The sequence below is a fragment of the Thermobia domestica genome, chromosome 16 (genome assembly GCF_964235325.1).
Source record: "Thermobia domestica chromosome 16, izTheDome1.hap1.1, whole genome shotgun sequence".
Lineage (NCBI taxonomy): Eukaryota > Metazoa > Arthropoda > Insecta > Zygentoma > Lepismatidae > Thermobia > Thermobia domestica.
The window spans coordinates 10270925-10343013 of record NC_137469.1 but is presented as its reverse complement, the minus strand read 5'-3'; the positions used below and the strand labels follow the sequence as shown (position 1 = coordinate 10343013).

The following is a 72089-nucleotide window of genomic DNA, read 5'->3' as shown; positions in this document are numbered from 1 at the left end:
ATATATATATATATATTGTATATATTTTCCATTTTTATAAGCCAATTTTATCACAATTCCAATTTTACCATATTTATTGTAGGTAATTGCTACCTAATTAAAAGAAAACATTTTATACTTCGATACCAAATTGTATCGGTTGTTGTTGGTAGTGCAGTTCTCTCGGAACATTATTATAAATGCACGTAACATTTCGGGAGAAGCGCACTACAGGAAAGGAAAGAAGAGGGAGTCGGTTCGCCAAAATCTAAACAAACATAATTTATCAGTTCCTTTACGTCAATTAAAAGTAAATATCTAATAAAATGTGATATTTTAAGCGTCAAATTAAATATCTTGTTCTTAAATAAATAGATTTAGAATGTCACAAGCCGAAATAGAATTTAGAAGTGTGTGTGTCTAAAGGCCAAATTCACACACTAGCTGAGGCCCAACCGGACGCCATCCCGATTTCGTCACTTTAATTTTGAAAGAGAATAGTAGTGACGCCTCTAAGGGCTTGATTATATTTTAAATCCTTTGCCTCTTCTTAACTTGTAAAACAGTTTCTATAATTAAATTCAACTAAATTCGAACTTCATTAACGTCGTAACAAATACCCACTGACTTTGCGTGACGATCGCCATATGTGAATGGATTCATAAACAGATTTATTAAATTCAACATTATTTTCCATTACTTTCAAAATCATACTAAGTATTATTTATTTTTCAGTATTTCGACGCCGAACCAGTCTTATATTACAAAACTCATTATACTTTTGCACATACTTCATGACAAAGTCAGATGAAAAAATTCGTTAACTGAAGAACACACATTTTTTTTTCAAAATCCAAAGTTCATAATTAATTGCAACATTCATCAGTATTTCTCTAATTGAATTTTAAGTATCTCTAATTGCCTAACATTTCTCTAAATGCCTGATGGTAGAGGGACAACTAAATGTTTATATAAACATAAAAGTGAGTGAATAAAAACTCAAAAGAAAATGGAATGGTAAAATTTTTATTAATGACGTTTGGTCCCCAAAACTGGAAGCACCTGAAAAGAAATAAGACATACGAAACATAAACATCCTAACAGAAATTTGATACAAAAATTCTGTATCCAAAACGGGATAACCATAGTTTTCAAAAGTGGTGGGGCAATTTTAAAATTTCCAAAATCCGAAATCGCGATCTAAGTTGATTACCTATTTAAAATTTCCAATGCTGTCCTTCCTCTGGTTTTTCCATTCATCTCTCATTTCCAAAAACTGTAAAGAAAGAATAAAACATGATATTTAAATGAACGTACCTGATTATGAATGGATACTGGTGGGTCCTCTGGATGGGCGCGTCGGTGACAGTGTGCACACACTTGAGACTGAAAAACAAATTCCTAACTTTCGAAATTCGGTGGGAAATAATTAAAGTAAAAGAGTAATAATCTTTATTTTTATTCTCTATAAACGCTTAAAAGTCTTATTCGGTGTTTAGTTTCTCGTCTTTTCCGGGATTCAGTCCAAATTCGGGCAAAGTTCGCGCTTTGGTTACGCTACAACTTTCATTTTCCACCGATGCCGATTGCACTTGTATGCCTTTAATTTCATACGCTTACGAGTACGTTTCCAGTTAGTTTTTCTGATTTGCGGGACTTTTCTCCTTTCTACGACGTGTTTACTGAATTTCCACGCGATGATACGCCTTCGTCTGCGACGGTTGAAATTGCGATGCCTCACGTCGCCTTGCATAGATTGCTCTTCGCGTTTACGTTTCTTAAAATTCCTCTGAGTCGTTTTTAGAATTTGCATGATTAGTCCAAAATGAGCTCGCCTACAATTTGACTTTGATTCATATCTAGTTCGTCTGCGATTACGTTTAGTTTGTTTCGGATTACACTTACTAGCGCGCTTTTCATTTATTCTTAACTCACTGTCTAGCATACGTTTGGCGTTTGTTCGCTTACATTGCGCGTATATTCTGGAGTTAGGCCGACGAATATTAGGGTCACCAAGAGCGATCAGCTGTCTCGCCTTCCGGGTACTTGCACGATCGAATTTTTCCTTTTTACACGTTCGCAATGGTGGGACACTAATTTTAAAATTTGCATGTGCGAAAGAATCAAATTTACTACATTCATGACCCACTTGTCTATCGCTATTCTTACGCCTATGAATCTTGATCTTGCTAGCTATGCGTCGTGACATCTTTCTGTTTCGAACTAGTATGCTAGGGAAAATCGGTTGACCATTTCGAACTACCTTATCTTTCCTTTGTGCCTTATTCTTACATCTTAATCTCTTCGCTAGTGTATGCTTATTTTTTGGCCTACATTCGTGTCTGGTTACGGGTAATAGTCCTGACCAATTAATCACGCAAGAACTATTGACTACGTAAAACACAACTCTCTTTGCGGGCTTACATCTTAAACTCTTTACTTGAAGTCGTTGACCTATGCCACTATGCTCAAAGTCAATACGGACAGAATCGAATTGCAATATAAAGACGTAACTAATACTGAACGACATGTACGGTACCACAGACAAATACGTAGTTGTGAAATCGCGCAGAACAATTCGCTCGCGATACAAATGCAACAGCATTAAATTCCCAATTTCGCACAGAAATAATAACTCTACTCTCAAGTCTTCCCTGGCTTCTCCGAGAGGAGGGGTACGCGCTACCACTGCGCTACCATTCATTTCATACAATTTATCGGCATCTCTCGCCGGCGCCGCAACTACATTTAAAACATGTCTGTCTAGGGATACTCGCATCAAGCCGTGTTTAATTACGGTCTCTGTATTGCCTATTTCTTTTCTCTGGACACTAACATCCTCTTGTTTTGCTCTACACGTATTTGTCATCGACTTTCGTTCAAGCATTTTACACGACACATTGAGTTCTTGTTCGAACTTACAAAACAATTCATTCGCCACTACGCAAAGTTGTTTACCAAAATCATAGTCAATAGTCTCACTAACGTTGCTTTTCCTGACCACTATTTCCGGTGAAAACAAACAAATTTCTTCAAATACATGATTATCAAGTAACTCACAATTTTCTTCCGTAACCTGCGCTTGTACGTACTCAAAGGTTTTTTCGATTTCTAATGCGCCTTGCACATCGTATGCTACACTTGGAACTACGCTGACACTAGCCTGATGTACTATTAAAGGTGGTAATTCGCAACTAACACATTCAGAACGGATGTTATTGACGCAAATCTCCTTCGTTTCATAGCTAATCAAAGGTGTCGCTATATCAAACGGTTCCTGATTGATGTCAACTATGTTTACTTCTTGAAAGTCTACTTTGATCTCACTAACACTAGACTGATGTAAAACTAATGGTGGTGGTTCAATAACTACAGGTGTAGAAATCTGACATCGTTCTATACATTCATTTTCTACAATGGTGACGTTAGCTCGTAACTGCTCTACATAATTTTCCACTAGACTATTTTTACTTTCTAAACATTCAAATTCAATTGGCCTAATTTCACAACTATTTGACTGTTTGACACTCAACGGTGGTAACTGAATTCCTACAGGAGGCAAAACATTGTGTATTTCCTGACATAAATTGTCTACTGTAGCTATGCGTGCATACTGCGGTTCAACTTTCGACGATGATTTTAATTCCCAACATTTTTCAAAATCTACATATTCAAAATCATGAAACGCGTGTTTATTCCAGGTTTTCAATTTACTTAAAGCTATGTAACGAGTAGGTGATGCCGACCTGCACAACAGCTGCTTGCCTGACTCTACTTCGGATGTATCAGCTGATTTCTTATTCTTAGCTTTGTGTTTCCTACGTTTGCCGGGTTCACTTTCGAGTTCTCTTACAATTTGTTCATGCAAGTCTTCATCATACCTTGAGTCTCCTGTTTTCTGATACTTTTCTAAAATAGATTGCAACTCTTGCATTATACGTCTGCCTATGACTATAATTCGTCGTCTGTCGTCTGTGCGCACTTCTGCCGTAACGTCAAATGTAAATGGCCGCCTTTCTACGGTGAAAGTAACTTCTTTCGGAATATTCGAATTTTTATTTCTGTCTGGTGAACCAAAACATTCGAATTGATTAACTCTACGCCAAGTGATATAATTGGTTTCTTCATTCTTATCTAAATATATATCGAAAAAATTTCCGTCTATAGTTACGTTAAACGACCTCATGATTTTTTTTTTTTTTAAACAAGAACTCGAAACTAAACTCTGGAATATTCTAAGTGTTTAACATTAATTTCCACTTTCTAAGTATTGTTTCCTAAGTTTGGTCTAATCTGTGGTAACTAGTCCTTTGACCATGTTTGAATTTGTTCTAAAATACTAAAATCCATGTTTACTAAATTACAAGTATTCAACTCACAATATAAAACATGCAAAAATAAACACTTGAGTTCACCGACAAAATATAAACAAACACCTTTCTAAAACTATTTCATCATTTCAATTACACAAAATTGTTATTTTGTTTTAAAATTTCATTTTACAAAGTGTTTCGATAGACAGTTAACATAAACAAACAAATTATTATTCATTCATTACTCTCTAAGATGCATATGTGACTATGCGTGTGTGTGTATGTGTGTGTATCTGTGATCAGCTGTTCGGTATGTTCGCTTATACGTGCTATGAAAAATTGGCGGAAGAAAAGTTCGCGAACAAACAAAATGTATTAATTTCTCACGAAACAAATTATGCTAATTATATTTCTGTGGTGATTGAATTTACTTTCTGTTTTCGAACACTATTATTTTCTTTCCTCTTGCTCTTTTCTTTTCACGAGTTAAAACAATCTACACATGATTCTGCACCAAGTTAACTTGTGACTACGTGATTCAAATATTTACTATTTTCGTATTTTAATAAATGAACGCTGAAATAATTAAATGCAGTTCTATCCGAAGATTGAAGTATGTCGTGTCACGGTTTCGCCATTTATGGATATGACCGACCTTTGTGGGTTTATCGTAAATAAAACTATATTATCTCTCTCTCTCTTGTTTCACTTGCTCCAAACTTTGGTTTCATGGCTTCCAGCGCCCACAAAAGGTTGTCATAAGCTATACAAGCAATCCTCGTCTCCACCGACCGCTGGAATGATATCGGGGGAGAGAAGAGTGCTTGCCGTAAAGATAGATGAACAAAACAAATTAATGTAAATAATCTATAAATTGTTACAATGCCCTGTAAAGCTATAAGCAATTACGGCTAAGAATTAAACGTGAGATTAAAATTACGAGTACTATGTATTGTAATTAAACAAAACATATACAATAAGTAAACAACAAGCAAATTATATATTTAACAACCTGAGCGCTCAAAATGATTACTCTGAATTTAACTTTTATTTTCTTAAGATCATTTACTTTGATCAGGTGGCTTTTTCAATTTGTAAGAATGATTCTTTCTCAATTCTACTTACAGTTTGCGTTGGCGGCATGGAATGAGAGTAATGGATAATTTATATAACACTCGTGTTTCACTATGCACTGCACAAGGAGGGTGGGGATTAAGTCAGCCGCAATTTCCTCTTCTGCGCTATCCTCTCCACATAAATCTGGTTCTCAAATCCAATCCAACAGTTCATATATCACACGAAAGAAAGCGTCCAACAATCATACTGCTCACAATAGGACCATCGTTTGGAAGTGCTTCTTCGTCGACTGCATCGAAGTACGTTTAAAACTAGCTTGCTAGCCCTTTTTACTTTTCGGCTACAACTCATAAAATCACAAAATGAATTTAAATTCAAGGGTCGTTTTATAATTACACAACAACAACACTTGGTTCCTTTCGCTTCAACTTCTTAGGAACAACAACGGGCACAAAGCTCTGGAAACTTAAAGTCAGGTCGACGGGCTGGGTACGAGCCCGTGTAAAAGCCTACTCTACGTGCAGGACGCACGACAGGTGCAAAGGCACCCCTGCCTATCCGAGTCTCTTCAATAGACTGAATTGCTTTCTTCGCCAACCTCTTATGCTGCTTTTCCAAAGGGAAAATCCCGATTTTAACTTGAAACGCAACCAACTGATGCAATGGCTAAATTTAGCGATGAGACTTCTTGCTGGAATGTTCTGTGGAGCGATTCTTCTTTCTTTTTAACCATAAAAGGACTGGTGGGCGATTCGATCGAAGTTGGTTGCTCACACACACATTCAAACATATATGTATATGCTTGAGAAGAGAGAGAGTTCTTGGAAAATTTCCATACGAGGTCTGTTTATTAATTTTGAAATTTACACTGACTGTCTTTCTTCTCTTAATTAATACGATTAATGAGTGCCAAAAAATCCGTAACAACATTGAAATACAATATAACTATAACAGCAGGAGTATTACATGATTACAGTAGTAATATATCAAAAGGTTTTACAGCATTTATACAGTAGAGAAGTGTCACACAGATATCGACAGATAGTATACAAGAGTGCTAAAATCGTGATTTGATGAAAAGAAGTAGAATTTTACCATGTTATTTTTGAACTTCAAATATATTCAGAAAGTACAATGTCCAGGTAGTTCGCAAATAGCTTTTTCTTTCTAGCGGGCGGAAAGTGTCTGTATTGAGTGCACAAGAAATCTTGATAGTATGTTACAAAGCGTAGTTTTGAGGATTGTAGTATGTATTCAATCGTATGAGCTGCTAACCAGGTAATTGAATTGAGTTTAGTGGTTGGATAAAAGTGAAAGTCCGGTAGAACGAATATGTGAACTGTGGTAAGAGTAGGAACTGTACGGCAGATTTTGCTGACAGCTGTTTGGAATTTGAGCCATATTGTCGCTGCAGATCCACATTGAATTAAGCGATGCACAATATCATCTTCACTACCACATGTGATACAACTAGTAGTGTCACTAAATTTGAGACGGTTCTTTTTGGCATTCGTGGGGACAAGCTCATTGACAACAGTGTACCAAGTCGATTGAACAGATCGTGGAATGTGACGAGCAAACACATTGCCCCAAATCTGGGACCAATTGTTGTTTGGATGTTTCAGTTCCATACGAGGAGGCTCAAGGTTCAGCTGGTTGAGGAGCAAGATATAAAAGCACTTCACTGAAGTTATTGATGCTTGTTGTTCAGCACTCATATAAATATAATCAGCAACCACGTCTCTGAAATACCAGTAGCAACAAGTGATTGAATTAATATGTAGAGGCAAGTTTTTACCTACACGTTCGATACAATCAGCTAAGATACCATGGCTGACCCAATTTACATTGTGTTGAATATTTTCAAATGATCGAAACTTGAATAAAGCAGTAGCTTTACATTCAATATGAACAAGACCCAAACCTCCATGTCCGGTGGGTAGACAGGTATATGGATATTTGACTCTGAAGACGTGACCGTGCCAAAGAAACCAATTCCCAACACTGGTAAGACGTTTCGCAATGTGGGAGGGCATAGGTAGGATCTGGGCTAGAAACCATAGTTTGGAAAATGCGAAGACATTTAGAAAATACACTCTGGACCGTACGCTGAGTTGACGGGATATGTGAAGTGGGAGAACATGTCGCACAGTATTAACTAACTGGTTATAATTTAACTGTATGGTTTCAGCAAGGAGAGGCGTGAAGGTTATCCCAAGGATTTTCAATTGGTCGACCGTTCGTATTTGTGTGATAAAAGAGTTCTGTACAAGTGGCAGTATTTTAGTCTTTGCACGATTTACCAAAGTGCCAGACATATTCACATAATCTTCAATGCATGCTTCTACAGAATGAAGATCCTCTTGGTCACGTAAGAACACCGTCACATCATCCGCATAACTGCAAACTTTTAATCCATTTTTATGAAAAGAAATCCCTTGTATATGTGCTGCAATGTGCCTGAGTAGAGGACTAAGGGAAATAATGAAAGGGTCATGCTCAGAGGACAGCCTTGTCGGACACTGCTTTTGATTTTTATGGGCTCACTCAAAAATCCGTTTAAGTTTTGTTTGTGCTTCATCATAGAGTACACGGATCCATCTGATGAATTTCTCCGCTATGCCAAACTTTTGTAGAAGCGCCCATAAATAGGCATGATTTACTCTATCAAATGCCTAATGGAAATCAATAGATAAAACCGCAGGAGTGCTAGAGGAAGCTTGGCAACTAGCAATTACATCCCGAATCGTTTGCAGAAGATGATAGATTTTCCTATCTCCTACACTTGCAAATTGGTATGGTCCTGCCAAGGATTCCAAATATGGTTGTAGTCTGTTATTCAAGCAGCGGGCCAGAATTTTATAGTCAGAGTTCATTAGTGTGATGGGTCGGTAATCAGTAACTAAAGTCGCAGTATTTACTTTGGGAATAAGGACTGTCACTCCTGGAGATTTATAATTTTGCACAGGCGCATCACTGGAATATTCAATGACTATGTCTGTTAATGTGTCTCCTATCAAAGGGAAGAAGCGTTGGTACCATTCTGCTGGAAGTCCATCTAAACCAGGAGATTTGTTAGAAGGTTCATTCATCACAGCAGGTTCTACCTCTTTTTTCGAAATCGGGGTGTCCATCGCTCTAGCTGAATCATAATCGAGCACTGGAGAAATGTTGTGGAAAATCTGTTGTTGGGTGTTTGCTTCGCCGCAGTCACCAAATAGGGAACTATAGTAGGTGTAAAACGCTGTTTTGATTTCAGGGAAAGAGGAAAATGTGTTCCCTTCGTCATCTTGAATGCGTGCCACTAATTTACTCGCACCACGCTTATACTCCTGTATAACATGATGTAGTGATGGCTCTTCTTCGAGGTCGAATATAGGAGATTTACTTCTGATAAGTACACCTTTCATTCTTTTTCTGGTCATGGTTAAAAGTTTTGCTTTAAATTTATTAGCAGTACATAGGAGCGTACGATCAGAAAGTGCTGAATGTTGAGCATCACATAAACATCTGTAATAAAAATTGTACAGGCTACGATCATCTCTACTCTTCTCTGACGAATACCATCTGGAAAAACTAGAAACACGAGGTTTCAGATATTGATGCCACCATTCGCTGAACGTTCGAAAATGTCGTCGTTGTGTCACCCAATAGTGCCATTTAGCTGTAAAAGCTTCACAGTAATTAGTGTCAGCGAGAAGGGAAGTGTTGAGGTGCCAGTATCCTCTACCACGTTCAATTTTGACATCAGGAATTTTCAAGGATATGGCGTATGCGTGATGATCAGAAAAGGTGGTAGGAGTTACTTCTACGTCTATAATCTTTTTAGCTAGGCTGGGAGACAAATAGATACGGTCAATTCGTGAAGCGGAATTATTCCGAACGTAAGTATATCCACGTTCATGTGGACGTTTCAATGGCCAGCTGTCTTGTAAGTGAAACCCTTTAACCAGTTCATTTAAGGTAGGACAGTAGTTAAAACCAGGAGATTGGTCTTCAGGACCGAGTACGGCGTTGAAATCTCCAGCCAGTAAAAAATGGTCAGTGTTTGAGGAGAAGGTAGATGGAACATCATGTACATAAAATTCATTCCTTTCTACACGATGTTGTGATCCGGATGGCGAATACAGATTTACGAGCTGTATGCTTCCTAACGTGCCAGTCATTATTCTGCCGGTTGGGTGAAATGTTCCAGGTATGAAGTTTACGTCACTCTTGACCACTATTGCAGTACCTGTGCCATTTGTGGTGTAATTATTATAAACTGTATAAGCTGCACCGAGATTTAGCCTTTCTAAGCCAACTTCCTGTAATAGCGCGACATCTATATGCGACTTAATTAGAAAAACACGTAACGAAAATTCTTTGGTAGGTGACTGCAGGTTGTTAAAATTGATAGTTGCTATTTTAATAGACATGATGATGAAAAAGGAAAACATTGTAGAAAAATGTAAATCGGTTTGTAAGTACATCATATTTTACACAAGCTATTGAAATCAGGAAGAATCGATATGCTGAATAGAAATATCCTACAAACTGCACTATTACTGGAAACGGAAATGTCATACAACGTTCAATGTTGTCAAGAAATTGACAAACAAGGAACAGACACGAAGCGTATACTGTACACAACTAACCTAAGGTTAGAGTACTTACTTTTTATCGGAGGAACATGTAGAAACGCTATGTTCAGACTGTTGATCAGTTCTCTGAGAAAGGGCTTTACTCAGTTCGTGTCGTTTTGTGCGTTTACGTTTAGTATGGTCGGGGGAACTGGGTGCACTTCTTACTGTTTCTCGTGGAGAAGGGTAGTCCTGCACTTGATCATCTGCTGGAAGACTGAGAACAGGGGAAGACAGAGACGAAGCACTGAGAGTTCCTAAGATTGGTTGAATGGGGGTTGCACTTTCGTCGGTAACCATGGTACTGGAAACATCTTCTGGACAAGAGGGTAAGGAAGTAACCATATTAGAAGGGGTGCCAAGTGGAGAGAGAGTTGAACGTTGAGGTTGCGGTTTTGCCTCCGGAAGATCACCTGGTTGTTTGTTCAGAGAGGGGTGTTCATCAGCCTCATTATCACATGAAAAGGTTTTGTCACGATCAGCAGCACATTTAGACAGGAGGGGTGGAAAATCACTGGTATTGTTGATATCAGATGACACTGGCGTTACGGTATTATGCACACTAACATGGGAAACACAACTTTCGGACACTGAAACCTTTGGAGACACTGAGGTAAACTTGCTTCACTTCCTCGTGGCAGAATAGGGGGGGCAAGGTTGGAAAATTTCGGAACAAAATCCGGCGGTGATGTCAAATTGGAGGGCTTTGGAACAGATACTCGTCCAGCATAACTCAAGGTACCAGAAACAGCCAGTGGGGGAGGACGGAGTGGACAAGCCGAGTATAGATGTTGGAGAGAATTGCAGCGCAAACATGTCTTTTGTTGACCGGGATAGGTAACACAATATCTACTGTTCTGAATACTTATGAACGAAGGGATGGCATGTTTCAGTTCCATTTTGATCAACTTAGTGCCAGTTCGTATAGGGTAGACATGGTCGGCTGAATAAAGTTCATCCTGTATACTATATATCTTACCGTATTTCTCAAAAACATCCCTGACTTCATTATGTGACAACTCCAAGGGAGTAACATGCAGTTTCACTGTTAGAATGCTAACATTTGCCCAAGTTACTTTTATGTCATATGAACTTTGTGAATCGCGAAACTTTACAACACCATTTGTATCACGAAGGATTTTCTCACATAAATGTAAAGAGACCAATTTGACAAAAATACATTTACGATACATGTCCATTTCGATACTCAACACTTGATAAACAGTAAAGGCGAAGGTGTTATGCAACCACTCATGAATTACAAGAGACAGGGCCAAAATCAAACTTCAGAGTGTTTACTCGTTTGAGAGTTGACATCTTCAAATGAAGCACAGTATTCAACAGGAAGAAAACGTAAATTTAAACAAAAAGCAAAAAAAAAAAAAAAAAAAAAAAAACACTTGAAAAACAATATATAGAAACTTCACTATATGAAACAATGGGAAAACAAACACTCACACGTAGAAAGCGAAGTATTTGACAACCAAACACTAGGAAGTGAATCAATCGCAGAGAGCGCGCAGCACACGTCCACACACTCCAGCAACCAAACACTTTATGCCCCACTCGTCTACCAGAGCCGACACCATTTACCCTTTACTTTGTGCTATATGTAGATCATGTCTTGTGATATCGTATCTGTATCGACCAATTAGATCAGAGGATATCTGAAACGTTTGGGATCCGCAAATATGCGTCCAGCGAAAGATTAGGGAAACGAAAAAAAAAAATGAAATGAAATTTTTTAGTTTTACGTCCCACGGTTATGCCGGTTAGGCTAAAGGAGACGGTGATTATGAGAGATGAAAGAAATGGTGGAATGAAGAAAGTGGGAGGAAACGGGAGAACCCCGAGAAAACCCACGCACACGGTGTTTGTCCACCACAAAGTTCACTTAGCGGGAGCAGGGTTTGAACCCGAGACCCCTAGCACCAGAGGTGAACGCTCTACCACTGAGCCACCGCGGCCCGCAGATTAGGGAAACGAGTAACATAAAAAGTAGAGGGAATTATCTAATCTGTATGTTTACTCTGCTCTGCACATACCACTTCCTTAGTTTTTTTCCACTTCGAGCACTGCTTTTATAATAAAATTTACAAAACTAATTCTCACCTGTGAGCTTTCAGTCTTGAATATGCTGTATTTGTCAATTTTTTCTTGCATATTTTACAAAATGCATAATATTTTTCATTTGCCTTCATCAAGACGAAACTAACAAGTAAACCTTACGTTTGAGTGAATCGAGTTGCTGACTGAGACACATATGAGAAAGTAGTACTAAATGTGGTCAGTATTTCAGTGAAGTTGTAGGTGCGAAGCTCCAGGGGTTTAGAAGATACAGCTACCAGAACATCACATGGAAGTACAGAATAGTTGTCATACAGTTGGAGGTAAAAGCTCTGTAAGACCTCTTGTAACGACAAAAGGAGAATAACAAATATATGGGTACATATTAGGACTAGGAGGAAGTCATATAGTGAGGGTATACCTGACGGCGGCCATCTTGAAATCCGCCATTTTGAATTAAGGTTAAGTTTTTAAAATAGGAATAGGGTCATGTGATACATGATTTAAGGCGCAAATTTAATCAGAAGAACAATGGTGACGTTAATTTTGATTTACGCGCAATTGGTAAAAAGTTACAGGGAAATTAAATATTGTTGCAGCATATATATTAGTCCTTCATCCCACTTTGTAAATTTTGTGTTAATGATAATAATTAAATAAAAAGCAGGTGGATAAATATTAGATCTATGGTAAGAGTTGCCTTGATGGCGGCCATGTTCAAATCCGCCATTTTGAATCAGACAAAAGTTTTAAACAAAACGCAGAACAGTGACACCTTATTAATAGCAAATTTTACCATAACTCCAACGGTATAACCATTTTTGCTTTATCATTAACCAGCACAAAATTAAATGGATCGCTCCTAACGACTACTGCTTTGACGGAATTATTAACGACAAATGTGTCACTCCTCGAGTGTAACTCGATTGCTTTTGTCAGGTGTGCTCACTGTGAGCATAGCATTTGTGCAAGTCATGCACTCTTTTCAGAACTACATTTTGATTGTACTAACTGAGGACTTTTCTGGAAGAAAGACCCAAGTTCAATTATGACTCAATTCCACTTTGGTCATTTTTCCTTCAATTAGCAACTTGTTTATGCGATAACAAATGCTGGTTAATGATAAAGCAAAAATGGTTATACCGTTAGATTTACGGTAAAATTTGCTATTAATAAGGTGTCAATGTTATGTGTTTTGTTTAAAACTTTTGTCTAATTCAAAATGGCGGATTTGAACATGGCCGGCAGCAAGGCAACTCTTACCATAGACCTAATATTTATTCATCTACTTTTTATTTAATTATTATCATTAACACAAAATTTACAAGGTGGGGTAAAGGACTAATACATATGCTTCAACAATATTTAATTTCCCTGTAACTTTTTACCAATTGCGCGTAAATCAAAATTAACGTCACCATTGTTCTTCTGATTAAATTTGCGCCTTAAATCATGTATCACATGACCCTATTCCTATTTTAAAAACTTAACCTTAATTCAAAATGGCGGATTTCAAGATGGCCGCCGTCAGGTATACCCTCACTATATGACTTCCTCCTAGTCCTAATATGTACCCATATATTTGTTATTCTCCTTTTGTCGTTACAAGAGGTCTTACAGAGCTTTTACATCCAACTGTATGACAACTATTCTGTACTTCCATGTGATGTTCTGGTAGCTGTATCTTCTAAGCCCCTGGAGCTTCGCACCTATAACTTCACTGAAATACTGACCACATTTAGTACTACTTTCTCATATGTGTCTCAGTCAGCAACTCGATTCACCCAAACGTAAGGTTTACTTGTAAGTATCCGAAAGTTACTATTCACTGTTCTAGGCATTTTATTTTGTATGCAATTTTGCAAGGTAACGACAAAATAAACCTCCTTTATTGTCCACGATGCCATATTAAATTACGTGTTGTTGACATATTCTACATAGTCTACGTTGTCTACGCATAGTTGACACGTAAACGTAAACTATCGTTTTTTACGCGTAGACGCACATCTCTGATTTCAACCAATTTGATATTAGAACTGATTTATGAGGAAAGAAACTTACATTATTTCTGTCAGTGCTTTAATTATTTAGTGTTTCAAAGTTGACTTGAGATTAGTTTTTACTTATTGCACATGTATACATTTTGGGTTTTCTAAAACATGACACTCATTTGTTTAAATAAATGGTTTAAATTCATTACATAAAAAAAACAATAACACTATATAAATAACTGAAAGCACCAATTCCAGTATTGTGTGTGTTTACAATAAAAAATAATAATGCCAATTACTAATAATAATTAATTATAAATCATAATGCCAATAGGTTTGCTTTGATTCAAAGTAAAGTTTCTTACTAACTGTTAATTTGAGCTATGGAAATTTATTATTATTATTATTATTATTATTATTATTATTATTATTATTATTATTATTATTATTATTATTGCTATTTTATTTCTGTTTAAACGGTAGAAGAAAGTTAGATGGTAGCTCCCACGTGCCTAAAAGAGCAAAGATATTGTCAGTCTGGGAAGAGTGTCGGTAAATATACAGGGATGACAATCGATGAAACACATTGTGGTATATGTGAACTGTTTCAAGAGCAAGGGGGAATAGTAATGATAATTAGAGAGAAATAAAGACGTTTCCCGGCGCTCCTTCTAATTCGAATACTTATTATTATTTAGGATTTATCGTAATTAAGTTAAAAATATTTTGTTTTTAATTTAAAATAGAATACTTTCGATTCAGCAAATTTCCAGCTCTAGCCTACTAGTTGAATTTGCACTTTGATGCAGTTTGATGTGTTGAAAAAGAACTGTGCAATCGTCTTCATCATACCGTAGTTTGACTATCTGACTAATTTTCAATACGGAAAACTTGCTCAAACATACGATGGAGCATTGGATATGGTTGTTGAGATAGGAAGCTGTAGCAACCTCTTGTTAAAGATATACAGATATCTATTATTTTTTTTCATTGTTATGCCCATAGATTTAATTTAGTTTTAGAAAAGTCCGCTGACTGTACAAAAGGATGTAAGTTAAAAAAGAAAAACTATGTCGTGACTTGCTTCCTTTTTCTCGAAGTCTTCAAAAAGAACAGATGCTTTGGACTATGTAGTCAACTAAAGTATCCCAACAGCCTCAAACACAAGGTGAAACTATAGAAGTAGGATAAATTATGTGGTTTGTAGTTTTAAAAATGAACTGTTAGGACTCTTTAAATCCATGACGAAAACATCGACGAATAGGTATTCTCAAACCAGAGTTCGTGCAGCGAAATTCTATCAAACCCTTCAAAGTTTTGACTTCAATTTTTTACTTCAACTGTTTTATGTGGTAGGATCAAGATAAGAAATCTTGTTCAATTCGATTATATTTAATAAAAAATTGAAGAACCTAAAGAGTCATACTTTTCAAAAAGATCAAAATAAACGAAATGAGATTTGACCCCCCTCCCCTAAAAAAAATCATTGCAAATGCCTATGCCAAATGCAATGTCTATAGTTTGAAATGGTTGATATGGGTAAGAAAAAAGTACTAGATTTTATGATATTGAAAAACTAGAGATACTTGTAATATCAACAACCGGTAACAATCATCAAAGTGTCACGACATGTCACTGTCTGTACCTCTACACAAGGAACAGAGAGCAGGCTTTCTGGTAAATCCACCGCCCGCTGGAGTCACGCATCTCTTGCTCTCTATAGAGGATGGAGCGGGCTGTGGGCAAATCCAACAGAATAGCGGTACATCAAATATTGCGAATTGACGATCCTAACTGCTTTTTCAGTTTTTCCTCCCATTATGCAGCTTTACAAGTCATATGTAAAGAGCAGAGAAGGAAAAGAAAAAAGAATGCTAATACCAAATGTCGATGTAGTCATGGTTGGAATACTTAATTCGCAAACAGAGTTCTTTTTATTTTCCGCCTTATTTCTCCAACTTGAAAAGATGAATGTGAAGGAAAGGGAACGATTTTAGGTTGTAAACCAATAACAAAGAACGTTTGTTCAATACGTGCTTTAGTAAGGGAAATAAACAGCCTGTTGAAAGAGAAAGATTGTTCAGGCGACGCCATATCAAATATCAGAAGAAACTTTTCCGATCAGCCCCAACATATGCTTAAAATTATTGTGGACTGTGTAGTGCGTTGTTGTATCGTGATTTTAGAAGAACGCAGTTCTCTAGTGCTTCTCGTGGCGTTCATTACATATTTTACAGTGCTCAAGCGAACGTCGTAGTGTCATTGTAACATCGGGCTTACAATGAAATATTGAATGCATTTTGTGAATGTGCGTTTTCCCTCGCGCGCGAGTGTATTTGTATAAACTCTTTGCTTTCAAGAATGGAGAGGAAACTAGGAGCTTGTGAAAGCAGGTGTAGTACACCTGAAAAGAAAAAGCGGTTACGGGCGGAATCTTCTACTACAATAGAACATCGCACTCAACATTACAAAAAACAGTGGGAAAGTGTGGCGGAATTTAAAGGTTGGCTTACTGCTGTCAAAGACGATACAACGAAAGCTAGGTGTACAGTTTGTAATTATGAATTTTTAGCAGAACTGACCGTGATTAAAAACCACGCTAAAGGGAAGAAACATCTCTAACGTAAGCGTATGGTTTCGTTTCAAAGATGTGTTACTACTTGTTTTCGTGAATCAAATGAAGAAGCCAATCTGGACAAAAAGATAAAATCCGCAGAAATCAGACTCAGTGCTTTTATTGCCGAGCATAATTTACCCCTTCGTGTGTCAGACCATTTAGCGTCAGTTAATAAAGTATGTTACCCGGATTCTAAAATTGCCCAAGGTGTAACATTACGAAGAACAAAGGCCACTCCTATTATGAAAAATGTATTAGCTAAAGGAGCTAATGACGAACTAAATGGTGTTCTTGCGCGGAACAAATTTTTTATACTAATAGATGAATCTACAGATGTGAGTGCTGTATTTGTTGTAAACATCACAACGTTGAAAATGGCTTGAATGCCATTGAACGAATATATGACAAATGTGACAGGAGCAGCATTGAAAATGGAAAACATAGTGTGAGTGTCCTCGTTTTCCAGGCACCCCAGTATGACTGTTGCCAACCAATGCGAACATTCAAGATTTTCGAATAAAGTCTGCAGCATTAGCAGCTATAATTAGACTGTGACCCATACGAGGCTTGTAGTATGTAAGTGTAAACCCACAAGCACCCATGTTGTCAGTTATGTCCGCCAATGCTTCTGTTACACTTGTCATATATTCGTTCAATGGCATTCATGCCATTTTCAACATTGTGATGTTTATACTTGTTGGTAGCACTGACAACCTAGAATGGTTGGGAGACTATCACACTCAATGTTTTTTTTTTGCTATAGTGCTGAGTGATGCTTCTGCCAAGCTTGGTGTATAAACGTCTCATCATACGGAACCTGTCTTACAATTTTGTATTTTTATATTTGGTTGGCAACACTGACAAACTGGGGTCTTTGAAGATGAATATGTCCGAAGTATACTTTCTCTAGTGACGAATGATGTTAACACCACGTGTCATGGATATACAGCCAGTAGTACAGAAACCATCTGCAATGTTGTATTTACAATTTGTTGACAACACTGACGAAATGGGTACGTTTGGGTGCAAAGTGATATGAAACCCTTGCCCTAGTCACGTTCCAGCAGTGAGCCAAACATGAACATGATGGGCTAAGGGACTTACGCGTGATGCATTGAAGCATTCATTTTTACTTCTGTCAAATATACCATACATAGGGCCACAAACACCAACAAACTGGCCCCATATAAGGTCAGGTTGCGGATTTGCCCGTGATTTGAAATCGGTTCCGTACTTCTCATGGCAAGAGCTTTCAGACGATATATAGGTTGTCCCCAGTTACTTGGTCCCGGTACGGAATCATCCCTAGTAAGAGAACAAGGTCTACAGTAAACCTCAAGTGTGCTTCTCCTAATTATTCGAGTGAAACTTTCTATGATGCGTTGTGTAGGCCAAATATGATGTTTTCACGTACTGGTACGTTTCTTCTAATGTATCCAAGAAAAGGGAAATTATAGTGGGATAAAATATAGAAGGAAATTTTCTGTGGCGAGAAACACTGCCACTATATAAACGCAAACCATCTTAAAATAAACTATGGTGCATCACTAATATATCACAGAAGTATAATGTTGATATCTAAGAAACGAAGCTTGTAATTTACTAGGAATGCAATGGATGTACCCGATTGCAATGAAATGAGCTGAGCGAGCTTAAACTACGTAATCAGGAAGCGTTTTTCGGTGATTATTCCTCGATGGTACATCGGATTTTTTATTTCGACCTATGTTGTCACTCAGCACGACATACTCTATCAGCGTGCTAAGTTTGGTTGAGATCGGCCAAGCGGTCTAGGAGGAGTTCGCGGACAACCAAACGGCTAACCCGAGTATAAGAGCTTCGCTTCGCTCAGCTCAAAAAAAATGATTATGGTCAACAGAAAAGTAAAAAAATCAAGGCTTAGAACATAATTTCGAATCATTCCTGCGCCTCTTAATTACTCAATTGTAACAATCTACACTTGCTTTTGTTCAGTAAGGACTGATGTTTGACTGGCGTTAATTGACCTGCGTTCGTACGCATAGGTATGGATTTATAAACATATTATCGAAAATTTAGAATTTTTTGACCGAAAAATTGGAAAATTTTAATTTCCCTAATTGGTAACACTGATTGTTAATTGTTCCAGTTGGTCTAAAAATGAACTTTAAAGGTCCATAGCTCCAAAACTATATGACCTACCATAGTCGGGTCAAGACTTCACTTAGGAACTAGTATGTGCCCTATCCACATATCCACGTTTTACAATCCTGCCATACTTCCGGAATAATTTTTATAGAGATAGTTGGTGAGTACTTCCAATTATATGCCCGTAGCCAAATTCCCTCTATAAAAATTGTTCTGTGAATACCTTAGAGTTCTGAAACATGTATTTTTGGATAGTGCATATATCAGTTCCTAAGTGAAGTCTTGACCCAACTACGGTAGGTTCCATAGTATATGAACTATGGACCTTTAAAGTTCATTTTTTTTCATGTTTTCGGCAGCCTATAATCCCAAAACGAACCATTTGTGCACCCAGATTGATCTATACTTTTTGTCTTATCTCTGTGTCACGAATTACCTCCCAAACGTTGTCAGTGTTATTTTGAAATACCCATTTGTTTAATTGAAATATCGAGGAATTATTATTTCCTAATTAGAAAATAAGTTTGATATAAAGATATTCAATACTTTCCCATTACTCATTAAGTACTAAAGTGTATTGAAAAACATTCATTCCATGGCGTTCCAAATCAATTACTTCAAAACCGGATATTACGCATTCTACTAAGGAAAGAGCATTTAATTATTATTACTGTTTGTCGTTTGACTAGTAGTTTTGATGTAACCTATCTTCAGATCTTCCTTTAAAGGCTTCAATACCCTTTGCAATGATAGCAGAACCCAATTAGGGATATTTTTATCAGAAACACACTTGCGGTTAACTTGTAGCGTGTTGTTATTTGTACTTTACAAGCTGGGAGGAATCAGTCCAACCCGCTTAAGGTCTACCATGTTCCTTGAAGAACAATAAATCTCCTTAAATGTGAGAAAAGAAAAAAAAGTACAGGATTGCGTATAATTCAAAAATTATCACTTCGTGATTTATCGAAAATACTTTCGGGAAACTCCTTTCTCAATAAAATATTTATTAATGCGTTAGATTGTGGATTTATTATTATTATTATTATTATTATTATTATTATTATTATTATTATTATTATTATTATTATTATTATTATTATTATTATTATTATTATTACTAGTGGTTTACAGGATCAAATGAGGAATATAACGTATCTTTACCCAGTGAATTGTTATTTATAGCAAAACGAAAGAAGTCCCGAAACTGATTCTACTATCGAAAAGGCTTTGTTACCAAAATACTACTTTTGGAATCCACGAAATTATCTAAGTCGAAGTACATACATTAGTGAATGAGTATCAGAATATGTATATATATCGTGTTAAGAGAACAACAGTATAGTGGTCTATAGAACATTTTGAACAAATTTGGTCTCCACTTGAAAATGTTTGAGAAACACCATTACACGTTTCGTAAATGAATATAATAATAAATTTTATTGGAAGAGACATCGCCAACTAGGAAGTCCATCCAGAAAGTAACTTTTCTACGCGTCCTATAGCTAGGAAATAGTATGTTGTGCGAAGCGACTGTTTGCACGTAAGAGAGTAAGGTCCTAGCATGGCGATAGATGTCAATCGGCGCTATACCCTTTGCATTCAAAAAACTTTATCACTGCTCGCACTTCACATGCGGTGGGAGCTGGAATAGAAATGTCTATCTTCAACCACTGGCACGACACTACTGAGAGCACTAGGGAAGTTCCGCTGGCTAGGACCTTACTCTCTCACATGCACGCAGTCGCTTCGGAAAACATACGGTTTCCTAGCTATGGAACGTAGGAAACTTACTTTCTGGATGCACCTCGTATTTCTTCTTGGAAATCTAAGATGGATCGTTAAATATTTTGGTTCAACATGAAGCGTATATTAAAATTATTTAACAAGGAACACTGGATGTAACTCGTAATGGCTGTTATGTCTATAAATTAATGTAAACATAAAATGATGGAAATTAGCTTTTTATGAGAATGCTAAGTTTGAGTTCTTAACAATATACATTATTGTAATTTATCCAAAGGATAAGAGTTTACCCTTCGATCGACGGTTGAGAAAGGTATTCGTGCTGCGAGAATTTGAGTATGTTCTCAACTCTGTTTTGACAAATAAAACCCTAAAATATTTACATTTCCTTTCGACCAAATTTTGGAATAAAAAAAAGAAAAGAAAAGAAGAAAATTTCGGAATTCCGAATAATGAATCTTCTGTAGCAATACATAAATGCACAAAAGAAATCTATGCATTATTTATCTTTAAATGAAGCATATATACTAGCTTAACCTTTTTTCCTCGAACAGAGATTAACAGTATCCAATATCTGGGTCGTTTTTTCCTTTCTTCCATTGTCCTTGCATTGTAACCATTTTAATGCTTCAGTAGAATGGTCTGTTGTCTAAAATTATGGGACGTTCCGTCACAGCTTAGGTTGTTTTGTAAGTTAGGCAACAAAAAAGCAAAACATTATTTTTTTACTTTCAATTTTGGAAGTTAGAGTTAGTAACTTTCGTTTCTAATACCAACATGAAGCATTAGACCTCTAGACACTAATAGAAGCCAGAATATTCATTTAGTGTTTTAGTGAATATTTAGATATTCACAATTATGAATCCATTCTGTTTTTACTTCAGTCTTGCTAGCTTCCAGTACTTTATATTCCATTTTAAACACAGATGAAAGAACCTAAGAATTCTATTATGTCTCTAATTGCGTAATTAAATAACGTGCGTTAGAGGTAACATCGAATACCGAGGATAAATTTTGAGTTCAGTTGTGTTGAGTTCATTTTGAATTTAATTAATGTCCCTTTCAGCAGCGAGGCTATACGACACGGGATCTACTGATGAATGTGGAATCCGAACTACATGAGCTCCCACACCAAAGGCACGTACGCTAACCGCTTACAAGGAACATACAAAACAAAGCAGGATCAGATCGGTCTCAAACTTCGCCCGGAGGACACATAATAGAAAAGAAAAAATGCCAAATTGGAGCTGCCCCCAACCAGAAACACCAGAGATACGCTCCGCAACATAACGCACCACGCGACAATATAATATAAGGTAAACGTCGCAAGATATCCATTTATATCGAAAACGGAAAGAATGGGCAGCACTAGGATATCAAGATATTTGATATGCTTTAACACTGACTTGGAGGCCATCTTGAAAGCCGCGATCTTGGATATAACGTAAGGTATTGAAATGAGAAGCGGGCTGTGTGATATATCAATGTAATGTAAAATGCAAAAGGAAAACCAATGATGTAACCGCGAAAAACATATATGTAATGATGTGGACGGGACGAAGTATGGAAGACTCGAGCAAAACAAACGCGTATTCGAAGGACAGAATAATAGGGCAAGACCCCACGACAATAGTACGCGAGAAGTAACTGCAACAGTGTCTGTGCATGGAAGTGCATCCGCCTTGACAGATTATGCCTTTCGAGGATATTCGGATCTCGTTTGGAAAAGTACCTCTGGTGCTTGGGGTCCCGGGTTCGATCCCAGCCCCCGCCAAGTGAACTTTGTGGTGGACAAACACCGTGCTCGTGGGTTTTCTCGGGGTTCTCCCGTTTCCTCCCACTTTCTTCATTCCACCATTTCACTCATCTCTCATCATCACCGTCTCCTTTAGCCTAACCGGCATAACCGTGGGACGTAAAACTTAAAGATTTCATTTCATTTTCATTTTTCGTTTGGAACAGTGAAAATCACAGTTGCAACGCGCGATACGAGCGCTCGTTTGGAGACTACATAAACTACAAAGGACTATCTCTTATGGAACAGCAATTCGACAGCTCGCTCCGGAGTGTAGGAGATATGATCTTGGATTGGTGATCAAAAGCACGACCTACCTGGGATTGAAACCCACTCCTGGACAACGTTTTGTAAATTTCTTGTTCAATTTTCTTGCTTCAATCCCAGATTGAAACCCACCCCTGGACAACGTTTTGTAAGTTTCTTGTTCAATTTTCTTGCTTCAATGCGTCCTCTGGACGAAGTTTGAGTCGGATCAGATCCTGCCTTGTTCTGTACGTTGCTTGTTAGCCAAGAGGGAGTTCAGGATAAATTTTGACATAACAGAACATCCAATACTTTCTCTAATGCTTATCAATGGTGTGTTTACATCAGATATAAAGGATAGATTTTGGCTTCTAACAGAACACTCAACATCTGCTCTTGTGGCTTAATACAATGGCGTGTTTACATCAGATACAGATGATAAATTTTGACTTGTGCCAGAACACTCAATACCTTCTTTAATGGCTTAACAAGGGTGTGGTTACATCAGATACAAAGGATAGATTTTACTTCTAGGAGTCAAATCTATTCTTTGTGTTGTAGCAGAACTTTTAGTAGCTTAATACATTGGTGTATTTCCATCAGATACATAGAACACATTTTAGCTTGGAACACAAATCACAATAGTTTCTCTAATAACTTAATATAATGGCGTGCCTACATCAGTTACAGATAATAAATTAGATTTTGGCTTTATGAAGAATACTTAATACCTTATCTAATGGCTTACTACAACAGTGTCTTCACATTCGATACAAATGATTTATACTTGCAAGAGAACACTCAATAACTTTTCCAATGTTGAAATATTGATACAATGACATGCTCGAATCAGATTAATGTCTGGCTTCTAAGAGAACACTCAAGACTTTTCTAATGGGTAAATAGAACGGTGTGTTTACATCAGGTACAGAGGATAGACTTTTGCTTTCTAGCAGAACAGTGAGACAATAACAAAATAGATACAAGACCAATAGCAACAATACAAGTACTTGTGTAGATACAATGATAATTGTTTTTGGCATACAGAAATACGAATCCAATCGTCTTACAGTTTGATCATCTATGGTTTGTGTTGCTTCTTTGGTTTACAATATGCCTGTCTGTAAAATTTAACAAACTCATAGGTGATGATAAAAATATTAGGTAAATATGAGTAAGTGATAATTTTCTGTTGATACATGCAGTCCACGATCACTCCCAGAATTCCATGACAAACTGAAATGGTAAACTGAATCTGGAAAAGAAAAGTTAAAAAGAATATTATCACAATACGATAATACAGAACTTATTAATGTAAAATAGTTCACTTATTAGTAAAATATAAAATGATAAATGAAATATTTGTATTTTTAATCTCTAGATATTAAGTTCAAACTAGAGTGCAATAGAATCTTGATTTTCTCAGTACAAGCAGCGCGTGGCCAAACATTTATTTAACCTCTTAATGTGGTGAGCACATTGTGACGCTCGATTTAAAAAATTATCCAAACGAATTTCTATCTGAACGGAAGGAGTCTTATTACGTCACAGCAGCAATGGCTTGACGAAGACTGCTTTATATCAGAAAAGAGTTTTAGGAATTGAAAACCAGGCGTAATTAATCACTCGAGGATAAAAGTTGGCTTGCCCATGCGTCTGCCAGAGAACATGTAGCAATTTTAATATATCTTATCCTTTTTAGTGAAGCGATTTGTACATGATACCTGCTGTGCATTCGGTGCCTCAGTGTGTGGATGGGATTGCCCAATGTTGGGTAGATTGTAACGATCCTACCAGAGAAGGAAAGACTTCACCATACTCAAAAATGAGCGAATAGAACATGTAATTGTGTTCGAGAGGTGAAGGATGATACGAATGTGGTATCTCAGTATATAATTTAAACAATCTGAGGTAGGTAGGACCGGTAATTAGCAAATTCCATCTGTAATTCCAGTTATTCCCAGATTTTGAGTGTCTTTCGCTGAGTTGCGGTCATACCATAGGGTGCAGTACGTTGGTGCTTCGGCACCAAGGGGAAGGGAAGCTTGCCAATACTGCAGATTGCTTACTCGCTAGAGAAGTCTCCTCCATCAGTAGGTATAACTGGAAGACGCTCAGAAGTTCTAAGAACCTGACCTCGGATCCGCTACGCTTAATAGACATAGCAAATTATCTTCTTTCAAGGTTTTGAGTATTGCATCAGAAATTAGAGCAAAGGAGCAATGACTACCAAGTTCTTGCAATCACGGGCCAGCCATATGTTTTCAAACAGGCCTGACGAAATTGGGTAAATATCTATACTACAATGAGTAAACAAAAAGTGGCATCATAAGACATGACTCTATCTGTAGAAGAGAAACGTAAGAGATAACAAAATTCAGTTTTCTTAATGTAACTTTAGTGCCTCAGGGCTGTGTTTCGTCTCCTCCCTTAACAACCGGAAGTAGCAGAGAACAAATACTTCTGATTTCAGCGTTGATCATCAGAAAGCAAAAACGATTATAGATAGCGAGCAGTGGATTTTTAAAACTGAATTTCGCCTTTCAAATGGATTTATAGAAACGAATTCAGCATTCTAAGTAAGTTTATAGAAATGAATTCAGCATTCTAAGTGGGTTTATATAAATGAATTCAGCGTTCTAAGTGGATTTATAGAAATGAACTCAGCGTTCTAAGTGTTTTTTTTTTTAATTGAATTTCGCCTTCTAAATGGATTTGTAGAAATGTGTTCAGCATTCTAACTAAATTTATAGAAAAGAATTAAGCAATGTAAGTAGATTTATAGAAATTAATTCAGCATTCTAAGTGGATTTATGGAAATGAATTCAGCGTTCTAAGTGGATTTATGGAAATGAATTCAGCATTCTAAGTGAATTTATAGAAATGATTTCGGTGTTCTTAGTGGATTTATAGAAATAAATTCAGCGTTCTAAGTGAATTCATTGAAATGAAATCAGCGTTTAGAGTGGATTTTAAAAATGAATTTCACCTTCTAAGTGGATTTATAGAAATAAATTTAGCGTTCTAAGTGAATTTATAGAAATGAATTCAGCGTTCGGAGTGGATTTATAGCGTTCTAAGTGGGTTATAGAAATGTATTCAGCGTTCAAAGTGGAGTTATAGAAATGAATTCAGCGTTCTAAGGATATGCTTTATTTCTATTCTTATCTCTTTACTGAAACTGTAAGCAATAGAAATCTAGTATCCATATTCCTCTCCATTGAAAGAAGTATTGAGAAACAGTTTTGATGTTAATTCAGCGTCCCAAAAATAGTTTCTACCTCTGAAATTATACGAGATGTGTTCAAGTAGAAAAAGAAGTTCTGCTATAAAATCCGAATTATTCATTTCACAACATTGGAAGGACTGTCCCGCACAATAGTGTACCCTGTACTGGCAACAGAACGTTTATAACATTCCTTCCGTTATTAGCAAGCCTCCTGGAACGCACTTTCTGGGATGGTGCACACGCCTCTTGTCGCATTGTCCTAAAACTCCTCTATTGTTTACAAACGACCTATTCTCAAAGTGATTTTAAGTTTAGGAAACAAGAAAAAAAAAGTCTGCTGGGGTACGTTTAGAGAGCTGGGGTGTATGGCGCACAACGGGAGTCTGATGTTTTACCAAATAACTGCGGAGCGAAGTGTGAGCAGGTGCATTGACACGGTGCACCACAAAAGCCTGGTTTTCCTACAATTCAAACCTCTTCCTGCATACAACATCCCTCAACCGCGTTTAAATGTCTTGGTGCAACTGTTTGCTTACCACCTGGCCACGTGATACAAGTTCATGTTGGACAATACCTTTCCAATCCAAAAGCACAACCAACATGCCCTTGATCTTTGACGACTTATGTGTGCTTTTTTAAGACAAGGCGACCCTGAATGAATTGAAAAGCAATTGAAATGTCTCTGTAAATGTTTTGCCAACTTTGTAGCAACATTTGCCAGACACATCTTGTTCCTAAAGCTCTTTCATTGTTACTGTTTCATTAATCAAACTAACAGCTTGTGCATGTATTCACTTCAGCGACTATAGCTCGGCGACTTAAGGTCAGAGCGAAACAAGGCAAATAACAATTTCGTGTTTCAATCTGACATTAGGTGTAATCAGTAGCCGCAGCGCGCTCCCTCTGCCGGTTGGTGCGCCATTTCTAAAGTTCGGCTTCTTTTCGAACATATCTCGTATCTCTAAAACCGGAAGTAGTAAAAATCTAGCACCACTTCCGGTTTTCAATATTAATTTGTAGATAGGAAAAGATGTAACAGGAATGAAATGAAATCTGAGAGTTTTACGTCCGACGGTTATGCCGGTTAGACTAAAGGAGACGGTGATGATGTGTAATGAAGGAAAATGGTGGAATGAAGAAAGTGGGAGGAAACGGGAGAACTCCGAGAAAACTCACGCACACGGTGTTTGTCCACCACAAAGTTCACTTGGCGGGGGCTGGGATCGAACCCGGGACCCCATTCACCAGAGGTGAACGCTCTACCACTGAGCCACCGCGGCCCTTAAAAAAGATGTAACAGGTAAGAGGAACTGCTTTCTATGGATTGAGCGTCCAAGGAACAAAAAAAAAAATGAAATGAAATCTTTAAGTTTAACGTCCCACGGTTATGCCGGTTAGGCTAAAGGAGACGGTGATAATGAGAAATGAGTGAAATGGTGGAATGAAGAAAGTTGGAGGAAACGGGAGAACCCCGAGAAACCCCACGAGCACGGTGTTTGTCCACCACAAAGTCCACACGGCGCGAGCTGGGATGGAACCAGGGACCCCAGCACCGGAGGTGAACGCTCTACCACTGAGCCACCGCGCCCCCCTCCAAGGAACACGTTCTATACCTGATGTTACCCCTGTACTGCAACCGAAAGTAATACTTCTTCTACATCCGGTCTGCGAATCGATTCTCTATGGTTAGAAAGTTTATACCCCTATCGCAATTTTCCGATACGAAATTAAACTTAGTACTTAATATTTATATAAGAAACGACCAAATTTACTTACCAATTGAATTACCGTCAAGTACTTTTTCCACCAAAGATACTTGTGCACTGTTGGTCCCATCGCTGCCAATAGATAGTAGAGGTACATGATGCTGTGAACCACACAGTTTATAGTTATGGACAACGCCGCCTGTCCTCCTAAAACAACCACAAAATATGCGAATTTGTAACTAAAATTGTAAGTAGCATCTGGGATGCTGTGTAATGGAAATTTAAATTATTAATGTATATTATTTTTTAAAAAAATTAAAAACTAAAGAAACAAACAGGTTGAGGTTTTGTAAATGCATTTTTAAGGAAGTAGAATTTAAAAATTAAAGTAAAAATGTTATAAAATAATACTAAAATGTCTTTCTACCAAAAATAAACAATATCCTACTATATAATCATTATTCAAATTAGCAACAAATCTCTATATTGTAAAGTTACGAAACAGCTGTTAGGTTTTTTTTTTTCTATGTCACTGTATCCCTATTATCTGTGTACGTGTAACAGATGTGTCTCACTATTAGAAGTTTGCGTGTCACTATCAAACAGACACGTAGTCAGGATTTCATGAAGGGGAGGGGGGGTCCGTGACATGAAGTACTATGGTCGTCACACCAGGGACTCGATCATTCTAAAACTATTTTACTGGAACATATATTGGTTCGTTTAGCCAGGATTCCGTAACGGGGTGGGAGTGACATGAAATTCTGAAGGCCCAGGAGCTCGATCAATCTAAACTACTTTAGTATCAACATATATTGGTTTGTGAGGATGTTTTGGTAAGTATGTTAATAAACTATGAAGAAATCTCGAGTAAACTAGAAAAAAAGTATTGAAAAAGTTTATACAATATTTACATCCTTACTCTGTTTATTCAAATATAACAATTTTCCTTTCATTATGACCTCAACTATTATAAAAAGTACATATTCACTATTATACAAATACATACTCAATAATGTCTTGTAAAATATTTTACAATATCTGCGTTCCTTTCTTTGTTGAATCAAATGTTAACAGAACTTTCTTTTCACATAAGTTTTTGTTTTTATTATTCCTTTAACTACTGTCTGTTCCAAATGACAGGTTAAAGGAGTAGTAGAAAATTGTATTGAAATAACATGTTTGATACTGCAAGGATGTGATTAAAAATTATGATTTAAAAAAATGTTTACACTGTTACACAACAGTACTGTACTTTCGGAATCTTGAAATATCCCTGGCTAGTAGCAGAAATTCTGAGAATTCCGTTACTTTTCTAGAAATTTCAAATTCCCTGACTCTTCCAGGATATCTCGCTTACCTCGCCACCATGTATTGCCAGTAATACAAATCTCCTCATAAGAGAGAGTAACAAAAAGCTTCCTGATTTTTTTTTTTAATTTTTAACGCGATCCTTCTTTTTCTCATTTCATTTTGTTTCATCCTTCCTTAATTTTTTTCATTTCTGGTCTCGAAGCGGGGTGGGGTGGGGGGGGGTGTCCGGACCTCCCAGGCCCATCCTGGATACGTGCCTGCTATCAGGAGTATGTGTATCACTGTTAGCAGTATGTCTGCAACAGTTAGAAGTGTGTGCTACTGTTTGGATTACAAGGTCTATCCGGAAAGTAATGTCACCAATAGTACAAATATGAAAAAAAAACATTTATTTACATAATATTAGTAATAATAATATATGTACATTAAAATTCTTGAAAATATTGTCCTCCTATGTCAAAATACATCTTTACCAGCGGGATTTTTAATCTGCGAAGGGATTCTGGAAGGTCTGTTAAGGAAGTGTATTTGAAGTCATGTCACAAACTAATTTCACGTCGTCTATCGTTTCGTAATGATGTCTTTTCATGAGGGATTTCAAACGGGTAAACAAAAAAGAAGTCTGCGGCAGCCAAGTTGGGGCTATAGGGTGGCTGGGGTAGCGTTGCAACGTTAGATTTGACCAGAGAAAAGTAGAGTAGGAGATTGTCTGGGTGCGTCAACGGTTAGGTCTTTTTGCACCCATAGAAAGTCCGGAGTTAATGATAAAAACAAATGAAACAAAAAATCCACAATAATAAAACTAGGAATAAGTTAGTTAAAATACAAAAAAAATGGCATGCAAAACCTGGAGCTCTTGCAAAAATAGCAACAGTCCCTGGAGAAAACGTATGTCGTTGCCACGCAGCAAGTGTAGCTCTTCCGGAAGCTTATAACGTTGTCGATGCCCAGCCAGAGCAGGGCATGCGACAAGAAGATGACAAATAGATGAAACATCTACACAAAAGACACATTCTGGAACTGCATCTCCACGTAAAAGATATACAGGTATCAAATGACTGTCCCCAATACGCATTTGAGTTAAAACTATTTCCTCGCGACGATACTGTCGGAAATTAGAGGTCCAGACTCTAAGACGTGGTTTAATGACATGCAATTTGTTGGCATGTGCAAGATCCCATTCCGACTGACATTGTTGAAGAAGACGAGATGTCAACACCGGGTAAAAATCAGTGAAAGGCAGGGGCGTCACGAGTGCAATACTTTGAAGAGCTGCATTTTTTACCACAGAATCCGCTTGCTCATTATCAGGAATGCCAACGTGGCTAGGAATCCACCAAAAGTGAACAACTGAGCCGATACAAAGTAGGGAGTGGCATTTTAAGAAAATGTGCTGAACCAGAAGATGCCTAATGTAAACATTACTAAGGCTGGTAAGAGCACACTTGGAGTCAGTCAGGATCAGAATACGCGCAATGTTATGGGACATAGCATAGTCTAAGACTTCAAGAATAGCAAGCAGCTCAGCACTGAAGATGGATGCAAACGAAGGGAATCGGTAATCTCAGCGGGCAGGACCAAAGACGAACCCACAGCCAACAGAATCTTCTTGCTTCGAGCCATCTGTATAAAATTGTGAGAAGTCAGAATAACGTTGTAACAAAAAGCGAAATTTCTGTTGATATTAGTAATCAGTCGTGGTAGACTTACTAAAACACGGAAATTGAAATGAAACATAAGGACTATGGAGCTGCTAAGGTGAAACGGGAAGAAAACACAATGAATAAAAATCGGGTATATCAAGAGCTAATTCATCTAAAAGTTCTAACGCATGAACCATAAAAGGTGGGCTGACTCGAGGTCGCGCCAAATAGCGACGATAGCGATAACACCTGCGTCAAGAACAAAAGGAGGGTGACTAGGAAGGGCTTTAAGACGTACAAAATAACGAAGGATCAAACAATTCCTGCGATGATGAAGAGATGGTTCATTTGCATCAACATGCAGGCTAGGTATAGGACTAATACGGAACGCTCCTATACACAAGGGAATACCAAGATGATGGACTGTATCAGCTGACGTAGAACAGATGGCCGAGTGGAGGAGTAAACCACGCAACCATACTCCATTTTAGAACAGATTATTGTTAGGGTAGAGTAGCTGGTCACGACAAGTGCACGAGATTCGTACAAGAGGCGAAATAGAGGTTTACGAAATTGTCCGTCATTTACCTCTGGGAGCTCGGAGAAAACTGTGCAAGCACCCATTCGGTAGTTTTCCTACACTGCAATCGATCATTTCGGACAGAGCTCGCAACAACGTACAGTCGCTTCACAGTAAAAGTATAACATTCATACAATATTATTTTTCGGATAGATCTTGTATGTGTTACCCAGGTGTGCTCGCGAAAGCTTTTGTTTAAATGAGTCGAAAGTTGGAGGATTTAATAACACGATAATCTTTGTCTATGTAGTATCGAACGGATCATGTTGTGCACCCAAGAAAATAGCAAGTAATGATAAAATACTTCAACCTATATTATCAGAAAGAAATTATTCTGAAACTTAAACTGTTTATATAAGAAAAGAAACAACATAGATGTAGTGTAAGATCAAATCCTTAGACCACATTAATCACTTATCTGCTAGGACGAATATATATAAAGTTTTATTAACAAACTGTACAAATGTATATCAAGTTTCTAACATTGAACAGAGTGCAGATCATGGTGGATACCCGTAAGTATGTTCCTGATTAGGACAAAACTCTAGCTTATTATTTTAAAAGAGCTATGAAGTCTTGGGGGTATGTCCGAAACTCCTGACCCCTCCTTAGATCCGCCCCTTGGTGTCACTTTTAGAAGAATGAAAATACAAAAATAAAGATTATGTTTTATTTTATATATGAACTTTTGTAACTCGAAGTTTTGCCGTTATATCCTTGATACCGTAACTCGAACCTCACTATCTCGAATTACTTGATTCACTCGAAGTTTTTGAAACCTCCTTGAGACTCGAGTTATTGATGTCCCACTGTATAACAAATAGTCTTAAAAAGAAACGTTAAAATGTCTATTCGATAGTATTAAATGTTAGTTACCTACCAGGTATAATTCTTGCTACCATCCAGCCCAAGACAGCTAAATATACATGATGGTAAATATGAAGAAAAGATGCCTGGTCGTTCTTTTTCCTTAAAATAAAGAATACCTGCAATAAAGTAAATCGTATTATTAATAAAAGTCTAATAAAGTACAGGGTTACTCAATCTAGAGCTTACACTCTCTTAACGTTAATAACAGAACAAGAAAGTTAGAGAAAGGTTCAATAATCTCCTTATGACATGTGTTCAAACCTTTTCAAAAATTCCACTTTGAATGGAGGAAATGGTATGGATACTTCCATACATCTTTTCTTCTCATTCAAATCAATGTTGTTTGCCTCATCGTCATGGGAAAACAGCTGCACTGTCTAAAAATAAATGTTGTAATATACGTGGGTCAGTCGGAAAGTTAGTTGTACTTCTTCGTAAATCTTTTCGGTCAAAGACAATTTTGATGAAACTGTGTGGCAACACTGCAGAGATACAGCTGTATCATGTGACGTAGCGGCTTTCATGAGGCAAGTGGAGGTGCCCATCGATAATTATCATTATAGTCAGTCGTAAATATGTCTCGACAGCTGCAAGAGGCATCCAAATTGGGAATGCGTGCAGTGGTTCGCTTTTTGTAGGCCAAAAGGTGTAACTGCACTAAAATTTATCGGCAGTTGCATGACGTGTATGAAAATGCAATGTCACGTCACGCTATCGCGAAGTGGTGCAGTATGTTTGAGAACAGACGTACATATATCGATGCGAGGGAAGACTATCAACTGCGACAAATCCGGAAATCGCTGCTCCCATGAATGAATGCATTCTTCCGTATGACTTCCATGTTTTTGGTCCCGTGAAAGACGAACTTTCAAAACAAAGATACCATTCAGATGACGAAGTAAAAGCTGCAGCCCACGAATGGTTATCTGGTATTGGGCAGGACTTCTTTGCAGAAGACATAGAGAAACTTGTTCCACGCCTCGACAAACGCTTAAATAACGGAGATAATTACGTTGAAAAATAGATTGTGAATGAAACTTTACGATACAAATAAAGTTATTTTAAAATTTCTATATGGTTTTATTTTCTGAAGTTGTGCAAGTAACTTTTCGACTGACACTCGTAGTTAGCACTTAGTTCAAAGCAGGGTTTTACCTATGTCGCTTTTATTAAAATGTGCGTCCTCAGAGAAAAAGAGGTTCAAAACTTAGACCAAAACAGAATCTTTTACGAGGCTTTTAAGTTAGGAAGATTAAATTTGCTATATAAACTCCCTATTGAATATACATAAGTGGACACACCTTCAAACGTTTCCGGAAATAAGTCTTCTAAAGCAGAAAATTAGCAATTTCTATAGTTTCATATTTCATTTTGTATTTGATATATCTATATCTATCTATCTATCTATCTATCTATCTATCTATCTATCTATCTATCTATCTATCTATATCTATATCTATATCTATATCTATCTATCTATCTATCTATCTATCTATATATATATATATATATATATATATATATATATATATATATATATATATATATAAATGAAAGTGATTATTCTTCTGACTTAATAACTGTTGAACCACCTGACGGATCTTGATCAAATTTTCAACATAGACTAGGTTCGTGTCTGGGATGGGTTTTATTATTTCACTTTGACGATGCAGCTTAGAGGAGGGGAAGGGATATATATATAATATTACAGTGATCGAAAATCACCTGTATGAGTGTCTGATCCATAATTTTCGAGGTCGCTGAGATGAACTGTGACTCTTCCGATGCCGTTTCAATTCAAATTCAAGTAATATTTTATTATTATTTATATAGATCACTTATTGTTGTCTGATTTCTCATTATATTTTCTTAGTATTTATGGATTTGAGATTGCTTCAGTAATTGTAAAAGTGACTAACTGAACATTTTACTTTTTTTTTTCTTATTTTAACCCATCGAAGCGTATAATTGACGCTAGTTCATAAAATAAGAGAAACAGTGGTAACGGATAACCAGTTTTTTTGACAAGAGGAGGATAGCATTTGGCTGAAATATGTATTGTATATAGGAAAAGATTTTTTTAGTTTTTTACAGAGTGACTGCAATGTTCCCTTTTCTTTTTTATTGAAAGGATAAAATCTTTTTCCATAGCACACTATAATAAAAGCTCGCATGGACGGGTTAGTACGTTTGTATGTTAAATTATTGCTTATTATTAATATATTGAATAAGTATATATTGGCGTTAGCTATTACAATTGTCACAATGTCGCACGGACGTCTTAACACTAGGATCGTACCTTTTCAGTTGAGTTATTGGACTAACGTTTTACACTTACTGTATTCAACCACAATAAAATACCACCAATTATTTTTTTTAATATATACATACAAAATAATTCAACTGATTTTTACAAAATCTTAAACACTACATGATAACGGCACTGCTTGAAATTAATTTTGGAAAAAAAAATTAGCACTTGGGCCCACTATTGATACCAGCTTGAATTTTTTAGGAGGAGAATCAAATACAGAAACAATTTATAGGAGACAGCTATTTGTTCTATACCGGAAATATTAGTTCTCTATTTCTTGACCTACCTTATAATACAACATGTCTGAGGGCAGTCAGGGAAGGAACAGAGACGATGTCACTTCGGGTGGGGGAGGGTAGTAGCCCTTTTACACTTCTCTAGTATTGTCAATGCTTGGTCCAGCTGGGGATTTGTTATTTCATTTTGAACTCAAAATAGATATTCGAATAGTGAAAAGGAACAGAAATATGCCTTTCCAATATTTTTCATCAGCTTATTCTTTTCATGAAAAAAAAAAAAAATAAATAAATACTACATGAGTGAGGATGTCCTCTATTCCATAGGATTCGCTCATGTGTTCTGCTAATCATAAATCGGAGGTTATAAGCTTTGAATTCAACTGTTCACTCAACCCATCTCTAATAGATTCTTTGTTATTAACGTTCAAATAATAAAAGAACTACTTTCTAACGCTGTATTTACTTTCTATCAGCTTAATCTGTATGCATAAAAGACGCTCTGACCTATTATCTTCTTTGATTGGAAAGAAGATGACTTACTCCTAATCTAATATTTTTGAATACCTATTACACAATAGAATTGACCGTTTTGATTTGTTAGAAAAGATCAATTTTAGGGGGGCGTCAATCCAAACACGCGAGATCGAAATAACTTTCCATTCATTTGTAACAAAGCTGAGACAAATATCTTAAAGAAGCCTCCTACATGGAGGTTATGTGCTTTCTGCTAAAGAGTTCACTACTTTGCATCAACAATTAATATTCTTAATGACAATCTTGGCAAATTACGTTTAGATGTGTTATAATCAGTATCGTGTGCATTTCTTATATATATTCTAGAGACGTACACTCATGTCCAAAATTATTGTCGCATATCTATAACTGTCTTCTTGTAAGAATATAATTTGATAACGATTTTACAGGGTACTTTGAACACTGATACTGTGTATAATCGTGAAATATATATTTGTGGTAAATTTCATAGGAAAAGAATTATAAATACGAAAAATAGAATGAGTAAAACAAAATGTTGCTAAATGCACAAGAATGTTTTATTTTCGTTTTGTTGTTCTTATTTACTGCTCTTTTGACATGGAATTCACCACATACATGTCTTTGCCTATTATACGCATACTAACATTGTAAGAAATACCTGGCGAGTTCGTTATCAAATTAAATTCCCACAACAACATATTTATAGACATGCGACAATAATTTTGGACATTAGTGAACATGAATAATCTTGATAACATTATGTTACTTTGCTGTGTTATTACGTAATATCATGAACAGTGGCGTATTTAGGATTTTGTTTCGGGAGAGCTATGTATGCACTGGGAAGCAGGGGAAAGCAATTGCAAACCTGAGTTTTAAAATTAAATATATTTTAATAGATTTCTACTAATACAGAGGAAAAAACGTGAAGCTCATATATCGGTGGAGGATCTTAGCTTCCCTCTTCCCAGGCAAGTCTGAAATGATACTCCTGCAAACACACGTTGAATATTAGTAGCCTCATTTCAACTTAACTGATTTTATTTTAGAAAAAAAAAATGGAAATATTCAGTTTTGTCTGTGTACGTTTTTACCTGAAAGAAAATGTTGAGACAAGTTAAAGCTAAAATACACTGATTGCAGTTTTAATTGCAAGAATTGCAGACTAGTGAATCTTACGTGATATGATACACACAAAATTTAGCAGTGAATCTAACCTTTTTTTTTCTATTCATAGAAGAAAAAGGAAGCATCCACTTGGCCTATCAAATTTCCCGGGCTACTGATTTCCCCCCTCTTGATTTTTCTCTGATTCAAACATTTACCTTTCTTTATAACTAAACGGTGTAAATATTTCTTTGCTATAATAACCCAAGTCCCGTTATGTTGATATCCATGCAAGTTGGTGTGGAACACCAGTTTCGCTTATCAGCTCCTCTTAGTTTTGGTGTTACTGACAACGGCCGACTTGCATCACAACTAACAATGGGTCGAAAGTATGATAGGAGAAACGGAAGAAAGTAACAAATAAGAAAAAGAAACAGAAGAGAAGAATGGACGAAAGAAAGAAAAAAAAGATCGCAGTTGAATGAAATGGAAAACATGGAATGAAATTTGACAAATACAGTACTGAACAAAGAGCATAAAAAAATGGAAAGTCAATGAAATTCTTACAAATGGTAAGATGGATTACTGTTGTACGTTGAATGCGAAAAAATAACGAATTTATTTCGGGGAGAAGAGAACTTGAGCCCTATAGCCCCCCTAAATACGCCACTGATCATGAATATTATTAGTGTAGCCTTTACTGTAATTGAGTATATTCTGCTGCATTCTTCTTCTTGAAGTAAATAAGTAAATTTATTATTTAATTTAAAAAAGAAATCGAATATATCAATCTCGTTCATTTATTTGTAACGTAATCTACCGTTAAATGTCAATTTCGAATAAATAAATAAATAAATAAATAAATAAATAAATAAATAAATAAATAAATAAATAACACATGCTCATTAAATATCACTTTCGCCATTTTTATTCTTGCGTTTATTTCAGAGCTAAACATGAATATAATTTAATAGGAATGAGACGGATTGCCATATTTCTTGTTACTCATTTCTGATAGATTACTGGTGAAAATTTTCCCAGTGTGGAAGTCTATCAGAAAATCGAATTCAAATATGAAATTGAATTTTGCAATGCAACAAACATTTCTAAAACTACAAATTTTACATTAATGATAAAGTGGTTAGAAAAATAAATCTTCACTTACGGTATCCAGGAAGTCCACTAGCTTCAGAATATAGTAGAACCAAACTGCTTGGGCCATCTGTAAAATGAAAATTCAAAAAACAAATTTAAATTCTACTTTCACTAAGAAAAAAAAGGAATATCTAAACATTGAAACATTTGTTTGATGAGAAAATTTTGTTTCAGGAGAGAAATGCGATTTAGGAGAGAATTGAGTTGATTTGGAGTTTAACGTCCCTTTCAGCAGTGAGGCTATATGAGATGAGACTTACTAATTAACGTAGAATCCGAAACACATGAGCTCCGCCGGGAATCGAACCCGGGTCTTCAACATCAAAGGCGCGGCGTAAGCTAACTGCTTACCCACGAAGGATCTCGGTTAGAAATTTGAAATTAGGTTTTAGGACTTGCCATTTTAAATAATTAAAAACTTTTTTATTGCTTTTTTTATGTTTGACCTTGAATGGGAGAAAAATGGCTGGGTGAGGAGTGAGGGTTCACTAATGCCCGCATGAAGCTTTCGAATTTTGTTCGAGTTCTAGTATAGACGAATTCTGTATAAGTGTAGAATGAAGAACGTGAAATATTAGCCGCTCTAATACGTCGCAGCATTTCCTAGTTTTATATAAAATATATGTCTTTAAAAATTAAAAATACACATTTTCAAAGCAATTCATGCAGTAAAATATACATAACTTCATTGATAATTAATAGGAATACCATTCGTAATCTTTATTGCAGAAACAGTGGTTATACACTCTTTTCAACGTGAAGGCATACGATGTACACTCATGTTCAAAATTATTGTCGCATGTTCATAAATATGTTGTTGTAGGAATATAATTTGAAAACGAATTCGCCCGGTATTTCTTATAATATAATGTTAGTATGTGTATAATCAGCGAAGACATGTATGTAGCAAATATCATGTCAAAAGAGCAGTAAATAAGAACAATAAAACGAAAACAAAACTTTCTAGTCCATTAGCAACATTTTGTTTTACTCATTCTAATCTTCGTATTTCTAATTCTTTTCCTATGAAATTTACAACAAATATACATTTCACGACTATACATATAGCATTAGTATTAAAAGCACCCTGAAAAATCATTATCAAATTATATTCTTACAAGAAGACAGTTATAGATATGCGACAATCATTTTGGACATGAGTGTACATATTTATATGTGAAATTGCCATGCAAAATACGACATGCACAACTACTATGTAAATTAAGAAAGTTAAAAAAGGATGTTTGAAATTATAACTCTGGCAACACTGCAGCTACATATTTTAACTATTTTATCCAATCTGTCGTTCATCCATATTAGAAGAATGATTTAGAAGTGGAGATGTGTGACGTCGTATATCGGAGCCGCTACTAAAGGAAACAGAAAGATTTCAGGAGAAAGAGTGTAGAGAAGTGTTGTCAGTGTCCTAATAATAATCATGAGTTTACTTTTCATTTGTATCTGCAATACACGTCAATTTTGTCATCTTTGTTCTTTTTTTCTCGATAATCACTGTTTTTATCAATGCCAATGATTATGTTGGTTTCTTATGTTTATTCAGCTGGTCCACTGGAAATTGAAGAACAATGTTATGACGTCACAGAGTGCTAAATTTGGAAATATCTGTATCAGACAAGTGCATTTTCTATACTGAGAGAAACCCGTTATCCGAACAGCGGTATATTGTACAAATAGACGGAATCAGTAAGTTTGTTACTGAAATTTGTACGCAGCATACGTTATTCACATGCTATATACGTACTTCATTTTCACCGCTTAGATGTTACATCATGCCTTTGCAGAATGTCTTACATCTAAGAGTCTTCCGTATATTACGTATGCATATGTTACGTACGTCAGCTATATGTTATATGCGTCTTTCAGTATGTGAGATCCTGACCTCCTATATACATCTATTTGTTTCATACGGAAAAAAATGAAAATAAATCTTTAAGTTTTACGCCCCACGGTTATGTCGGTTAGGCTAAAGGAGACGGTGATTATGAGAAATGAATGAAATGGTGGAATGAAGAAAGTGGGAGGAAACGGAAGAACCCAATAAAACCAACGAGCACGGTGTTTTTCCACCACAAAGTCCACACGATGTAGGGGTGGACGGTTCCTGAAAACGTAAACCGCGGTTTCGGTTTGCCACTTAAACCGGTTTGGAATGGTTAACCGAAACCGAACCGAACCGTTTCCAAACCAAACCGAACCGATCCCAAACCGAACCGAACCCAAACCGAACCGTTCACAAACCGAACCGAACCGTTCTCAAACCGAACCAAATCGAACCGTTCAGAACTGTCCGTAGAACTGTGACAAACTGAACTGTCCAAAGGGTTTGGAACGTGGTTTCGTTTACTATTGGCTAACCAAAACTTAAGCAAACTCCGTCAAAGCAAATTCAGCTGTGTCCACATGGAGCTGAATTTAATCTTTAACTCACTCGTAACATACGACCAGTTAGCAGCTTTGTGTATAATAAAAGAATAAAATAGCAAAGAGCCTGAAAGTACTCATTGGAGTGTATCTATATCTATATCTATCTATCTATCTATCTATCTATCTATCTATCTATCTATCTATATCTATATCTATATATATATATATATATATATATATATATATATATATATATATATATATACAGTGGGCGGAAGAAAATCATGAGTGACAGGTCACGCCGGGTATTAAAGCGCATTGTCACGCAGAACCGTCGTGCCACTGCGGAGCAAGTGACGGAGGAATTCAATCAGCACCTCCCCCACCCTGTTTCGACAATCACAATCCGCCGCGAATTACATGACATGAACTTACTGGGTCATGTTGTACGGGCCAAACCGCTCATCAGGGACCATAACGCTTTCGCACTCCGCAAATGGTGCCGCGACCATGCAACTTGGAGCGTTGAGGACTGAAAACGTGTGATATGGTCGGATGAGTCATCCTTCATCCTATTCCCAACCACGGGCCGTGTTTATGTGTGGAGAACGCCCAAAGAAGCTTATGATCTGCAGTGTCTCCGCCCAACTGTGAAACATGGCGGCGGCTCGGTGATGCTGTGGGCCGCCATATCATGGTTTTCATTGGGTCCTGTGGTCACACTTAGCGGACGAATCACTGCCAACGATTATGTCGCAATTTTAGGAGACCACTTGCATCCTATGGTCCGGATGTTGTTCCCGGACAATGACGCCATCTTCCAGGATGATAATGCACCCATTCATACAGCTGGCGTTGTTGCAGCGTGGTTTGAGGAACATCGGGATGAAGTTCAACACCTCCCCTGGCCCGTCCAATCCCCAGAGCTCAACATAATTGAACATCTGTGGTCCGTCTTGGAAACACGACTCCGGCGACGATTTCCAACTCCCTCCTCTCTCACAGAACTGGCCGATGCCCTGCACGAGGAATGGTGTAAAATTCCACTTTATACCATTCACGATCTCTATGCCTCCATCCCACGTCGCATCAAGGCTGTTCTGAAGGCGAAAGGTGGCCCGACACCATATTAATCTGGTAAGTTGCAATTTCGTTCAGGTGTTTCCATTTTTCTGATCACCATCTGTATGAAGAATGCCAAGTACATTTTTTTACATTTTTATACAATGGGCCCTCATTTCAGTTTAGCAGGGTGGGCCCTATGGTTGCCAGTCCGCCCCTGTCAAAAACAGCATACATTTTCTTGGTTACGTGATAATATTACACCACGATATATTCCACATACAGTTGTAAATCATGCCCTCCCCCCCCCCCATGTCATTTCAAGATGAATTTAATGTTTCATGCTAAACGTAGCTTCTCCTGGAATAGCATCCACCCTTCAAGTAATTGCCACCCCTAGCACGGTGTCTCCTAAATCCACTCATGCCGTAAAGTTGTCTTCCAAGTGATATTAAGAGTTTTATTCCAAAATCCAAAGCGTCAGTAAAAGTACCCACACAAGTACGACCCCTAAATTGTTTCAGTAACATCGAAATAATTTTAATCTGAATAAAGTTATACCGAAAAAAGTAACATTCACCCTTATTATAATGTCTGGGTGGACGGTTCCTAATAATGCAAACTGCATTTCTGTTGATTTCAAATATTGAACTGAAACCGAACAAAACAGTCCTCAAAAAGGGCCCAACAGTTCTTAAACCGAACCGAACCATTCTACAAACCGAACCGAACACTTTACAAACCGAACCGTTCCCAAACCGTACCGAACCGAACCGTTCCCAAACCGAACCGAAACCGGTTAACCGGTTCTTGGAACACCCCTAACACGATGCGAGTTGGGATCGAACCATGGACCCCAAGCACCGGAGGTGAACGCTCTAACACTGAGCCACCGCGCCCCCTGTTTCATACGGAAAGTACGTAACACTTATACGGAAATTATTATAAAAGATACGTTTTCAGTTGTAGGTTTGCTGAAGGGTGTTTACCTATACTCATACGTTAAGTCCAGAAACTACAGGATTTAACCATGTAACCTACGTTTTTACGTACAATACGTACGTTTTCTTTCTCTTTCTTTCTCCCTCTTTCTTTCTCTCTCTCTTTCTCTCTGTCTCTCTCTCTCTTTCTCTCTGTCTCTCTCTCTCTTTCTCTCTGTCTGTTTCTCTCTCTCTTTCTCTCTGTTTCTCTCTCTCTTTCTCTTGCTCTCTTTCTCTCTCTCTTTCTCTTGCTCCCTTTCTCTCTCTCTTTCTCTCTCTCTCTATCTCTCTCTTTCTCTCTCTCTTTCTCTTCTTTTCTCTTTCTCTCTCTTTTCTCTCTCTCTCTCTCTCTCTCTCTCTCTCTCTCTCTCTCTCTCTCTCTCTCTCTGTGTGTGTAAGAAGTAAGAAAGATGTTTCATACTTACTCTTATAGCTTTGGGACTACTGCTTGTATCTACAGGCTCACAGACTATATTATATTCTCTCCATAATCCTGATCGCAGTACCTGGAAGAATTATATTTATTTATTTATTGAACAAATTTCCAGATACAGCATAACTTTGCCATTTTACACAGGGACATGCTAACAAAAGAAAGAAAAAAACAAGACAACAATAACAACAACATAGAAAAAAAGAGTGTAAAAGTAAAACTATTCCGTCAAAGCTCGTTTAATTGCTCTTTCAAACACTGGGTAGCTCGGAAAAATGTCCACATCAGTTGTTACTTGATTATAACAGTTTGGTATTGTATAAAAAAGAGACCTCTGTATAACAGCCAACCTAGGACGGGCAAGATGGAATAGGTGGGTATTCCGGGTGATGCGGGAAGGGACACGTAAGGATAGTTCCTAAAGTAATATTTCCGATCTTAAGTTTCCATTAACTATTTTATGTAGATTATATTCATAATTGATGAGAGTCATCTAATAATTATGGTGGCTACAATCTAGAACTAACTTAGTTATTGGCTGCTGACCGATATTTTCTTTTAATATTGAGTTTTAACTTCATGGATATTTTTTTAACTTTACGGACATGTTGTACAGTCAAGATTTATTATTACAGTTCTGTTAAACTAATATTGGATATTCTCCACATATACAAACTAAAATATAGCTGTGCCAATTCAACACAATGGGTATTATCTGTATTATCCAAGTTATGTCAAACTTTGACACAAGCTAGGTGCTAATTCAATTCTATTGCATTTCGAAGTATTTTGTTAACATGGGAGTCGCCAAATCAATTACCTAACATAACGGGGAGTAATTTTAATAATATGCCACTGTAATTGTTTCATATAGGCTACACTTGCCAAACAACTACTTTCACTTCTACTCATGTGTTTGTCATAAAAGATTACAGGAAACAAAATACTTTGCTCGTTACTTGTTATAGGTGTCAAATATACAGCATAAAACTTCAGTCATGCAAAAAGAAAACACTAATACAAATTTTGAATGAGTTACTAGATATTGATGATATTCTTGGAAGGTAATATACATACTTAAATTAGAATATATGTATATCTATCTGATACTCAGGATTTTGAAGTGGATGTGAAACCTTTTCAAAGTTATTGTTCTTAGCAAACGAAAGGTTTCGCTGGCCACTGACGAATAATATAGTTCATATTATGCCTCTCAAATGTATTCACCACCCTAAGTGTGGTGTTACTAACAACACATGGTGTATATATAGAATGATCACCATGACGTTCCGATTTCCGGAAAGCTTCGTTCATTTCTATAGTTCTCTGTGTCCAACCGTTAACACAAGGCCTGTGTTAACCACAGTACCAGATCCTTGATGTGAAAAATATACGCTAAAGAGGTAGTCATGATGTGATCATTAGAATTTAAGTTCTTTGAACACCATGATTGTTTGCTGTATATAGAATGTTGACATATTATGCATTAGGCTGTGTTGAAAGAAATGTTATTTTTTACATTATTGTGAAACAGATCTTGGATATCTTCTGCATGTTTGAAATTGGGATGGTAATAATAATAATCCTTACTACCGAGAACAGCTTGTGATCTAACGTCAAGGCCATCTTTGTGGTACCAGACTTTACAGTAACCTTTAATAATATGTGAAGAAAAAAGGAGAGCTAAATCATAACATAATGGAGATGAAAGTTAATTACTCTGAATAACTCCTTTGTTACGTTAAGATATTCAAGCTTTCAATCTATTTAAAACAGACAAACAAAGAGATCTGAGAACAGTAGTTTTAAATTATGTTTTAGCTGAATGTTGGTTGTGTTATCACTTGAAATAGTAACTTACATATCAAAGTGTTATTTGTTTCATATAGTTGGTCTAAATCTATCTGTTTAAAGAGTATAAAGGGAGTAATTTCCTACCAGTCTTAGCGAAATTCTGCCGACGCAAAAAGTACAAAACGTCATTATAACTGTTGCGGTGATTATCGTAAAGTAAAACGGAAATTTTGCGTTGCGTGAACTACAATCATAATATGATTTCACATTTTGAAACTAACGCTACGTAAAGAGTATGTAATAACTAAATGTTGTATACTACTAATATTATCCAGTATATTATGAATGCTTTTTATCTAAAACCTGTGTTCAGTTGGTAATTCTCTCTAAACCACGATAACCATTGCAATATCCATAACTACCTGAATAATGATACGTTTCTTTCATTTTTTTTCTTTTTTTAATATTACTAACCGAAGTTATAATTTGGTCTTACAAGTAGCTTGTAGTATAAACATCTCTTTGTATCTCTTTGAAAAAGAGGTTACAATTTAAAGATAAAACCAACTGACAACCTTACTTTGTGTACTACAATAGAATTTGTCTGCTCACTAAACATTAACTCTTATGTGAAATATAATTTTAAAATCATTATTTATGTATATTTTCCCTATTTACATATTGTTAGCATCGCATTTACTAACATAATATTACTTTTTTTGTGTATAATACATTTTGTTTTCGTAACCTTGATTGATTTTTAGTAATTATTTTTATACTACCTGTTTTTGTATCCAAATATTTCAATAGCAAGTAGTTATCAAGTCATTGGTGGCTATTCATAGCGATAAGATATAAAACAACGTTAAAATATACAGTATTTTCTTATCCCGAGAGAGCATTAAAAAATAAAGAAAATGACAGAGGCCCTAAGTGCGACCTTTGTGGTATTCCATTTGCAACATAGAGACCACGAGAATGTACATGTTTCATTTTAACTCCATACATTCTACTTGACAGGTTGCTTTCAAAATAAAGAATATACAAGCGAAGGGAAATAAGCCAATATTCGAAGACTTGTTAGTAAGATTTTTGTAACTTTACAACAGAGTCAAAAGCTTTTAATATATCTTTAAGCGTATATTACATCGACTTGTAGGTTGTTCTTGAGTTCATAGTAACTATACAATGGTTTAAATTTAGTAATAATAATAATAATAATAATAATAATACATGAAGATTGAATTTAGGCACAATCTCGATATAATAATTCGCCTAATTAGACAACATTAGATGTATGATCACCTTATCAATATATGTTAATAGTTGTTACTTTTATACGTACCTCTGAAGCAATCCATACGTTAACTATGATTTGACATGCATTGTAAATTAGTATAACTCGTTTTAAATCATAGGCTTCTCTGTTCTTCATATACTTGGGCCCCAAAATTTTGATAAAATACAGATAAAATAAACATAGCCACCATGTAGGCCAAGGACTGCTCATAAGAAACCAACTCTTGGTTCGTGGATCTGGAAGAAATTAAAATTATATTACACAGAAGTCTTGATTGAATATGATTGTGCACAAAATGACACTACGAGGCCTCATTTCATATCGTTTTGCGTCAGAGTAAAGCAAAATTTGTGTCGTTTTAGTTTGCGATAATCATCATAGCGGGGCTATAATTGCTTATTGCATTCTTTTTTTGCTCTGTGTTGCGGAAGACCGATTGCAGAATGTGGCCTACAGAAGCCCTAGCACCACATTTGGTACAGTCTACGTAGGCAAATATTCGGCATAGTTGGCAATTGGTAAATTAACAAATAAAGTTGAAAATACGTTGGCCTATTGAAGTTTGAAATTATGTCGGCAAGCCAACAATCTTCCTTCGTTTGTCCAACAGTTTCGACCTTCATACTTCCAATTGCAATCCAGTTGCAGGGTTACGTTCGCAGTTGATAGGTTGTCAAATGTTAGGCAACGTGGCTAATCGCAAAGTAGTATCAGCGTCCGCAATTGAGTTGATTAGCAAATGCTCGGCAAAGTGGTCAATTACAACGTAGAGGAACGTTGGCAAATGAGTTGGTTGTTTAATGCTAGGCAAAGTGGCCAATTACAAAGTAGGATCAACGTTGAAATTTGAGTTTGTTGGCAAATGCTCTGCGAAGTTTCCACTTACAACGTAGATGCAACGTTGGAATTTGCATTGGTTCTCAAATGCTAGGCAAAGTGGCCAATTACAAGTTAGGGCCAACATTGGCATTTTAGTTGGTTGGAAAATGCTAGAAAAAGTGGGCAATTACAACGTAGGTGGAAAGTTGACAATTTAGTTGGTTGGCAAATGATCAGCAAAGTGACAAATTACAACGCACGGCCAACGTTGACGTTTGAGTTGGTTAGGAAATGCTCGACAAATTGACCAATTACAACGTATGGGCTACGTTGAGATTTGAGTTGGTTTGGTAAATGTTCGGCAAAGTGTCAAATTACGACGTAGGTGGAGCGTTGTCATTTGACTTGCCTACCGTTTCCCAATGTTGACTATTGTCTGAGCTGCTTGAGCACAAATTGACTGTATATTTTTATTCTACCTATCGGCAGATCCTGGAACTAATGAGCCTTTTAGTCTTTACTTTTATTTTTATTGATTTACTTATTTTTAAACTTTGGGACCAGAAATGTTTCTCCTACATTTTTCATTCTTCATCTTCCTTTTTTAACTCCTAAAACTTTCTTCTATTTTGCAAATCATTGATCAGTTATGTTCTTCTTCTTCTTCTTCATATTCTTTGCTTTCTTTCCATCTTTCCCATTATGGCCGCACGAAGAAGATAATATCTTCGCAAGATGTGTGTGTGATTTAGAGACCTGCACGGGCCCGGCTCGGCTCGAGGTCCGAAGTCCGGCCCGGGCCGCGGGCCGACTCTGTTATTTCTTTGGGCCGGGCCTTACTTGGCGGGCTGACACTGATTTTTCTTCAGATCGGGCCGGGCTGGGGGTGTCCCGACAAAACGTACCAGCGACAAAACGTACCACTTGAATTTTCGCGACAAAACGTACCACTTTTGACGACCTGTCATAAATGACAACCTATCATGGATTAATTAAAGCATTTCTGGTATTTATTCCACGACAAAACGTACCACTTATAAAAATTACAACCTGTCATGGACTAATTAAAACATTTCGGATATTTAATCCGCGACAAAACGTACTACCTCATGTTAAGAAACTACTTCCTCATGAACAGGTAAAACAACAGCAGTATAAGGTGGAGAAGAACAGACAGGTAATGTATCGAGTTGTCAAAGTGCAGAAACTCATTGGTAAAAGAGGGCTCATTTACAGAGGAAATGTAACAGCCTATAAACTGAAAGACACAGCTATAGATCATGGAAACTTTTTGGATATTATTGCTTTCTTAAGCAAATTTGATCTTCCGCTTAAAAGTAATTTCGATAAGGTCACCGAGAAGTCATATACGAGGAAGTAAGCAGGATAGTGGTCGCATAACTTTTACTAAACACGGGATGAATTATGTTTTGAATGCTATCAGCACACTTATCAGAGAAGATATTTCGAAAGAAGTCTCTCAAGCTTCAATATTTTCTGTTCTATTAGACACTACTCAAGATATAGTAGTTTCAGGCCAGTGCTCAGTTGTTTTATGGTATGTTGTTAAAATGGTTGTTAAACAAAGTATTGTCATTGTAAAATGCATATCTACCACAGGCCAGTGTCTTTGCGATTTACTGCTGGAAATTCTGCAGAAGTTGAACCTTGATATTAAAAAGTGTATTTGAAATTCAACCGATGGCTCAAGTAACATGCAAGGACAATATTCAGATTTTTTTCACTTCACCTATGATCAGTTACACGTGTGATTCAGTTGATTTTAACGGTCCTTTTAGCAGCGAGGCTATATGAGACGGGACATACTGATTTACGGGAAATCCGAAGCACATGAGCTCTCGCCTGGAATCGAACCCAGGTCTCCCACGAAAAAGGCGCATACGCTAACCGCTTAACTACTAAGAAACTCAGTTACACGTGTGGTGTTACGTTCATATACTCAATCATGTCTTATGTGATCTGACAAAAAGTTGCATTGATTCTGTGTCATTGTTCTGCTGAATGACTGTGCGATATTTATGCGTGAGTCTTATCAGAGAATGGACATTTGGGAGATCAAATGTTAACAAAGGCGTCTTACAGTAATTGCAGAAACAAGATGGTAGAAAACACACTGTTTTTTTAGAAAAAGTTTGGTCATTTTTCGAATCCAAAAAGTGCTTTGTATATAGAGTTGACGATAACAATTAAGAAAATTGCTTCTACAGAAAATATCAAACCAAAAGCTAGGTGTAAAGCGAAAGGATATATAAAAGATCTTCTCAAGTTCAAAACAATTCAAACAGCAGAAATGTTCCTTAAGATATTTCAAGTGACGACCTCTCTCTCAAACTATCTCCAAATAGAGGATGCTGCTAGTGTAGTCCTATCGGATGGTGCAGACTACTCTGTTCCAACTAAAAGAGTAGAGAGATGATTTTGAATCCGTTAAAAATGCAGCATTGAGCTTTGCAGAATGGGCCAATAACAAATTTGAAGACTTAGAAAGTGATTTCTTTCTTTTTTTCTTTTTTTTTCTATTGACCTGTCGACAATTCGCCTTCAGAGATGGACGAAGATTTTTCCTGTGAATATGAAGATGAAGCTGCTTCTATCCAATGACCAGGTACTGCATCGAAGCATTCAACACAATATTGGACATGGTGGTTTTGAGTATTTCTTCAAGATTCGTGAAGCAATGTACTTTATGGATTATTTGGACCCTAGCCACTTCAACCAAGTAACAGAACTTCCATACGTGCCTTTCGATAAACTTACATATTTTCTGAAAAACTTCAGTTAAGAAGTTTTCAAGGATACGTATTTTCTTGGACTTTTGAAGAACGTGGATATCCTTGAAAGTCAGTCTTGATGACGAGCACATGCGAGGAAAAATGACTGTGCTGATGGTGCAAGCGATTCAGAATGAGGAGAAAATACATTTGTTTACAAGGAAAGCGAATGCAAAACGTGTTGCAAAATTGTCCAATGTGCTGCTTTTTAATTTTGCAGAATTGTAATTTGTGCAGTAATACTTATCCAGGTTTCCAGCATATAAATTTTTATTGACTTTGCCCGTAACTCAGGTAACATGTGAAAGAAATTTTTCAAAATTGAAATAAACTGAAATACATTAAAAATCGGCTAGCTAGTACCATGTCTCAGGAACATTTGAAAACATTTTGTTGATACCTGTTGAAAAATATTTATTAAAAAATATTTCGATTGTAAAAGTGATAGACACAGTAGCATCAAAAACTAGTACACTAAAACATCTGCTAATTTAGTAATATAGTATACGTTCTCCTTGAACTTCATATAATATTTTGAACAATTCAGAATATATATTGATGAAAGAATATCAGGTTTTAATTGTCAACTGTTAATACTATTGACTTACTGTAGAAAGAAAACTATGCAATTGATTTGTGACATTGAGATGCTGATGGCCCTTGTGGGAGAAAGCGCCCGCGCCCCTCTAATAATGCCTATCCGTCTCTGGTCCAAAGTCTGGATAAAGTGTGATGGAAATCAGCAAATATTCAAATATTACATATGCAAGATTCTTGCTGCTCTTGGTCTGGGGAGAATCTTGCAGGTATGGTCTTGGTGTTGCAAGAATCTTGCAGGCATGGTCTTAGTCTTAGCCTTAGTCTTAGTCTTGGTCTTGCATCGGTACTTTTCTCAGCACCAATCTGTAACCTTATTTTGGCCGATATACAAATATACTTATATACCGTCCTATCAAGTGGTACGTTTTGTCGCCTGACATTATTTGATGGCTGATTGGAAGACTCTTCACAAGTAGCCCTCCAGGCAAGTGGTACGTTTTGTCGCTTGTCATTATTTAAAGTGTTTTTAGAAAACCCTTTACAAGCAGCCCTCAGGGTAAGTGGTATGTTTTGTCGGTGGTACGTTTTGTCGCTAGTACGTTTTGTCGCGTATTCGGGCTGGGACCGATTAATTCCAATTCTTTAATAATTATTGACTTTCGTTAAACGATAATTAGAATAAAGATAAACGTTGAAGAACTGTACCCGTGAAAAATGTTACAAAATGAAACTTTTTAAATTTATCGGGCCCGGACCGGGCTTGGGACAAGAATTTTAATACAAACTTATGGGGCCGGTCTGGGCTCGGGCTGGGCCGGGCCTAGGTACAAAAAATTCGGCCCGTGCAGGTCTCTAGTGTGATTCAATTGTCCTTCCTACGAAGGATGTTGGCTAAAAGCGTCCTCTTCTCTCCTACCTGTTTTGAAATATTTTCCTTTGTTACTCTTTCCGTCCATACTTGTAGGTAACTATTACGAAAAACACCGTCGTCTAAAAGGGACCATAGGTTATTTACAATTTTTGCATATATCATAACGGAAAGGGGGTAAGGTAAGTAGAATAGGGAAAAATATGGTAGAATGGTTCTTGTATGTTGTATTTTTTAGGAATTCCGAGTGAGTTTCACAGTAAGATGACTTCAAATTGCACTGGTTATGGTATAACAATAGTAACGCTTTACTTTAAAGCATAAAATATAACTTCATTCTTCTATGGAGAAATACTCTGCCGGCCGAGAATAATATTTAATGCAGTCCTGTTTCATATACATTTACTCATTTTTAGCTTAAAATAAAAATTTTTAATGACTGCAAATTATAAGGGTTCACCCTGTACTTATATAAAACTCGTCAAGCACCTGACGAAATTTGAAATTGTTTTACAACCCCTTTTCTTTGAAATGGAGAATAACACGTTCTAATATTTGTAATTGTTGACAATATCTAATATGACTTAGGGCGTACAAAAGTCTTTGTCATTTCATTTTGTATTGCTTCTGTGTTTATTCATGTTCTATTATTCCTTAATCATTCTTTGTCTTTTTATACTATCATTACTATTCATCTTATTCAACAACAATCATAATCTGAAAAAAAAAAAAAAAAGCGGAAGATAACAGTACAAAATTGGTTTTCAGCTTATTCAACAGTGCCAAAGACACACTACCAACAAGCTCTTCTTATCAAAGAAATCATAATTTATCCGTAATGATCATCAACATCATACAAGGTCTGTATGATAAGTAATGAGACTCGCCGCGCCGCGGCGCGCGTGTCGCTGGAGCGGGTTTGTCGGTGATGGAGGATGTAGGAGGGGGTCCGAGCAAAGCAACGCACCGCGCGTCAGTTGGCTCCGAGCCTTAGTGGAGCGCGGACAAGCCTTGGACAAAGCCCTTGTGAACATTCTTGTCACGGCGGAAAATCAACAAACATGGAGGGTTCCATCGAACAGCGTTATGCGATCAAATTTTGCGTTCGCCTGGGGAAAACGGCTACTCAGACGCTTTCTCTCATCACGGAGGCCTACAAAGAGGAAGCCCTATCCAAAGCCCAGGTGTTTCGTTGGCACAGTGCGTTCCGGAACGGCCGGGAAAGCGTTGAGGATCTGGAGAGGGCTGGACGCCCGACAACAGTGACTACGGACGAAACTGTGGCAAAAGTGAGGGATCTCCTGAACTCAGACCGTCGATTATCGTTGAGATTGATTGCTGATGAACTCGATATGAACCACACAACAGTGCACAAGATTGTGACGGAACAATTGGGAATGAGAAAAATCTGTGCGAAACTGGTGCCGCGAGTGTTGACTGACGAACAAAAGCAACGACGTGTTGATTGTTGTCAGGAACTGTTGAACCTCATGAACAGTGACCCTAACTTTGAAGATGACGTCATAACAGGTGACGAGTCGTGGGTGTTCCAGTACGACCCTGAAACGAAACGTCAAAGCGCGGAGTGGCACACTCCTGCGTCCCCGCGCCCCAAGAAGGCCAGAATGTCGAAGTCAAAGGTGAAAACAATGTTGATTGTTTTTTTTGACAATGTGGGGGTGGTCCACAAGGAGTTTGTACCCCAAGGACAAGCCGTCAACGCCGCCTTCTACAAACAAGTCCTTGAGAGACTGCACAGGAGCGTCAAGCGGAAAAGACCGGCGATCGCTAGCCGGTGGAAGTTGCATCACGACAATGCCCCTGCCCACACCGCCTTCTTAGTGACCTCCTTTTTGACCCGGATTGGGGTGGAAGTCCTTCCACAACCACCCTACAGCCCAGATGTGAGCCCGGCCGACTTCTTCCTCTTCCCGAAGCTGAAGCCACGCTTGAAAGGAACCCGTTTTGCAGACGTCACAGCCATCCAAGCAGCCGTGACCACATTTCTAAAGGACATGCCGGCTGCTGACTTCCAGGGGGCGTTTGCAGCGTGGAAACATCGATTGCAGAAGTGCATCGACGCAAGAGGAGAGTACTTCGAAAGCTTTTAAGTCCCTGTACAGATCAGATCAATAAAACAATGTTTCCAGACCTGGTCTCATTACTTATCATACAAACCCTGTAGGTATTCTGCCATTATTGAGAACTTTCCATGCTCCACGGTCTTCCGCTAACCTCTTCATTTTCCCGTGCGTTTTTTTTTTCTGTTTTTATATCGTCAATTAATTGTAAACTTCTTCACCCTCACCCACTTTTCCCTGTCACCATACCCTCTAGCATGTCCCTCAGGATACAGTTCCTGCTTAGCCAATATCCCAACCATCTTTTCTCTCTCTTTTCAATAATATTTAACAGTGTTCTTTCCTCCCCACCAGTTTGTTCTCGACCCGCTCTCATTTGTTTTCCGCTCGACCAGCTATTTTTTCCATTCTTCCCTACACTCACATTTCGAAACCATCCTGTTGTTTTCCATCATTTTTTTTCCGTATGACACGAAATTCGATGCAAGTAGTTGGGGGAAAATATAGAATTAACTAGGGATGCGCACGAGACGAGTCGAGACTGGATTTTCCTGATAAAATTCGATTCGAGACACAGCTCTTCCAATAGAGAAATATACATTTTCAGAGTCGAGACATCACTTTTACGGCACATTTTCGAGACGAGACAGCCATAAATCTTGTCTCGTGCGCATCCCTAGAATTAACCTAGTTGTGACCACAAAGACTAGCGAAACTCAAACATTTTTCCAATGGGACCCACTTTTACTTGAATCAGTCAGAATGCTGCAAAGAACACCCTACTCCTGTTTTTTTTTTTCGAAAGCAAATTTGTCATTAAAAAGGAGCATAGACCAGTATAGAGAATGAGCCATAACTCGTTTAGCAAATGTTTAAGATAGTACTAATTACAATTTTCTTATTTTATGTTGCTATTACAATAAGAAAGTGTATTTTCGTTAGTTTTTTTTAAAAAACTTAATTCTAACTAGCGGAAATACCCGGGTGACATGGAAAGAATAATGCTTATATATATATATGCAATACTTGAGAACAAGGAATTGAGGAGAATAAGTAACAACAAGCAACGCCTTTGGCGTAGCCCCTGTCAAAATGTGAAGAATTGAGTAAAATAAATATCCACAAGTATTGGCTCTTGACAATTACCGGGGGCCAAAATTCGGGTTCAGGTGCCATTGAAACTGACATCAGTCAACTTAGTGACTTTGAAAACTGTGAATTCGTAACTAACCTCGGTCATTAGGGTCACTTTATTTTTCATGCCACCTCATCCACTTCCATGTCAATGAGGACAGAATTTGAACACAAGACGGCATGAGGAATGTCACTATTCACCTCAGCGACAAGGAAGACTGTGGATTTGAAAGTAACATAAGTCCTTTTGAGTAACTTTTACATGTCACCCTTTCCCACCCCCTACAGATATCTTAACAACCTCGCAGTATTTCTTCCACATTGCAAATCATGCATGTCTCTAAATTTGTTTCTGGAAATGACCTTACATACAGGGGCGTCATTTAAAGGGGGCCGGAGAGGGCAATTGCCCCCCACCAAGAGTTTGAGGAATACATATATTTTAATCTATTGTCTACTAATATACTAGTACAAAGCGTGAAAATCTTATGTCGGTGGTGCTCTTGCCCTCTTCAAGCAAAGTCTGAAATGACGCCCCTGCTTACATATCGAGTTCGATCTCTCAAACATGAGTAATTCGTCAGATTCTCTATTTTTCTTACATAAATTTAAAAATCCACCTTTTCCCCTTCAAAGCGCCTGCTCCCCCTTATGAATCAAAAAGGTCCATATAGTCTACAATCTTTTCGATAAAATTACCTTGAGGTATGCCAAGTCATCAATGAGGATTTGTATAGCAGACAAACAAACAAATATACAGAAGTTTTCCTGTTTATATACAAGATAGTAATTAAGGAATTTCAGTAGTCTATGACCTATTACAATGCACCTCTTATTAAATTGTGTTATCTAGATTTGTTTGCGATTCTCGACTATATGCAATTCACTAAATTTGTAAAAATATTTTTTGTCTGATATTTAGAGACGAAACTTTTTCGCAACAATTTTGATATTTTGTAGTATTAATTTTCACAACTTTCGCATTTATTTTTTAAAATGTAGCACAAGTTTATTTTTTAATTACGGAACTTGTAAACAGTATATTTTTGGTAGTAAGGTGTATATCTAATACAAAAATAAGGATATACTTTTATTAGATGCACATTCTAACTAATGTATTCACTGAAATATAGAATTTGATGCAGAAATTCAAACACTTTCTCTAACCTCATCCTTAGTTAAAGGATGACTAGCAGCAAGACATTAGAAATTCTTTCTTTAAGTTTGTTCTCCTGTCAGTAACAATCATATTATACTTGGAAAAGAATCTCTCGGTATCAACACTCGAGACTGGCAACCATATTGAACAAAGCGACATGACAGCAAATAACAATGATACAATGTCAACTTCTTTATACTCACTGTTGAGAACTTCAATAACCTTACTTTTAAATTCACAGTAAGCAACCAACAGATCATAAACATTTTCACCACAAAACACAGTCAAGGATATAAATAACAGTTTAGTTTTGTTGATATTGTCATCTTTATGAAGTGAAATAGTTCCTGGATCAAATAACTCGCAGAGCTCTTTCGTAAATGCAACTTTTTTTTTTTTTTTTTTTGTTTAATATTGGAAAAGCACTTTTTAGTTATTATTAGCAATAATTAACAGGAATTCCACTTTTTCGCTTTTATTCTCATTTATCGCAAGTAATGCCGAATTTCACAAAATTTCGCGATAATATACATGCGATTTCTGGCTCTGAAACGATAAATTTGAGGTTTCGTGAAAGATATACACATTTTTTTTTAACGTTTCGCACGTACCGTCTCTACTGATATTCAACCTAAGAAAATCCATGAGGATTAGTGTTGCCACGAGACGGGACAGAACCCTTTTATACGAGACACGAGACAAGACAGACTACTTGTCCCGTCTCGAAAACGAGACGAGACACGAGACGAGACGGGACGTCTCGTGAAATGTCTCGTCTCGTCTCGTGTCTCGAAAATGAAAACCCTGACGGGAATGGCCAAGATTGAAATTGCCAGTGGTCATATAGATTGCAAAAGGAAAATCCCCTTTGTGAGAAAACATGTTGAAAAGCCTTCATAGGAAAGTGTCCTCTGTCTATTGAATGAAACAATCGTGATACATGAGCTTCCAGGAATATCATCCTTAATGTCTTGTCCCCAATTCCCCTTGCTGTAAACTGAGGAATTCTCATTTTTTCTATTTCTGGCTGGAATGATGAAAAACAAAATCAAAGACAGGGAAGATTTTTAAAAGGTCAAGAAACCGAACTACCACCACCATCTATTCAATTTGAAAACTGGGTAAGGTCTACACTCATCACAGGCTGTAGTTGAAAGTTCTGGCTGAGATGGCGGAAGAGAACATAACAGACTACACTTGTCTTTATTCTCTGGTGGCGGTATTCTTTTTGCTATATGAACCGAAAACGGCAATTGAACTATGTCACCTTGCAACTAAAATTTTGTCTTCTCTCTCTCTCTCTCTCTCCCACTCTCTCTCTCTCTCTCCCTCTCTTTCTTTCTCTCTCTCTCTCACACACACACTCATACACATAAAAACACACTTTTACCATTTTACCAATCGCTCGCTTATTATAAAGCAGTCATGTTGTAAAATTCACCTCTTCGTTTGGAAGGCGGGCGAAGGACAAAGAAAGCAAAGATATTATCGACGAACCCTTCAAATTGTTTGCTTTCAGCAAATTTATGATACTAACAATAACAGTTTAGGTGAAGAGGTTTTACAGGGGGACCTTCGATTTGTTACGCGGAAATGTTTGATCTGACCAGAGTGCGAAATTGCCCTCTGCTTCCATGTTGAGAGGAGGGGAATACTTCCCTTTCCTAGTGAATAATATTCATTAGGACCTGAGTTATCTTCAGAAATTGTTTCTTACAGGCATAGAAAACCTCTTGAACTTGATAAGTTTAAAGAACATTTGGTATAATATTCATGGAACTCCGTTGAAAGCAGAAAATATCATGAGACTGATCAAAATTCGAACATTGGAGAACATAATTAACAGAAAAGAAATACGATACCCAAACCATATTTTTAAACCTGCTATAAAATGTATATCCTATATTTTTACTAATTCCTTACTCCCATGAAAGTATCCAGGGGAGGATATTCTCTCCAATTTTTTCAGACTAAAATCCTTTTATCCCATACGATTTCGCTCCCTGACACAATACGAAAAAACAAATGCTGTTAAAATCCATACACATGACCCTTCCGGGACTCAACCCGGGGCCTTCAAGCCATGGTCTATCGCCGCAGACCGCTCGGCTTGGTATGAAGATGTACGTTGTATGATTGCGAATAGATCACGACAATATAAGAAACTTTAGTCCAAAATGCCCACCCAAAAATCAACTTTTTTTTTAGCCACTAGCTAATCCGGGTGTACTGTCATGAGTTTGTTACACAAACGGGGCAACCACCACATAGTAGCACCCCCCTTGCCGTTATGGGAACATATTTGAACCATGGAGGTGAAGACTGACCCCAAGCATTCTTTCGTCCGATGTGTCGTTCAGCTCCCATTACTATGGCACTTTAAGTAGAGCTTACTGTGCAGTAACATAAAATTTCAATCAAATACTTTCCATTACTCAATAAAATTATTTGGTTCCGAGCTTTTTTCTAAAAAAAAAAAAATAATTGCAACAAATCTAAACATGCTAAAATGGAAAGTAGTTTTTGGATTGTTATGGGTTAACACTGTGAAACCTACAGGCTGGAATATATGAAATCAAAGTGTACACACATCTATCTCTCTATTTATCTATATATCTTTCCATCTCTCTCTCTCTCTATAAAGCAAGTGGGCTGATAGTATACGATAGTGTCGGGGATGGTGACACCTTTACATCGAAATTTGCTTGTCGTGTAAACATTATTTGACATTAGTGTCTTCATCTTCGACGTACCTATGAGCAATTTGCTGTATATTCGTATATTGGAAGTGGTGAAACAAATTTCAATGTTTCAGAATGTAAAAAAAAAAAAAAAAAAAAAAAAGACAGGGTCGAGAAGCCTCAGACAACTAACAGCAGAGATATATTATCTTGTAAACTATTTGTCCTTGCCTTGTGAGCTTATTTGAATTTATTTTTAAGACCTTTAGGCAACTTTGGCCGAATGGATGATGATGGGAAAATTAGTGGAACGAAGAAAGTGGTAGGATACTAGACAACTTCGAGAAAACACACACATTCGAAAAATGAAATGAAATGAAATGAAATCTTAGAGTTTTACATCTCACGGTTATGCCGGTTAGGCTAAAGGAGACAGTGATGATTAGCAATGAATGAAATGGTGGAATGAAGAAAGTGGGAGGAAACGGGAGAACCTCGAGAAAACCCACGCACACGGTGTTTGTCCACCACAAAGTCCACTTGGGGGGCTGGGATCGAACCTGAGACCCCAAGCACCAGAGATGAACGCTCTACCGTGGTCCCCACACACATTCAATGTTTGTCCACCACAAAGTTCACATGGCACTAACCGAGATGGAACCGACTACCACATACACCAGAGGTGAAGGCTTCTCGGTGTAGGTACCGTGACATTTCTTGTCTTTGTGTTCTGGGTAATACTTGTAACTTAGTTGTATCTTGATTAGTATGGTGCAGCCTGCTACATTTTACTTTCGTTCCCATGGTATGCTGCTATATTTTTTACGAGACAAGACAAGACAAAACGAGACAAACGAGACGAGACGAGACGGGACAGAACCTCTCGAGACGAGACGTGAGACGGGACGAGCACATTTTTTCGAGACGAGACACGAGACGAGACATGCTTTGCACGAGACGAGACGAGACAGCCTGAAGTCTCGTCTCGTCTCGTGGCAACACTAATGAGGATTGACTTAGAGGACTAGTTGTGGTCCACGGACCATAGTTTGAAAAATATTCCATTTTTTTCAACCATTATTTTTACACAATGTAGTCTACTCTTAAATTCTCAGCGTATAAAAATCACCTGCTTGGTGATACTGAACACGTAAACATAACCAAGAAAAACCCTGCACAATAGCTTACAAAATATTGTGTCAGAACCAAGAGAAAATTAATCATATAGAGTGCAGTCTGATTACTTTATGTGGAATACGGGTGTGACCTTCACTACTTTCCAGAGCTTCCATTCTAACCACTTTTGGAGAAATAAATAAGCAAAATTATCCAGTGAGAAGTATTCTAGATGGGATAATAACCCAAAGAACCGTATTCAAATGTTTCCATACTAACCTGCCTTCATGTAAAACACAGTATTGTTGTCACTGTAATGAAGGGTCTCGTATGTTGTGACGGTCATTCTGGAAGAAGCTTTCTGGATGGCATGTACAACTCTGGAAAGAAAGAACTCGGAAAGTGAGAGTTTTAGTAAAACACAGTGTGCCACCAATAAATACAGATGCTATAAAATTAAGCTAACTTCTTTAAAAAGCCAACAAGCAAATTTAATCTATCTTATATACTGTATATATAAGATACACATATATTATTACATAAATAAAAAGGAAAGTGACTTAATAACTCTTCAACCACACGACCAATCTCGATCAAATTTTCAACATTGATGAGGTTCGGCCCTGGGATGGTTTCTATCTTTTTCACTTTCATGGTGCGACATAAGGAAGGGGAGGGGGAGATTTAAAAATGATCGAAAATGACCCAAATATGTTTTTAGGTAATATACCTGAATCCTACAGTCATTAGATTGCAATGATTAACTGTTACCAATAATTTAAAAAAAAAAAAAATACAGTTACAGAACAAAAATACAAAACCTTTCTTGAATAAACAATACATGCATAGCGATAATATTTTACCTTGTCTCTTTTATATGGAGCAGGGGGAGTTCTTTACTGAAACTTACTCCCTGTCTTTGTTAACGTAATTTTTGTGTATTCTCAATAAACTGAAGTACTATTGAGCTTCTGGCTCACAGAATTGCTTCAAGAACTGCAAGTCTGCAAATTTTGTAAATTCCAATCGGCTGTCCTTGCTTTGCTGAAGGCAATGGATCTACTTTGACTTCCTGGAGGTGAGAGTTTTCTGACTTCGTATGTTTCATATGGACCAAAAGGTGAATAAGTGTATACAGCTTCTTCACAAGGAATTGTGAGATTGTCCTTTGTGCGAAAGGGCATTCTTTCTTGTATCTTTTGTCAAGAAATGTTGCCCATTGCCAGAAAAATTCCTTCTTTCAGTCTATCACAAAGATTTTTTTTTTAATGTGTGTTCAATGACCTTACGCCAGTCATTAGGTGTATCACATTCGGATCGGGTATTTATTATGCCCATGCTTTTGTCACATTCTAAGTATGATTGGCCGCTTACTGAAAATGTAATCTAAATGTTCTGAAACTGTTCCTTTCTGAGGACCAGAAAAAGACAAAATCGCAATATTCAGTACTTCTTATTCTGCCTTGGGTACGGATCGCAGACTATGTGCAAGTCACTAACAGTGTTTTGATACAACTTGCGTGCAGTGATGCAACAACATGAAGCAAACTTCATCCGGACTTTTTATTCGATATTGTTTTGTCATATGTTAAAAAAAAACAGACTTTCCTGTTGCAAGGCTATTGTGAAATGAATAAAATGACAGCTGACGTCGGTAATATACGTCACTTGTGGAAATATTGGGAAGAAGGAGATACTTTGATAATCCACAGCACTTGACAGTCTTCTTTTATACTTCCTACTCCTCTTCAAGAGTTCGGAGCTGTGGACTTTAAGCGTTTTTCCACAGTACACGAACCTTCCAAAGCTAAATTCCAGGAACATTGATCACTTTTTCGAAATACACAGTTACCATATGTATGACCGCTACCGGTATTCGTTGTACAAAATGGTAATAACAACTCAAAATTCGCAAAACAATGGACTTAGATCGTTATTCCCGTGTATCCTTCTCATATATATATATATAGGGTGTTTTGTATATAATAATAATCTATATATTAAAATGCTGGGTTTACACAAGGTATTTCAAAACAACACCGCCAACGTTTGGGAAGTGATTCCTGACGCCAACATAAGACAAAAGGTATAGACCAACCTGGGTGCACAAATGCTTCCTTTCGGAGTTACATGTTGACGAAAACATGAAAAAATGAAGTTTAAAAGTCCATAGCTCCAAAACTATGAAACCTTCCGTAGTCGGGTCAAGACTTCAGTTAGGGATTAATATGTGCGCTATCCAAAAATACATGTTTTATTCCCTGTTCAGCGTAAGCTCTAAACTCCGATAAACAAAATATTTATATCCTTCCGCTCGTCACAAATACGATTGGCTAGTGATGTATCACTCCCACTCCCCAGGGGAAGGAGCAAATTATACACGTGCATTTTGACAATACTGTCTTGTGTTGCCCAGATACTTACGGCAGCAACAGAAAAGAAAGACAAATACTTGAAATTTTTTTTTTAAAAAGTTTAAATTTAGCTGGTAAGCAATTGTTGCTTAGTGAAGGAAGGTTTCTCTTGTTGGTGTTTCACCACAACTCTCGTGGAACCGGGATTCGTGTGAGACATCTTTCAAGCTTAAGCAGAACATGCTTCCGCAGTTGAATTGGCGCCATAATTACTGCGCATGCTTAGTGTTTATTTCTATTGTTTCATTAAACACACTCGATTGCAGTCTTATTAGATAATCCGTACTATATTTTTGTCATTTATAATAATGAAGTAGTTTTATATGGAGCTTCATAGTGAAAGTAGTAACCAAATCATATGAACTATTTTGCGGAGGAGTACAAGCGTCGATAGGCCAACAGCAAATCAGCAAGATTAAGTTTCACGTGGCTTTGTTTATCACAGTTTAGAGCTTAGGCCGAATGGAGAATAGAATCCTAAGGTATTCACGTATCAATTTTTATAGAGGGAGTTTGGCTACGAGCATACAATTTGAAGTTCTCACCAACTATCTCTATAAACATTGTTGCGGAAGTACCGCAGAATTATGAAACTTGGATATTAGGATAGGGCACATACTAGTTCCTCAGTGAAGTCTTGACCCGACTATGGTAGGTCCCATAGTTTTGAAGCTATAGACCTTCAAATTTAATTTTTTCATGTTTTCGGCAAGCTATAACTTTTTCTTTTTTAAAATCAATTTTTCACCGAAATTTTAGGCCATGTGCGCACACTCTAAATGTATCGCTGTAATTTTAAAAATATTTTGACTAATAGTAAAGAAAAATGAAATGAAATGAAATCTTTAAGTTTTACGTTCCACGGTTATGCCGGTTAGGCTAAAGGAGACGGTGATGATGAATAATGAATGAAATGGTGGAATGAAGAAAGTGGGAGGAAACGGGAGAACCCCGAGAAAACCCACGCACACTGTGTTGTCTACCACAAATAATAGTAAAGAACTAAAATAAAGTAATCACGTAGGTACACGCTATTAGAAGTCGGATAACTTAAAATTTGAGCATCAAAGGAACAATAATTGATGCTTTGAATGTTTTTTTTTTTTCTTTTAACTACAGACCCTTTGCTCGAACTCTATATAAAATATAGGAATTTGTTCAATATTTCTCCCGTTTATTAGCATGCAAATACGCAAGTTTTCCGCGCTCTTAGAATTTGATATTCGAAAATTCCTTTTTATCTAATTCACCCTAATAAGCACACGCGTGAATAGTTGGTAAATATAAATCAAAACTTACAGAAGAAATTCTATTGACATTACAATAAAAAAAAAATATTGATATTTATAGAACGATCACTAAAAGTTTAAATGAATTAATTAAATGCATTAATGAATGAATGAATTAATTAATTAATTAAATGCACCAGAAGTGATGCCTTGCCACTCAGTCATTACGGTATACTGCATTTGAAACGCCTAATATCAGAAACCGTCAAATCCTTTTTTTTTTTTTTTTTTTTTTTTTTTTTTTTTACCGAAATTGAGTTTATATATCGCTTGTTATAGATCTATGTTTGATCTAAAAGAATTCCGTGGAAACAGAATTTTGTTTAAAAGCGTAATATTTCATACTTAAAAAAACTAGTTCAAATATAGGACTTTGTATGCGTGTGTATGGAGCTTCACTGCACATTTTGCGTGATTACTTGAAACTAAGCGAAATGGATATGGCGGATTTTGCTACTAGGCGCCTCATTTAAAGATGAATTAACTGTCTTGTGTGATATGTAGGCCTACGTAGGCGCAGATGGGAGGACAATACTTACGAATGATTATTACAATTTGGTGCATTCAATTGCTGAAAATGATTCCTAGCACTGGATTCAGCACCAAAAGAAATAGAGAAAAAAGGTTTTATTGGCTGGGAGATAAATGAGGGCAAAGTGCGAAAATAGAACGTACAAAATATCTAAAAATGCCATGTTAATTTTGAAACGAGTAGAGGGATTCAGGTCAAATGTTTGATATGAGGAATGCATGTAGAGCTCCACTGAACAGGCGTAATGTGAATCATGAGGGAAACCTGAAAATCCGCTATGTTGGATTTAGCGCAAGAAGATTATACGGGAAAGGAGTTATGTGACATGGCTCTTGACGCACACTGTCTAGACCTATTGAAATCAATAGTGGACAATACAGTTTGAGTCCTCTGTAACAGGAGACATTCCACACTCAGCAATGTATCAACACTGTCGTAAAGATAACGTGAATGAGGAACTAGAGACCCTATAGTACGGTCCATGAAAATAAATGAAGTCTTTAAGTTTTACATCCCACAGTTATGCCGGTTAGGCTAAAGGAGACGGTGATAATGAGAGACGAGTGAAATGGTGGAATAAAGAAAGTGGGAAGAAACGGGAGAACTCCAAGAAAACCCACGAGCACGGTGTTTGTTAATCACAAAGTCCACACGGCGCGAGCTGGAATCGAACCAGGTCCCCCAAGCACCGGAGGTGAACGGTCTACTACTGAGTCACCGAGCCCCCGTACTACGGTCCATGAGCACATTATATTCATGAGGAGTAGAAAGAGATAGAATCGAATTCTGTAACATCAAGAAGAATGTTTGTAGCTTGTAACGGAATGAGAAGTAGTTGCACTGGATAAATTCTGGTATGGTACCTTGCACAGACATCTGTCCCATTCAAGGTTCTGATATATTGATGACCCCCTCCAACAAAATGTGCTGGTTTTAACACTGGTGACTCTTCTAACAACCAGTTACATACAATTGGCGGTTAAAACACTGTTCATTTTACGCCTATTCACTGGCGCAAATCCCGGGAGGTGAGGGAGACATGTCCCCTTCAATCTTGGAACTAGGGAGGACAGTCCCCCAATAATCCGATTTGAAATGTGTTTTTATGGTGAGAAATGTGATGATTTATATCTGACGCCACTTCATCTACATCGCCTAATGTAGGCCTCTAATATACAACAGATTCACCTCAGAAATCAAATTCATCTACAGTAATATGAGTCTCATCTCTCCTCTCCCCCAGAATAAGCCTCAAATTTGCCCACCTCCCAATGTTGAAGACAACTCTGATCCCAAGATCCTTCACAGCATTGTTTTTCAACTTCATAAATATTTTTAACATCGCCTTTAAAAAAAATGTATGGGAACGGTCTTACCCGACCCGTCGCCTATTCAGTGGAGCTCAAAATACATCCATTCAACATTTGACCTCAACCCCTCTACTCGTTTCAAGATTAACATGACATTTCTAGACATCTGCTACGTTCTATCTTCGCTCTTTGTCCTAATTTATCTCCCACCTTGTATACGGTTTGCCACCAAACACCCTCTTTTTCTCTGTTCCTTTTGGTGCTGAATCCAGTGCTAGCAATCATTTTCAGCAATTGAATTCACCAAATCGGAATGGTTCCTTGCGAGATGAATCTTACAGAAATAGGAATACAAAGTAGAAACTGGATGCAATTGGCCAAGGACAGAAGTCAATGGAGAGTTTTTGTGCCGATAGCATTGGACCTCCGGCTTCCATATACACATTGCGTGGCTACTCTGTAGTTATTGCTCAAGATTAATTATGAGAACACCGTTTGTTATTATTATAATTATTTATTTTTCGCAATAGTCATGGGAAAATAGTTTGCTCACCTTGACCTTGGAAGAGTTCCAAAAGAATACTGAATATTTATAGAAATTTCTTGTCCGTTTTTTTTTTTCCAAGTATTATTTTCGCTTTAGATCAGTGGTTTCCAATCTGATGGACGTGAAGAGTGACCTTGGAGCCGTACGCTATTGACATAAATAAACTGAAATTTGTAATTTCAAACATTACATATGTTGCAGCAAAGAAGCGTTAAATCAAATACCGCACAAACATAAAATAACTATTGAGTACCTCCCATAGAGTGTGTCGCGAAATTTTAGAATGTAAAAAATATAAAACATTTGAGATATATTCTACCTTTCAACACTTCCAGTGGCAGCAGCAATGCTCAGTACTACATGCAGGCATTACTTCGTAGAAACTTAATTAATCTTACACTAATTCAATGTATATTATTATTAATAAAATATCCAATGGGTGTGTCGCGATGTCGTGAGTGATCAGTAATGTGTCGTCAGCAAAAAAAAAAAAAAATAAATAAATAAATAAATAAATAAAATAAAATAAAATAAATAAGAATCATCATGTTAGCTTACCCGGTATAATCGTGGGACGTAAAGCTAAAATATTTCATTTCATTTCGAAAAGTCTTGATGCAAATAAATATAAATTGACAAGAATCTGGATATTTTTTAAAAAAAAAATATTTTTTATTAGAATTTGAGACTTTAACGCTCTATCTAAAGGCGCAGAAGGGGTCAGAGGAGAAAAACGTATGACCAAAAAGCATTAAGTGGGGCATGAAGTGTGCGGCTGAGGTTAAATATACATAGAAGTTACACCACCCGACCGTGACATAATGCCATGTGGTATTATCATGGCGGCGTGTCAGCTATGAAGGAAAGGGTATTCTTCTGTGAATTCTAATAAAGGTGGAATAATTCGTTCGCTGACGCTCGCTCAGCTATGTTTTCGTAACGTAAGTAAATCACTTCTTTTATTAATATAGTTGTGTGTGCAAAGTGAACTAATACCACGATCGGGTGGTACAACTTCATTGTAAATTTAACCTCACCTTGAAGTATGAGGCTTTTGGAAGGAAGGTGCGAAGTATGCATAGCTTTCAAGTTGGTGACAAATAAAGAAGGTTGAATGAAATTATAACAGGAAGCATGGTGATCGCGTAAAAGAAAATCGAATTCGACATTTGGGAGACCCGGATTCGATTCCCGGCGGGAGCTCATGTAGTTCGGATTCCATGTTAATCAGTAGGTCCCGTCCCATATAGCCTCGCTGCTGCAAGGGGCGCTAAACTTAAAATCAACTCAATCAACTCGAATTCCACAATTCTTGAAATTGACGCGCGAAAAATCAAAAAATATACGTTCTTTCTAAAGTACGTACGTTCATTTAGAGTTCATACCATTCAAAGTATCTATATCAAATTTTAAACTTAATGTTTTCAAACTTTAAATTTAAATTTTATGAGTTTTCGCTCTTTGCATTTCAACCCAACTTTCTTTGGAGCTCCCAACACAAATTCCCAGTTCACGCGGTCAAAATCATTTTCTAGATCAATAAATACAACATACACTTCTTTCCCTTTTTCTATAAACCTTTCACAGATCACTCTTAATCCAATTACATCTCTTGTGGACTTACCTCTTCTGAACCCAAACTGTCCCCATCAGGAAGTCGCGGTCGGAAAGAGGGATTGCCGCCGTCGACGGTGGCGGGCCGCCGGAGGCAGCCGGCACCCATCCGCGGCGGTACGACGATCTACTTGCTCAAAGTGCCGACCTTTTGCCGAGGCTTCAACCGGTCGAAAATCGTAAAATAGAATGCCCTTTGCCGGCTCTTTGTCGACTGTTGCCAACCGTCAGAGTCGGCAAAACAGTCGGAAAGGTCTCTTTCCGACCCTCTGATGACGCCTTATGCCGGCCTTTTTTCGACGCCGGGCCCGGCGCATTTGGTGCTCATTTCCGACTGTTTGCCGACTACCAGGCAAGGCAAAATCGCGCGGCAAAAAGATGCCGGTGTCCAGCGCCGGCAACCCGACCGCGGCATCTGGTCGGCATGGACAAATTGTCCGACCATAAGCGGCAGGATCCTGATGGGGGTTCCTCCTCAGCCTTTTCATTTGTTCTTCCACACATCTTTCTGTTCAGTATTCTAAGCAAATTTTTGCTGCATATCTCTCCGAGTTTATTATTATTATTATTATTATTATTATTATTATTATTATTATTATTATTATTAGTAGTAGTAGTAGTAGTAGTAGTAGTAGTAGTAGTAGTAGTAGTAGTAGTTGCAATTTGCAAGGTTTTAACTCGAGAAAGGCAAATTTCACTAAAATGAAGAATGAACTACTAAAAGCTAACTGGGACTGTCTCAAAGATGTGAATGATATTAATGTGATTGTTGATAAGTTTTATGAAATTATTTATAATGTGATACGTGTAAGTGTTCCCTCTAAGAAATTCTTGAACAAAAATTATCCCTGTTGGTTTACGTCCAATATTATTTAAAAAAAAAATTAAACGTAAGTCCTACCACCATAAAAAATGGAGAAACGGTATGGATGATGTTTCGTTTCACAAATGCTAATTTTGTAAACTTCTGAAAGAATTGAAAACAGAAATAGCGTTAGCGTATAAATCTTTACGTTTTTGAATCGGAAAACATGATAGAGAGGGACTCCAGTAAATTCTGGAATTTTATAAAAACTAAAAATAGGCATCTTTCTACAGGCTTCCTTACGTGTAATGGTAAGGTATTGAGAAACAATAATGATATTGCAGAGGAATTTCTCGCTTTTTTAATTCAGTTTATAGTAATGGCAGAACACATTATGATACAAATAGATTCATGCCTGATGGGACAGCTTACACAACATTAGATATGTTTCTTTTAAACGAAATAGTTCTAGAGGATGTTGAGGAAACCATAAGAATGTTGAAACCCAAAAGATCGTGCGGATCGGATGGTATACCACCGTACATTCTTAAGGGTTGTATAGGCATTCCTAAGCATCCTCTACATACAATTATAAAAAGCATTGTCATTAAAAACAAGCGTGTTTCCGGACAAGTGGAAAGAATCCATAGTTTGTCCTATCCCTAAATCTAGTGATGCGAAGAATATACAGAATTTTAGACCTATTTCTATTTTATCAGCATTTGCCACGGTGTTTGAGCAAGTAATATTTAAGAGGATAATGTGTCATGTAAAACCCGTCATGTCAGTATATCAGCATGGCTTCTTAAAGAATAGATCAACATATACTAATTTAGCCATTATTACTAATTTTATTGGAAATGAATTGGATAGAGGGGGTCAAGTGGATGTGATCTATACTGACTTTTCAAAAGCCTTTGATCTGGTAGACCATGATGTACTGTTACAAAACCTAACGACTTTTAATTTCTCTATGCAAGCAAAAAGTTTTTTCGCATCCTATTTGCAAAATCGTCAACAGGCCGTCATGTATATATAAAGGATATGAATCTAAAAAAATTCACAGCCTTACTCCGAGCCCCTCAAGGTTCCGTGCTCAATTTCATTCACTTCGGTTCACTTCCTCTGGATTTTCAGGCCTCAAATTTCAAAATTTTGGGTGGAGGCTTTTGCCCCATAAAACCGTTTTTTCCGCAGAAAATAAAAAAAAAAAACGTATTCGTTAATTTTTTGCCTATTGTCCTTACACAAAGTTCTGTTGCAATTCTCTATGTCCTTTACACACATCTGACCTACTGTTACTAGCACTTTTGATATTTCGTGATCAAAGGTTTTGGAGGGGTCCGTGCCCCACCTAACCTTTTTTTCAGGAAAATACGATACCCGTGTTCCCTCATTTTGCGTCTACAATATGTGTGTACAGTTTCGTTGACTTCGGTTTACTTGTTTTTGCCTTTCGGGTGTCTACTTTCAAAATTTTGGGTGGGGGTTTTTGCCCCCTAAAACCGTTTTTCCGCAGAAAATAAAAAAATACACGTATTAGTTTATTTCATGTGTATTATCTACCTGCCGATTTTTTTTTTAAATCGGAGTGTTACACTTCGGAAGTGTTACTTGTAACTAGCATTAAGCTGGTATTGTCCTTCATTCAATAAAACGATAAGTAGGGGGTGCGCAGTGGCTCAGTGGTAGAGCGTTCATCTTCGGTGCTTGGCGTCCCTGGTTCGATCCCAGCCAGCGCCGTATGGAAATTTTTGGTGGACAAACACCGTGCTCGTGGGTTTTCTCGGGGTTCTCCCGTTTCTTCCCACTTTCTTCATTCCACAACTTCACTCATGTCTCATTCTCACCGTCTCCTTTAGCCTAACCAGCATAAGCGTGGGACGTAAAACAAAGATTTCATTTCATTTCAAAACTATATGTAATTTTAAGGTACTAATGCCTACCTAAGTTGTTTCTTTTTTTAACAAACGAAAGAGTTCAGATTTAGTGTAAAATCAATTTTTTAAGGTACATCAACTTTTCTCTTCTAGAGCAATCATAGTTTTTATTTATTTATTTATTTAAGAAGAACCATACAGGTAATTCTACCCAGTTACAGTGTTCATATCAGGAGTTACATAAAATAGTTAAAATTCATTTGCGAAATCTATCCTGACTCAGTTTGCTGTACAATGCACCCATCCTCCACGTTGACAACTGTTTTATTGCATTTGTTCGAGATTTCTTATAACGTATGAAACGTCTATTTGCCCACAGGTGTGTTTATATTGGGTACCCTGAGATGAAAAGCAGAGACCAAATCCTTACTGTTTGGTTTGTTATTTAATATTTTGTACAAAAATATCATGTTATTTAACAATCTTCTGTGATTGCGAGACATTGTGTTAAAATTTTCATTAAGTGAAGTACTATTATCATATCTGGAGAAGATGCCTGTTCTCTTGTATACTAGAAACCGTAAAAATTTAGCTTGAACTCTTCCTATTATAACAGAGTCTTACTTCGTATGGGGTTCCATACAATAGATGCGTGTTCTAACTTCGATCTAACAAATGAAAAATATAATTTCAGTAAAGAATTCGACTTTTTAAATTCACTGCCAATTTTCAAAATAAATCCAAGGTTCCTGTTTGCATCATTTGCAATTTGATTTAGGCCTATATGATGCTCAAACGATAGTTTGCTATCATATATTACGCCCAGATCTTTGACAGTTTGTTTCCATTTTATTTGTTTGCCATCTATCTTATATTGAAATTTAGAAACATTTCGCTTCTCAGTGAAAAACACAGTTTTGCATTTATTTGTATTTATGTTTAACAAGCTGCGTTTGCACCACTAATTTACTCTGTCTAGATTTTCCTGCAAACTAACACAGTCCTGTGTTGTTATAATTCTTCTATATAATTTTAGATCATCTGCATAGAGTAGTTTAATACAAGGCAAAGCTTTAAATACAATTAGAAAGGTCATTAATGAATATTATAAAAAAAATAGAGGCCCAAAATTAGATCCTTGTGGGACTCCAGAAAATTGTTAAGTGTGTATACATGTCGTCGAGCTACAAAGTTTTGGGGAGGGGTCCAAAGCCGGTAGACCACCCCCTGAATGCTTGCTTCTTATAGACCTAGCACCTTTCTTGATCTAGTTTTTCAGCTGCGTTGTAATTTGCAAACGTTTGCAAAGACCAGTACGGAATAACCCCCAGAGTCAGTATTTATTAATCTGTACCATTATTTCAATATTTTAGCTAGTAATAGTCTACTAGAACGAGGTCATTAATGAGATAAGAGTGAGTAAGAGGCGCACAAGCTCATCTGTAGCTCCACCACTGTTTCAATTTCTTATTAACTATTGTTTCCCGCTCATATTTAGACACTAAGTACTAAGAAGCAACGTTAAATTTCAGGCAAGCAGCAAGAGCAGGCCTTTTACAGAAAATAACACCTTACATATGTAGAAATCGTTGTATATAGGTATAATAAAATACAGAGTTTACATATATACTTACGAATGAGATTACTAAGAGACTCTGTCCTATGTTCACAGTTCAACATATCACAGTTACTTTTAAGCTAGCAGCCGGTAAAATTGAAAGAATTCAACAAAAAACGTTGTAATACTAAAAATAATAAAAATAAAATAAAATACAAAGTATTTCCCATTGCGTGTGCAGTGATAGTTTTATGTTGCAGTAAATATAATGGGTAACGAAGAAAAAAAGTAAAGGAAAAAGGAGGACATATCGTAATACTTCCGCTCTTTAGAAAACTCCCTGTAATTCATAGTATTGACATTTCAAGTTGAAAGATATAATCTCTAAATGCCATTATAACATCTGGTTTCTATTGTATATTCTGAAAATAATGGGTTTTAGAGATAGATGTATGTATTGAGAAATGCTCGTCCTTCCCATGGTTCATAATGATATAACTGAAAAAGAAAAAGGTTTCACTGACATGCTTCTAGCAAACCGCATTTTATGATCACTTGATTTTAAGCCACAACTCCAATCTATCATGTGTTTATTCGTTTAAACACAAATTGTGTTCCTTGTGTTAAGTATGCAGTTTTCCAATAATTTTTAGTTGACAACTGTTTTACATATTCGTAAAATATATTGACCTTGTTGTGAAAAATTCAGTGAACTATATAGTGATCACAACGAGTCGTGAAGTTTGACCTAAATCTACAAATTTCAGCATCCAATAGAACTCGAGGCTGTGTTCCGATTGTTAACCCACCAGTCATGGAGTGTTGCCAGTCTCTTTCTCTCGCTGTATACGGAAAACACCTCCCGAGGTTACAGTGTTGTCGGATTGATGTTACTTTTTGTTTTCTTTATTTTTGTTGTTTATATTTTTGTTGTTATTATTGTAACCGTTTAGTTCTAATAATTGTTAGTTTTCGTGTTATAATTATTTCAGTGATATTTTTATGTCGTCCGTTACTCATGTGTTTTAAGTTTGGCAGGATTCCCTAGTAGCAAGAAAACATTCGGCCAGTTGGCTAGTGCTTGGCTTTTGGCTTTCAACGCTTGCACTTGAAACGCATGCTTTCATACATTCTGCCTTTTGTTGTACTTGCAAGTGATGTTTTAGACCCTTCGCAGAGCGTCATAGCATCACTGGCCATTCATTGGCTTTTGACTTGACTTGTAAAACGCTTACATCAAGCTTGAATGAAACACTGAACGCAAGGTTGCCCCCATGTAACTTCGTTACTGGAATCCAACTTGCGGCATGCTTGCACGTTTTCCAATCAAACTGGATGCAAGGTTGGCCGACTTGCAAGCTTATAGCAAGCAGTTTGCAAGTTGTCTTTGCTACTACGAAGTGTTGGTGCACTTCTATTGTTTCAAGTTTTCTCAAGTGTGCGTTCGGAAGGCGGTTCCAAGAATCGCGCCGAATTTTTCCATACACGTGAGGCAAAGCAGTTCGATAATTGGCGTGGAGCCCAGGCTTCACACAGTTGTCACGGTCAGTATAGTTGCTACACTTCCAAACTAATCTATGCATCAGTATAGAAAAATCTTATAAAACAGTTAGATATCGGAGAAAAAATATGAGAGAAAGCAAGAATTTTTTTCTTAGAATCGATTCCGTTCCCAAGAATCGTAAACCATCTTTAACTCTATAATTAAACCAAATGTGGTATCGAAATAACCATTTTCCGTTTTAACGTTGATAACTACAGAGCAAA

The 72089-nt window shown here is 37.1% G+C and overlaps 1 protein-coding gene across 1 annotated transcript; it reads right to left on the bottom strand.

The window, feature by feature from the left end:
- Nucleotides 1-23037: 23037 nt before the first annotated feature.
- On the bottom strand, nucleotides 23038-58762 carry LOC145672403 (very long chain fatty acid elongase 7-like). The gene is made up of 7 exons (XM_081741558.1): nucleotides 58653-58762; nucleotides 45229-45419; nucleotides 42082-42162; nucleotides 37240-37296; nucleotides 31930-32035; nucleotides 27583-27719; nucleotides 23038-23832 (listed from the first exon to the last, which is right to left on the bottom strand). Exons 1-7 carry the CDS (start codon nucleotides 58717-58719, stop codon nucleotides 23659-23661), a joined length of 813 nt encoding a protein of 270 aa, XP_081597684.1. The 5' UTR covers nucleotides 58720-58762; the 3' UTR covers nucleotides 23038-23658.
- Between the last annotated feature and the right edge of the window lie 13327 nt (nucleotides 58763-72089).

What these genes read in the sequence shown, in the direction of transcription:
- LOC145672403 (XM_081741558.1), bottom strand. Translation starts at nt 58,719, where the DNA reads ATGACCGTCACAACATACGAGACCCTTCATTACAGTGACAACAATACT. An exon ending in GTAGTCCCAAAGCTATAAGA is followed by an intron (nt 37,297 to 42,081) that starts GTAAGTATGAAA and finishes TTCATTTTACAG; the next exon opens with ATGGCCCAAGCAGTTTGGTT. An exon ending in GGTAGCAAGAATTATACCTG is followed by an intron (nt 27,720 to 31,929) that starts GTAGGTAACTAA and finishes TGGTTGTTTTAG; the next exon opens with GAGGACAGGCGGCGTTGTCC.